Source organism: Magnolia sinica, chromosome 4 (genome assembly GCF_029962835.1).
Source record: "Magnolia sinica isolate HGM2019 chromosome 4, MsV1, whole genome shotgun sequence".
Lineage (NCBI taxonomy): Eukaryota > Viridiplantae > Streptophyta > Magnoliopsida > Magnoliales > Magnoliaceae > Magnolia > Magnolia sinica.
The window spans coordinates 6,624,212-6,681,904 of record NC_080576.1 but is presented as its reverse complement, the minus strand read 5'-3'; the positions used below and the strand labels follow the sequence as shown (position 1 = coordinate 6,681,904).

Here is a 57,693-nt window from a genome sequence, read left to right as displayed (position 1 = left end):
GACCTCTGCAAAGGAAAAGGTGCGACATTGTTTCTTCCAACTGCTTGCATAGATCACCTGTTGGGGAGGCTGAAGCCTCACTTCTGGAGCTAATCCTGGTTTAGAAATTTTCCTTTCATAGCCGTCCACATAAAAGTTGTGGTCCTTGGGGGGATGCCACTGGGTTCCAAACGCAGACCAGGAAGGAGTTCGAGCCAACTTTAGTAACAGCCCAAAAAAGGATTTTGCTGGCAAGACCAGATGTTGTAGCCCATCAGTTCAAAGTCCGGGCGCAACCAAGGCCTAGCATATGGTCCCATTGCCTGGTGTTGTTATTTAGAGTTGGGTCTAATCATCTTTCATCATAATAATTTTAGCAGTTGCCTGAATAACTCACACTGAACTTTGTTATAACTCAGGTACAATCCTCGTAGATATGGAAGATGCTGCAAATCAGAATTTCTACATGTTGACATACAACAATTAACTCAGAATATACAATTCCCTCTCTACCTAGAGGCGGAAAACAGCCACATTCCTTACTCCTAAAATGCGGTTAGCATTAATCATGTTTATCACAAATTGGAGGCACACCAAATACCCAGTCAAGCACGTTCAAGTATTTCGACCGGAACACCTCCCTTTCTTGCGCATAACAATGCATGATGATGGCTGTTGATATGCTAAATACAACTACATCGGCTCTCTTCAATTTCTTTGACTCTGGGAAATAACCTGCATCTGCCATGCATGTGAAGAAGCTTTCAATGGCACGTGCAAGGCAGTAGAGGGATATTTCGATCCTCCTGCTCTTCTTTTCAATTGACAATGCCAGGCCAGGAGGAAACTGCAACAGAGTAACTGATTTTCAGAGCAATGATATTGCAGGTGGGAGAGGGATTCAACCAAAGGGGAAATGAGGCAGTTGCATACCGTCCCCATCGCAACCATCGGGATGTTGCATCTCTTGAAAATCCTGAAAAGAAGGCATGTCCACATCCTGAAAACAAGACATGATGTGTATCACACTATCCAGTTAGAAGATGTTAGCTGACCTGGAGGCCTGGCAAGGCTATGATGATGATGACGACGATGACCCATCCTCACATGTAGTACACACGTACAGCTATCCAATTCTGGACCAACCAAATCATGGGGAGCATAGCTTGAAAATCGCACTTATCAAGCAATAATAACCATTTAATTGGTGGTTATCAAATGGATGGTTAAAAATGAAAGTGAGGGGCCTAAATTCAGTGGGCAAAATCAGATTGTAACTATCGTCTCCTCAGGCTTTTTGGTCATGCTCCTCCATTCACAACTGGGTTACCTCCATTTTTGGTCTGGAATGCTGTACAAATATGCAATGTGTATGGTGGATGACCGCCATTTTTAATTTGGTAGTGAAGTATCACTAGAGTTTAGCACAACTATTTAGCATTGACAATTCTCATATCATACACTTAAATAATTAGAAATTATAATTCAAGAAAGAAGATGATTTTATAAATAGGAGTTACAGGGAACATAACAAATAGGTGGATGGGAATGCAATGTTGCATGACATGCGAGGAAAATGAAAACTAACCAGGCTGATGAACAATACACAGAGAGAAACAGGCTCGATCTTGCAGTACCAAGAAGGCCCTTCCCAAAAATTGTATAAGGCCTGTTGTTATAAACATGAAAGCCAACTGAGAGTCAAGTCAAAAGGCCTGAGAAAGAGAAGCTTGTACATTTCCAACCGATACAAATAGTAAAAAAACATTGCAAGAAAGAAAAACAAAAGACAAATAGCACAGAACCAACCGTATGCAGATGATCACAATCCAAATTGCACGTTTTCAACCACAGAAAAGAGACAAAAAATTCATGCTACCATACATCTACACAAGCAAGAGCTAGGGAAACTAATTCCCAGGACTTGAGATGACATAGACAGCACTGACTAGGCACACATCTGCCAAGGAATTAGCTTTCATGTGGATATGCATTACTGACTGAAAGTCAAGCAAGAAGAACATCAGAAGTCTATATAAGGGCCTGTTTGGCAAGTTGCATTAGGTGGGATTAAGGTGGATGGAATTGTAAAAGTTATAATAAATGCATGTGTAAGGTATTGTCCCTGGTTGGGTGTATCCCATGTTTTCTAATACTATGTTTGGCATGTATACGTTAAAAAATAAATCCCAGGATTTACTTTCAAATTGCATTTGGATTGAACCTGGATGAAGCAAAAATCCATCCTCCTTGGATTAGTAATCCCATCTCACACTCCCTCCAAACATGTTACTCCGAATTTCAAAATGGGATTAGTAATGCAATCCCATTAAATACAACTTAATACCACTGTCCAAACAGACCCTAAGGATACTTGCGTGACCACCCAGCTCTTGGTTGACTTGGTGAATCATGTTGAGATATTTACCCATCACAGCTAGAGAGCATCAAGGGAATTTGAGAACAAAAGCAAACCATTCTAGTCAAAACCCATAGGCCCCGACATAACACAGCAAAATAGAACCATTATCTACTTCAACTGTCAAAATTAGCCTTGACATAGCCAATTGCAGAAGCACTAAACATCCTGAGATCTAAGCAAATGATAATAGTCAACATTGAGATCAATCTGCATATAGAACTACCTAAGATATTTGGGTTCCACCATATGTATGAAACTTCCACCACTGCTGTATTAATGAGATGGGATTAAGGGTTATAGTGACTTACTTTCTCAAGGGTTGGATCCCCTAAATCCAATGGTGGTGGACTCACAGAGGATACTCCATATCATGTGTTTCACTCCATAATAGGACCCAAGAAATTTTGTGTGATTGCAAAAGCCACTTCCTATGCAACTGCAGTGTGGCTAGAGTGAAAATAAAAGCCACAACCCACAGGGTTCACTCTCTCACTTGAAGCTGACGTGTTGGCACAAGTGTTTGTGATCCACAGGTATGGTCCAACATGCATCTTCAAGTAATGATTCTAGGAGAAAGAGGTATTTCATGGCATGCGATACACAAAGACATCCAAAACGGTGTAAAGATAAATGATCACGGATCTCTCACAAAGGAGAGTGGATATGAAGATGATAAACAGTCCCCAGACAAAATAAAAAACCACCTACTTGGGAAACAGAACCATTAGTGCTGGACAAGGTCACAACGTTTTTAGGTGACTTCGCTCTTGATCCACAAGTTTCACCTCATACCCATCAAGAGCATCATCATTCTACTCATTCATCCTCCTCTTCTCCAAAAAAAAAAAAAAAAACTCAGTTAGAAGAAAGAGATGCAACTAAGGAATATCGAGCGACCTTTTTCCTCTTTTTGAGAGGTTAAGGAATGTCAAGTGAACTCCAAACCAATATACTGAAATCTTAATAATGCATTACAAATGCATGCATCAATCATCTCTACCTGGATCAGTTATCCCTCGATCTATTACATGATAGAACAGTAATCTATGCATGGATAAAATTGTGGCAGTTATTTCAGTAAGATGGCATGGAAATCAACTAACCTATGATAAAATTAGAAAGCAGTGCAATAGCAGTTCAAGGGAAAAAAAAGGAAGAAAAGATTAGACGATGGCAAAAAGACACTAACCTTTTCAAGAGGTCTTGTCGATGAACTATTAGTGCAGGAATCAGATATACTGGAAGATAGACCGGTAATGCTCTTCCATAGGCTTGAATGAGAAAAGAAATAACATGTCTTGTGCAAGATTGATGCCCATGCACCATCTGCACAAAAGAGTAATAATAAGTACTGTTAATGCTGGAAGATCAATGGTAACCGGATAGAACAATGGTGGCATAAATGGAAGGAATCTTTGAATTATATAGTAAGTAACCATATAAGGCTCAAACACGATGATAGGCTAAAGATGTGAAGCTAGATATCCAGTATCTCCTAATAAACAGCTTGGAGTGTCCGTTTCAGAGACCATACTATAAAGATGACAATCAAATTGCCCTATTTCCCCTCAAACAAGGCCAAGTTAACTCCAAATTTGCAACGACCCAACAAAACACATTGAAGCAATTGTGAAGATAATATTTTACATTTTTTTCAATTAAAAACAGTATTTTTGAGCAATGGATTCCAGTAGCATTGGAAATAGAATTGCTGAGTAAGCAGGTATCTTCTGCTGTCAATGGAACATTGCATATAGCATCTAACAAAGTAAACTATAATGCATACCAACCTTCAAGAGGTATGCTAGATGAGAGAGAGAGAAAGAGAGAGAGAGAGAGAGAGAGAGAGAGAGAGAGCTTCTCTATGGAAGAAGTCAAATTGGCGATCGCTTCCTTAAGCGGTGATAAGGCCTCCGGCCCTGATGGTTTCAATATCCGATTTTTTCAGCAATTTTGGGAGATCATTCAAGTCGATGTCATGGATTTCCTGAAGGAATTCCACGAGAGAAGCAAACTTTCCAAAGATCTCCGGTCTTCTTTCTTAGCGCTTATCCCAAAGATCTTGGGTGCGGCCTCCTTCAACGAATTCAGGCCCATTAGTTTAATCAGGGGCCCTTATAAAATCCTGGCGAAGGTATTGGCTACTTGTCTGAAGAAGGTTATAGGTTCAGTTATTTCTCCCAATCAATGTGCCTTCATTCCGGGTAGACAAATAGTGGACTGCGCTCTAACCGCAAACGAATGCTTGGATTCCAGTCATAGATCAGGTTCCAAAAGCATTTTCGGTAGTCTGGACGTAGAAAAGGCCTATGATCACGTTGACTGGGATTTGGTGACAGATGGAGTAGGTGGATAGCTGAATGTATTGGTTCGCCACATTTTTCGATTCTCATCAATGGGTTCCCGAAAGGGTATTTCAAAAGTTCGAGAGGTCTGAGACAAGGAGATCCTTTATCTCCTATCCTTTTCCTCATAGTGGGTGAAGCCCTCTCAAGAATGTTACAGAAGGGCCAAGCAGCAGGCATTCTCAGTGGGATTTCAGTAAAAGGCATGAGTAGCCCAATATTGCATGTTCAATTCGCAGACGATACTCTGATTTTTTTCTGATGCCAATCCAGCCAAGGTGGATAATCTGCGCACCACGATCTACTGCTTTGAGGCAGTTTCTGGCCTTAGAATCAATATGAGCAGATCTAAATTATACGGGGTAAACTTGGAGGAAGAAGAGGTTTCACATTTCGCTTCGCATATCGGCTGCTCCTCGGCTTCTTTTCCCACATCGTATGTAGGCCTTCCGCTTTGCATTGGATCTCCTCCTAAGTCTCTATGGAACAAGGTCTCCATAGGTTTGAGAAATATCTAGCAAAATGGCAATGCCGCTTCCTATCTCGGTGTGGTCGTCTAACTCTAATCAAGTCCACCCTTTCCAACCTTCCCCTGTATTTTATGTCATTATATAGATGTCCGTCTTCAGTTCTGGCTTCTATAGACAGGCTAAGACGTGACTTCTTATGGCATGGGAAAGAGGACAAGAAGAGATTTCATCTTATGGATTGGAATCAGGTGTGCAAGCAATTTAAAGAGGGTGGAGAAGGTATTAAAGACCTTAAGAAGATGAACAGGGCTCTCCTTGGGAAGTGGATTTGGAGATTAGGGTCGGAAAGCGGCAGCTTATGGAACAAGATTATTAAGAGCAAGTACAACAGTTCGGCTGGCGGATGGTAGACCAAAGAGTCATCTGCTTACAGGGCTTCGGCCATCTGGAAAGGCATCCTTCGCTTTAAAAAGGATATCTTCAAAGGTATTGGTTTCGAGCTAGGAAAAGGTGATAGAATCCGATTTTGGAAAGATCCCTAGATGGGGGACAAATCTCTTGAAGATTCTTTTCCGACTTTGTTTCGTTTGGCCTCCAATCAAGATGCAGCTGTGACCGACTGTTTTTCTATTAAGGATGGCAAGATGGAGTGGAATCTGTGTTGCAGAAGAAATCTTGAGGACTGGGAGATCCCCGAACTGGCAAACTTGTTGGAATGCATCTATAAAGTCATCCCAAATCAGGAGATGGATGATAGAATCATTTGGAGACTGGATAAATCTTCCTCCTTCACGGTTAAATCTTTCTACAACCAGTCTTTGTCATTTCAATATCCTATTGCTGAGCAATCTTCTGCATATGTCTGGTATTATTTGCCCCCTCCCCCCCCCCCCCCCCCAAAGATCGTGGCATTCGGATGGTTGGCTGCTAAAAAGAAGATTCTCACTGTTGAGAAGGATGGTGCTCCCCAACATCTGTCTTTGCTGTATGAGGACCGCAGAATCGGTCGATCACTTACTTCTTGATTGCTCCTTCATCTCAAATATTTGGGCTGAGTTTCTCTCCTGCTTTCAAGTCAATTGGTGTTTTCGGGGCTCGGTGGATCTTCTCCTCAAAGCTTGGCACGGAATCAGGATAGGGAAGAAGAAGATGTAGATTTGGAGAATGGTCATCCTTGCTATCTGGTGGTCCGTTTGGGCAAAACAAAATGACATGTTTTAGGAATTGCTCTGATCCAGTAGAGGTCGTAGCTGACAAAGATAAACGTTTGGTGATCAAATGGGCCGTTTATGTTGATGATTTAATAGATACAGATTTTCTTTTTCTAGGAGTTTAATGGTCTCGCTATCTCAGTGGACTGTTTCTCCTGTTTCTGCTCTGGTGATATAGTTTAGCCAGCTTTCAGAGAGAGAGAGATGCATCTGAAGTTTTCCCATTATCTCATAATCACATTTAGTTGTGAAGTTTTCGGCACACACTTAATGAAATGAATGAGAAGAGGCAATCCATCAGAGAAAAGAAAAATTACATGTCTGTGTATAAAGAAAAAGTGAGACAGTCAATGTCCCAGAGAAAAGTATCGCCGAAAATTTTGGGAATACTTACAGAACAAGGAACTTTCATTTTCGGATCTAGCTTTATGTCAATGCCAACAGACTTGTAGTACTTCTCTATCCCCTCCAAATTACTCAAAGGCATGTTGCAGGCAATCTCTTTGACCCCTCGCAAAATAATAGCATCCTTGCCGCCATGTTTGTTAAGAAAGGACTTGTATGATGAAGGTAAACTGTCTTGTTTCAGTATGTATGAAGACCTGCACGCAATTATAACGAGCATGATTAAGGGATTGAAATATTCTTTCTAGGATTAGAGAGATCATGAGACGAGATAATATGGAGGTGCATATAAACAAAGATCCATATCCAAGAACATTGCACTCATAATATAAAACACCACATTTATCAAATACATGATAATGGTCCCACTGAAACACCACGTGTATATATATGATTTTTTTTTCTTGCACAAGGATTAACAACACTTCAACCTGAAATCAGACGTGAAGCCTATATTTGGAACTTCTCAAAAACACCTATTTGTGGAAACGTATCCAAGCAAGCTGATAAAACATCTCATGTAAATATCTGTACATACTTGTGAAGCATAAACAGTTCCAAACAAATAAAAATGAAGAGAATGGGGATGTGACCAACAGCTAGAAACCAATACGAAGGTATCATTTTCAACAACCCCATAAAACACGTAAAAATGGTGATAACAGAATATATGTTTGAAATAGAAAATAAATAATTTATCAGGAGAGCTTTGCTAAGCCTACATGTGCATACAAGGCATACCATCTACAATCCACCACATGCATGGCAGGTGCAATACCCTAGCCATCTAACAGGTAATACTGACCAATTAGATGTTGGTGAGCAAAAGTAAAGCTAGTCAACTCAGCAGGTGGGCAGTGGTATTAGGAATAGGTGGATGGGTTAGAAAACATTGGCCCTTTTTTTTTTCTCTAACTGTCCATATGTTCTATTGAATGTGGCCCATGTCACTGGAAGACTGACCTGATTCTTAGGCCAGGGAATCTAAATAGTGGTACCCCTCTGATGGATTGATTGGATCTCCTGCCTATGTGCCATGCGGGTTCATGTGGCAGGTACATGAGCTGCATTGTAATGCTGTCTGTGTCTTCGAGACACTTGAATCTGTCATTCACCTTCTTGTTCATTGTCAGTTCACGTACCAGATTTAGGGATGGGCCTTAAGGCAATTCAATGTGGCATGGTCCATGCTTAACTCTATCCAGCAACTATTTGAAACATGGAGGATTTGAGATCGTGTAAGTGTAAATTTCTTTGTGAGCTGTGCTTGGCTGTCCACTGGGCGATATGGAAGGAACATAACGGTCACACTTTTAACAGAATTTGTGCCTCCAACTCTGTTGCATCCTTAAGAGTTAAACGCCTTGTTTGTTCTTGGGCAGAACCAACGGATTATGTTATTCCAGAGTTTTAAATAGTTATGCTACATAGCTTGTAGCTTAGTCTTAGTCATGTGTAGCCTACGCTACATGATAATTTGCATATGTTACATGGTACATGGCTCACATTACAAGTTCTTCTTCACTACAATATTAAAATCAATTAATATTTTCAATGATTTATTACAATTTTCTTTTTCCAATAAAAAGTAGTTATTTTTTCAATGCTTTTAGTAAAAATAATATAAGTAACAGTATTAAATCAATTTCGTTGCTCTTTCTTTACCTTTATAGTTTATACTCAGTCATTACCCTTTCCTATTACTTTAGGTTGCGTTTGGTTGCACTAAATATCCTGAAATTTTGTTAAATTCCATTATCAATCATTCTAATTTGGTGCAGAATATCATGAAATTGATGCAGCCATGTGCGACCTTCATTAAAAATCTAAAAGTAGAGTGTAGCTCATGCTACAGGCTATGTAGCTTATGCCTCTCACTTCAAAGGGGTGAACACTACGCTACACGCTATTCGCTATTTAAAACAGTGTTATTCCTTCTGCAAGGGATTTCAACCACCTCATTTCATCAGCTCCCTTTTTGTATTAGCTCCATGCTTGTACTGGCCCCCAGGCCCTTTTTCTTTAAAAAAAGAAAAAGAAAAAACCTTATATTTCGATTAAAAAATTGAAGTGAAAGGTACGATATATGTTATGGTCATTTACTTGGCAAAGCATAACAGCAAAACGAAAAAAAAAAATGGAATAGTAAAATCAAGAAGTAGGAAAACAATAACAAATAAAAGTGAGAAGGTGGAAACAAAGTCTCAACATAGATCTCATTCAGAAATGCCATTCAGCATTCAGTCTTCACAAATTCAGTAGCAAGCTTCACAGACAGAATACATACAAAATTTGTGAAGAGGAAAGACACATAAGGAAAATATCTCCATGTGACCAAGTCAAAGGTTTGCAAATGTATCCAAACCGCTTGCTCTTTATTCCACAACGTGATGCCAATACAGCAGCACGCATGAGAGTGTAGATGGCCAAGCTTGTATGTTGTGTATTTGGTCCGGTCAAAAGCAGTGAAGGCCCAGCAATCAACCCTGCCAAGAGTGCCCTCCAGCTTGCAGTCCTACACCAAAATGAGATCTTAAGAACACTGCAAAAATGAATTGGAAGCAATTATATTGAAGTTCCTCTAGGAAAGTTTGGTCTGCATGAGTTATTCAGGATTCAGCAACATCTAAAAAGCTGAATTAACCTCACCACACACGAGAGAGAGAGAGAGAGAGAGAGAGAGAGAAGAAAATAAAAAAAGAGCTGCATAGAATAACAACAATTTTTTTCACACGCACTCACACACCCCACAAGTGCCCGCGCATTCACACCACAATGGGTGCTCGAACCCATGACCTCATGTTGAACTCGTGTGAGTCTACCACTAAGCCCTAGGGTGGCAGGCAAATAACAACATCATAAAATAATGTCAACCATTAGCATCATTTAAACCTTATCCCCATTAATTGGGGTCCGCTACATGAATTTGTTTTCTTCCATTCCACTCTGTCAAGGGCCATACTTAGACCATAGGTCATCAAGTCCTTTCTTACTACCTCCATCCATGTCCTTTTGGGCCTTCCCCATGCCCTTTGAGAGCCTTCAAGTTGTACCAACTCACTCCTAACCGGCCAAGCTCTTGGTCTCCATTGCACATGACCAAACCACCTAAGTCTACTTTCCCTCATCTTATTATCCATTTATCCTACTCAAAAGTTCCCTCTATTAAACCCATTTCTAATTCTATCCTTCCTCGTCTTGCCACTCATCCATCTCAACATCCTCATTTCAGCTACACTCATCCTCTAAACATAGTGTTCCTTCACTACCCAACATTCTATCCCATAAAGCATGGCTGGTCATATAGCTATCATATAAAACCTCCCTTCAATTTGAGTGGTACACCGTACATGACAATCACATAAAACTCCAAAGGCACATCTCCATTTCTTACACCCAGCTCGAATTCTATGGTTAACATCCATTTCAATCTCCAGTCTCATGAATTATTGACCCAGGTATCAAAAATGGTCATTTTGGGAAGCTTCTTGGCTAGCAAATTTAACTATGATTCACTCTTATTGTTGCTAAGATTGCACTCCATATACTCTATTTTGGTCCAACTAATTTTAAATCCTTTAGATTCTGAAGCACCCCTCCACAAGTCTAGCTTTGTATTTATGCTCTCCCTTGTCTTGTCAATTAAAACTATGTCATTTGCAAACAACATATACCATGGGATCTCTTACTACAAATGCCTCGTTAACTCGTCCATAACCAATGCAGAAAGGTATGAGTGCTCAATGGCGACTCCTGGTGCAAGCCTAATTGGGAACTCACTTGTCTCTCCACTAGAGGTCTTACATTTTTTATTGCTCCCTCATATATATCCCTAATCACGTCAGCCTGTCCTCTTGAAATTCCTTTGTTTCCCAACACACCAAATTAACTCTCTTGGAACCCTATCGTCTACTTTCTCTAAGTTAATAAAGACCATGTGGAGATCCTTCCTCTTTTCCTTATATTTCTTCAACAATTGTTTAAGTAGGAAACGAAACAAAAAATGATTTATTGATATATTCATCTCATGCCGTAGTCTTTGCTTAATCACCATCGCCTAAAGTTTCAAAGTATCACTCATAAGTTTAATCCCATGATATTTAGCACAACTTTGTATGTCTAATTTATTCTTATAAATAGGTAACACCGCACTTTTCTTTTAGTCATCTAGAATTTTTTCGATCTTATAATCTTGTTGAACAACCTTGTCAACCAAAATAACCCAATATTTCCCATACACTTCCAAACCTCTATTGATATATCTTGTTCAAGGGCCTCTCTTGTTTTCATCTTCTCAAAGCGTCTTTTACTTCTAATATCCTAATCTTACAAAAGTATCTATTACATCATATGAGTTTATGATTCCTTCTATCCCTTCGCTCTCAAAGTATGGAATTTTTATATTTGCAAATATAGCACCAATCTTGATTAATGGGAACTAGTTTATTGATTTCAGGGATCTGCATAATTCTTATTTTAAAAAAGCACATATTCTCTATGATAAGAATAGGATAGCTGGAAGACGGGAGTATACCCTCCCGAAAAAAAAAAAAAAAACCCACTAGGATACTAACATTCATCAATCCTAAATTCCCCAACCCAGGGATTTGCTTTGGAAAGAACATTTAGGGCCCAAGGGGATTTAGTCTTTAGGATTGGTGAGTCCATCTACCACCTGCAACCCAAATTCACAGATACACCAAGTTTAAAACATGGGAGCGTGAGCATTTCTCATATATATATATATTTATATATATATATATATGGGAAAAGGTATTATGCTCTCGACCTCACAAGTCCGTCCCATGAGGTCGAGCTGTGTGGGCCCCACTGTGATGCGTTTCGAACATCTACCCCATCAGTCAGATGCACCATTCCATCGTGGACCTAGGTCTCAAAAATCAAGTCAATCCGTGACTTGTGTGGGCCACAGCACATCCAGAAGTGGAGAGGAGCCGTGCACCATTAAAACATTCATAATCATTTTTTGGGCCCACTGAGATGTGGTTTGCAAATCCAGCCCATCCATTATGTGTGTCCCACTTGGATGAGGGTTCGGACCAAGTTTGACGCATGCAAATTTCAAGTGGGCCCCACCAAGTGCTTTTATATGTTTTAACGGTGTCTTCACATGATTTTACATGGTATGACCCACCTGAGTTCCGTGTACGGCTGATTTTTGGGATATCCTATAATTTAGAGGGGACCCCTCAAATGCACGGTGTTGATGATCGACACGCATCACGGTGGGGCCCACACAGCTCGACCTCACGGTAGCTTATCGTGAGGTCAAGCGCATAATACCTTTTCATATATATATATATATATATATATATATATATATATATATATATATATATATATATATATATAGGCTTCAGAACTTACTCGGCCCATAATTAAAAATCCAACTGGGTAGAGCTGGTTCCCTCCCTAACGATTTGTCGTCTATCACTGAAATCTCAACCGTTATAATGAAATAAGCACAATCTGGCGGCTAGAAAACCATTTACATTGCAGTTGTAGTGAAAGTGTTTGCACTTGATCATTTCCATGTATATGTACACACATGTACACACATAGCATTAATATAACCAGTGAATGAGGTCTACTAAGCCCACACATGTATATACAAACATGAATTCATGATAATGAATGATTAACAGATAAAAAGTCACTACGGTTGAACTAAGATAGGAGAAAGACATTAAAAATTCTATCCTAGATAATTCCTTTTCAAAGGTAGTTGAGGATGTGAGATAAACTATGGAGCATCTTATTAGAGTACTTCAATTGGTTGACAGTGATGAGAAAACACAATGTGTTATATCTATGAAGTCATAAGTAATGCAGGGGCATTTTCACACCGGGCTCAAGTGAGGTTGCCTGTGGGATGCAAGGGCCCACTCAGGGTGGGCGGCCTGTCTGAGGTGGGTGGCTCATGAGAGGCAGGCCCCACCCGTGTGATTTGGATGGCTTTTGTGAGGCAGTACCTATGTGATTTGGGGTTCATGAGGGGAGTTCGACCGATGTTCTAACCCATGAGATACCAATTTGATACAGGACCCCTATAGATGAGCCTAGGACCCATATAGATTGCATACCCATGTCTGTGTTCTATAGGCCTTCAAAGTTTGCATATGCATCTACACGACATACTCATGACTTGCATGTGGAGATTAGAAAAGGAATCAATATAACTAATGAAACATAAAAAATGATTGCTGACTCACACCATAGGTTTAAAGAGTTTGTTATGGGTGATGAAGTCATGATTAAAATATGTCCAAAAAGGTTTCTATAGAGAACCATAAAAAAATTACAAGCCCATAGCGCTAGACCATATAAAATCTTTAAAATACTGGGTTCGAATGCTTACTTGATAGATCTTTCACCTAACATGGGTATCAGTTCTACATTTAATGTGGAAGATCTTGTACCATTTCATGGACATTCCCCTGACCCTCAAATGAACTTTGATGATGATGCCCCTAACCTGTCCCAAAATCCATGGCCATTACCTAACCCATCTTCTCAACCTTTACCATTCATACCATTCATACATATGAGAAGAGAGGATATGAAGGATATCTTAGATGAAGAAGTGGTTTCCACATGACATGGCGGTTACCAGGAGTATCTTGTCAAGTGGAAGGGCTGACTAAAATCAGACAGTATGTGGATCACAAAGACAAAGCTTCAGTGACGAGACCTGAATCTCCTCGAGTATCACTGCAACTTTATTTCGCCAGAGGCGAAATCTCCTCAACCGAGGGGAATTGATGGGGACATCAGAGGACCTACTCGAATGTACCAGAGACGGAGACGACCACCCACATTAGCGTAACTTTCTTTGTGGATGGGAGACGAGTTCCAGATGAGGCCCACCAGGCCATTTTGAAGACCCCACATGCATTGGACATGCATCAGGAAGACATCACTTTGGGATGATGCATGTGGGCTGCTTAGGAGATTATTTAAGTCGTAAGATTTCTATTTCGTATCGATCCAACCTTTGGATCTTGTTGATCAGGCCATCGGGCCACCAAATCTTCTTGATTTGAGCCCCTTGGACTCTAATATTGCTTTCTTTATGTTTTTTATTTTTATTTTTAGGAGTTATTTGATAGTTGAGATTGATAATATATGTTTTAATTTTCTTATTTTAGATGATGGGCCACTTCACTTGAGCGAGTGGCATAGTTGTAATTATGCTGGATTTAATTCTGAATTTTTAATTATAAAAGCACGAGGGGGTGGAGTTCCAACCCGAGTGGAGATTTGAGAAGAAAAAAAGAAGAGAAAAGCTCTCTCGTGTGAAGGAATTTTCTTTATTATTTTATATGGTTTAAAAAAAAAAAACCCTCCCCTTCCAATTGAATCATGGAGGGGTACAAACTTGTTTGGTGGTAGATTCCCCAAGGTATTCTTCTTACATCCTCTCTCTCTTCTTCGAAAAGGTATTCTTCTTCTTCTCTTGTCTTCCTCTTTTCCCTCCCATCACAACCTTCTAAACTCTAAATCTTAAATTTCTTATTTTCCCCAATTTTAAAATCCCCAATTCCCATGAATCCTAATTTTCCTAATTTCAGATTTTCCGCTTTCCTTACCCTAATCATAAAACCTACAAATCTGTCCATTGAGTGTGGAACGGGCCTATGCTAAATTGGAAATTCTATCCTTCCATTGATCCTAGTTTTAATTGATTTATGTGATTTCTTAGCATGCAGACATATGATTTTGGTTAAATCAGATTTTATTTCTTATTGTTTACTCTTAATTAATTGGTAGGTTAGCATCTTTTGTTAATTGAATTACTTTACGGACTCTTTCATAATCTCCACGTTGCATGCTAGCATGAAATCATGTGTCCTGCATCAATAAGTCAAGCCAGAATTCCAATTCAAGAGATTCATAATGGAGTTAAATTAATAACCTTTATAAACAATTATTAATTGAAGATTGTGTGATCAACTAAATCACCCACTTCATACATATGCACAATATCTTAATATGGCATATCATTTTCGGACTGATAACCAGTGGGAAGTTGTATAAACTTCTATTTTATCTTTTAATAACTCTTTTAATTACTCTCAAGTCCCTAATTTTCAAACTTTAACATCCCATTTGAATGATTTTTAAGATCTAAAATGAATTTGAAGCTTGATGATTTGCATTAGTCGTCTAGTAGATAATGATGATGATAAAATGCAAGTTGTTAAAAAAGTAATTAAGTAGTATGAATTAGACAACGGTTAGGAGGAGTGAGTTTATACAAGTTGAAGGCTCTAAAAGGGCAAGGGGAAGGCCGAAAGGCGTGGGTAGATGTAGTAAGAAAAGACTTGACGAGCTATGCTCTAACTGAAGTTATGGCCCTTGATAAAGTAGAGTGGTAGAAAAGGATTCATGTTCCCAACCCCGATTAGTTGCATAAGTCTTTGATGATGACGATTATGTGGTATGAATTAAGTACATGTTACATTCGTCTTATTATTTTGTAGATTTATTAGTAGACTAATACTCATCTAAACTTCCACAATAATATAGATAACATCGCAATATTTTCGTTATCACAACATGGGCAATATCGAGACCACAATCTTTCATTTCCTTTCCAGTTGTCAATGATTTCTCGGCAAAATATCGTGTGTCGTCGATATTCTGAAATATCGATAGATGTTTGGATGGTTGGATAGATAGATGGTATTGATGGGATGGTTGGACTAATTTCTTATGACAACAAATGCTTTTAGGCTCCCACTAAATGGAAACTTATCATGCATACATTCTTTTTACAATTTTTTTATTCCTAAATATGCAAATATGTGTATTTTAGCATCTGTTGAAGTTTCACTAAAATTCCACCATTTTTCCCATGTTTCCCAATGTTTTCCCATATTTCCGGTGATTAATGATATTATGCAATATTGATATTGTTTCCATATCCCCAACCAGCAAAACTTGTAGTGATACTGATACTTTGAACACTAATTGCGGATGTATTGCGATATATCGATGCATTGTGATATTTTGCCAAAAACCTTTCATCAAATTCCCTCGTATTGCCAAAACATGATATGCATTATCATATGTGTTGGCAATACATTATAATACATTCGCCTACTAGAAATTCAAGAAAAAAGAAAACCCACAAAAATCCATTTTCTCCTAATTTTTTTGGGGGGAATATGGTTTTATACTTGATTGTATGATTTGTGAATTATATGGACTCGTTTTGGATATAATTACATCACTTATGTCAGACAACGCATAGTTTAGGACCATATAATAGGAAATTTGTTGTGCATACTTTTTTTGTGATTTTTTGAATTCTAAGTGTGTAATTTGTCTCTTTTAATATATCATAAAGTCTCATTGAAAAATTCCATCACTTCTTCGTTTTCACTTAAACAATGATACATTCCCCGATACATGCAATATTTGCCATTTGATACTAATATGTTTCCATATCCCAAGGGTGCAACAGGTGCATCGATACTGATATTTGAATAACTGGGGACAAGACAACTTCTAGTATAGAAGATCTAATTATCTTTATTGTCAACTTTCTATGCATACTTTTAAGTTTCCATCTTTATCTTGTTATCAAATTCAAACTTATCAAAACACTATGTTAAATCATTCTTATTAAATGCTTTGTAGCAAAATAATAACAATTATTAGCAAAATGATAACTATTATTCTCCTATCTTACAAAGACTAGTCATTTCACGTTTTAAGTCAAACTTGTACATTTTCAAACTTCGAAAGAAATGGGAATACATTTGAACAAATTGGAATTATTTGAAGTAACAACATTTGAATGATTTGGTACATCCCACTACAATGTAGATTAAGAGATCGGCAAATGAATAGGTCCGAAGAGTATTATGACCCAATTTCTCTTGATAATATCATATCATCTTAGATAACCCAAGTCACCAACTGAGAATTGAGTAAAACCTACCATCAAAAACCCAATTTCTCTTTATATTTTTTTAATATTAAAAGATCTATAGTTATATTTTATCTTCTAGGTGATTTTGCGTCATGGATGATTATGATCCTAACCTTCCTAGAATTGAAGGGAATGTAGATGACAATGGTAAGCAAGTAGATAAAAGTGACAGAGTTGATCATGGTAATCTAATTCTTATATCCAATTATGACTAGGATTAGGAGCCATTGATTGAATCATCATGTCGAATTAACATTTTAAAAAATAAAAGTTTGAATTTTGGGTTGCAATGCTCGTTAGGCTAAAAAGTTGAATCTTTTGAATTTTTCTTTCATTTTAAGATTTTTATTGATAATTTTTATGTTATTTATTGTTTATATATATTTGTACCACTTGACATAGTGCCATTCCAAGTCCAAAAACTTAAAAGAAGAGTATGTCTCTTAAGTCAATTTAAGCATTTTGCAAATTTGGCCTGTGAAAAAAGCCTAAATAATGGTATTGGTCAAATAGATGGTTCAAATTGATGATGGGACCTATTTTTCATAAATGATCTAAACCATTGATTTCTTAGGATAAAAAAGTTAAAGAGTCATCTAGACGTTGGTATTTTTGTCAAGCGCCTACAAAGTGTGTTCCAAATCAATTAATTGGGTTATACATGTGCCCAAATGTATGTCATAGCACTAGACCATTTTTCTATAGTGTATATTTTGATTGCAACTTCCAATGGACAAAATCCCTTGATATGAAGATAAAGATGGTCTTACTGGAGTTATGATATTAATTTCTTAGCTAACTTCAATATGAATCACAACCAATAGATAATTCAGACCAATTATTGAACCATCCATATGTTTAATGCACTTACCAATTGTTTGCACTAGATTGCCCATATGAAATTCAATATGGCCCCTGGAATATGGCAAATGTAAATCAACTATTGGAGCATCAAATTGTCTTCATTGGTCAACATCTTCACCTTTAAAAAAAAAAAAAATCAACATGACCAATAGAAATGATCAAGATCTTCATTGATCATCCATCCAATCAGCCACCTAATAATGCTCATGGCTAAAGGATGACAATGGTTGAATAATCTTAACCATTTCAGCAATGGCCTAGAAACTAGAAGTAGCTAAACAGGACAGATCAGTAAATCGTGCACTACTTGTTCGACTCTCTCTTTTTTTCAACAAAGCAGTTGCCGGCTGCTAACAGGGCCTTTGTTCTTACACACCCTTGTGTGTGTGAAAGGCCTCAATGAGTGAGGCGCATGGTGCATGCCTTTACAAACAATGAAGTTATTATAACATGTGCATCATAAAGTTCTATGCAGTTCCTGACCATATACATGGCAAACATGTTGATCAGGACTATTGACCAGTTGCCAGTGGACCACAACATGGATTGGCTATAGTCCAAAACTGCAGTTATTTGATGACTCTTGTTAAAGTCCCTTGATATACATTGATACACTTACACTCGCACGTGCGGGGGAGTGTTAAAGTCCCTTGATATACATTGATACACCACATCTAATGGCTTGAGCTTTAGAAGCAAGTGGTTGTTTAACAACTCTAACCATCAATATGTTGTGAGTTTTGTCAGTTGATGTAGATTGTTGCTCTGGTTTTTGTGAATCGCCCCTTTCTTCAGGCCACTAACTAGATGACCAACATAGTGATATCTTCTTGATATATGGGATATGAACCACCTATATGGTGTACTGCCAAAGCAGAGTCTTTATCACTGCTCATGGTGCCATGTGTACAATTGGGTAGTCTCATAGTTCCTCTTACAAAAACACCCCGAAAGAACCCACACCAAAACCTCAATACCATGCTAATGATCCACTACCACATAGATACAAAACAACAACCACCACTAATTCTTCATCCAAACAAAAATCAAGTCTTTTAGGTACCAAACAAGGGTGTAGGGAAAAAAAGGAGGAGAAATGCTACTGATGCAGCTCTCGTCATAGATGTTATATGCTGTTCCCTCCTCATGGTACACATGGCAAGCATCTCTTGGTATTGCTGCTGTTGATCTGGCAGCCACATTTGGATCAGCCAGATGCCAAAAATTGCAGTGATTTGTCAACCCTGACCATCCAGTTGTGGTGAGTGACCATTGCTGCCTCTAACTGTTCCTTTCGCATATGGCAGCCATGAGTTCATTTTGTCTCGGCCATGACGGAGGATTGCCAGCATGTGTCACCCAACTAGGGCCCCCATGCTGAGAAGTTCAGGTGATCAGTACCATCCATGTCATAGATCGCAGGCTCTATGGGACAGGCTATGGGACACTGTAAGAAAATTGTGTTGTACTGATGATTCTGTCCATCACTATGTCAAGATGAATTAGGAATATTGAAATGAAAATATCAATTGAATCACACTTGACTCCAAAAAATCAAAGAACGGAATCATCATTGAAGCATGATTATTGAACCATATTTCTCTATCATAGCACCAACAACCCGGGCAGTTCAAACCATCGGACCATCTCAGCAAGTGGGACCCAATGGGGCAAAACTGGCAATCCTAGTCATGACATTGGAAGAAAGAACTCGGATGCCACAGTCCAATTCCCTTGATTTTTTGGTGCACAGCCTATCCACATGGTGGCCCAACAGTTCACAAGTCCCAATGGCCACATGGGCCATGCCGAAGAACTTCATGGAACTTCTACAATGAGAGAAGCATATTAGCATCTATCTGGAAAATATATATATATATATATATATACACAAAAACTGAAAAATCTGGGGGGAAAAAAGAAAAGAAAAGAAAAAAGAATGGTGACATGCCTACTTTCCCCTCCAAAAGCAGCAACACACTCATCAACAGAAGCAAATGTACCCGCAAACGTGCCGAGAAATAGGCCGTATTGCATTGTCTCCTTCACAGCCATCACCACTGCTTCAATATTCGATACAATCCCCACCTTCCTGTAACCATTACCACCAAATAAAGTATACAATGAGAAAGAGAGAGAGATGCTCATGTGCAACCGCTTGGACAGCAAGTCACCGTCCATCCAGTGGATAACTTCCAACCCATCATGTGAGTGCAACATCCACCTTGTCCAATAAGTTGGCCCCACCATAATCAGCCCCATCCACTCATCAGGTGAACCACGCCATAGAAAATAATGTATAGCTATTGATAAAGAACAAAGTACAAGTACAGTCTTGATGATTGGATGGAGCTGATTTTCACACAAGGTGATCCTCATGGTAAGACATTGTAATTTAGACTGGTTCGATGTTGCATGCACCTGACATGTTGAAAGTTATCTACTACTGGGCAGATGGTAATTTATTGTCCAACCAGTTGGACATGAGCATTTCTGCATATGTGTGAGAAAATTTTAGGGGCCATTTGGATGCTTGTAAAATCGTTTAGTAGTAAATGGTTTGCAGGTAACGACATTATAGGGGCCACTCGGCTTTATAAGTTACAGGTGCATGGGAAAATGACATGTTTCATATTACAGGTAATATCTTTACAGCCTCACGGCTAGTTTTTTTTTTTTTTTTTTTTTAAAGGACTATAAACAGAACATCTCTCTCTCTCTCTAATGAGGACATCACATTATGTAAGCCTTTGCACACGTATCAGAGGATGAGGGGGGCTCCGGCCTCTCTATGGCTAGGCGAATATCCGTGTTGAAGACCCCATAGTGAATGTATGAGTATCTAGAAGACCCCATACTAGGAAGATGCATATGGGCTGCTTTAGGGAGTGATTTGGACTGTTGGATTTGAGGGACGCGACGATCGGATCGTTGGATCACATGGATTACATGATCGAGCCGTTGATCGTGGACCATTTTTCATCATAGGACATATATATGTTTTAGGATCTGGTTTTATATTTGATATATACTTTTAGACACTTTATGAGTGGTTTTATATGTTTTTTCTTAGACCAGGATTATTTTGGTAAAAAGACATAAAGCATGGACTATTTTGTAATTTTCTTAAAGCTCTTGAGACTATATTGGTTGGGGAGTATGTGTAGCTCTCTCTAATGGTGGATTTCTAAAAAAATACAACAAAGCTTCTTTGTTTCTTCTTCTTCATGCGATGTGAAGACTTGTTCCATACAATTTGAAACGAAGATCGATGCGATGCCCATCTTCAATCATAGGAGTGCGAGGTTTCCAGTTATCAACCATTGATTCATTCTTTTTTCCTTCGAGGTATTTTGTAGAAATCTCATATTCTTTTCACCCCAAGCCATTCAAAACTCTTCCAAACATCTTCCCTTCTTCCCATTACCCTTTCCCATCAAACCCCTTTACCGCGAGCCAAACCCTACCTGTCTGAGCCCCACATGTGTGACCATACGGCCACACGTGCAAGCCCCACAGTTGGTTCGTACGGCCCACTTTTCCTTCCCCCTTGCATCTTTGATCCTTCCTTCAAAACCCCATCATCCCTTGTCCGGAACTCTAACCCTAACCCTAAAACCCCAAATCTCCCAATTTCCCCAAATTTCCAAACCCTAGATCTCAAAATACTTCAATTAACATCAAATCCCTAATTTCCTTACATCCAAAACCTTATTTCCCATCTCATAATACCTAACTCCTTTAATCCATTCATCTAATTCCCCAATTTAGCCTTAATTTCATCATTTTTCCCTAAACTTCCGTAACCCTAGCTTCACCCACACCCGAATCTAATAAACCCTAGGTAGTATTAGACATTCTCATTTCCAATAGATATAACCCTATGATATTTGAATGTCTCTACATCCATTAGATCCTAGTTTTCCATGGTTAATGATCATGCAGGACATTGCTTGACAACTTAGGCTTAAACTATGCATGCTTTCCTCTTAGAATCTTGATGTTTGTGATGACATTAGCAAGATTTGTGATTTTTATTAGTTAATTTAATTTTTCTGATTGATCTCACACATCTCTCTCTCTCTCTCTCTCTCTCTCTCTCTCTCTCTCTCTCTCTCTCTCTCTCTCTCTCTCTACTTACCTACCTCCAATCAACGACTAGTGACCCATTTTACATTCATTGATATTTCTTATAGAATGCTCGTGAAGAGCATTTAATATCTAAAATCTTTTGTTTCATAGTCAAACTGATGGGGACATCACGCGCCCACGTGCACACGCGCATGCCCCCTACGCACGTACGCCAAAAGGAGGACCCCGCCGTCGATCTGGATCGATGACGAAGCTCAGGGAGGGCCTCCTAGTTAGGAGACGAAGTTTTGATTCAAAAGAGTGGACCCCACCATGGGATCTCATGATCGTATCCCACTAGTCGGATTGATTTCATATTTTAGGTTTTGCTTATTGTTATTATTTAGAACATCAAAAACGCTTTAAATTTCTTTGTTTGGTTTTTATTTTAGTTTACTTCGTCGCCAAGTAATAGGTTCCGCACATGGCGCGAGTTTTGTGGTATAGGATTTTCCTATAAATAGGCACCCCTTGTAGTTCTTTTGATTCACTGAAGATTAATAAAAATTCTGCATTTTCCTACTCTCTGAATTGTGAAACCTAATTAGGTGCGAAGCCCTCCCTTCATCGAAGGGTTAACTACCGTGGTGCGAAGCCACATCTATTTCGATTAGCCCCCATCCATCGCGATCTCTACTACCCATCTTCTACCATCCCTTCTTCTCATCTCACCCCATTATCTACACTTCGAATCAATCATCTATTGCAGCAATTCTCCTCTCCACAACAGAATTTCAGAATCTGGCCCTACAGGAGGGCTAAAACTTCGGCAGAGAACCATGCACAAACCATATATCGGATCGAACTGAGATTTGGGAGTTTTGGAGTCCAAGCCTGGCCGACCGGGGCCAAGATGGCCTTTTTCTGAATAGTGGGCCCCACACACGTGCGGCCGAGATCACACGCACGTGCATTAGACCATTGTTGTTGTCCATGCGTACGGTACTTCTCTGGTTCGTCTCTCTCCTCTCTTTCACTCCGCTTTCACCCAAAATCCCTAAATCTAACCTTAAATTACTCAAATCTCCAAGTTTATGCCCCTTTTCTTACCCTAGGGTTCCCCAAATTGGAATTTCTAAATCTCTTGGATTAGGGACTGATTACTATGCATGTGTGGATGATTATTTCTTATCTTTGAGTATCGTTTTGTTCATAAATTTTATTGATCCAGCCCTATCATGTGTAGGCCTGGACTCGCATAGATTCCCCTTAATTGAATGTTTGGACTTTCATGTGGGATATGGAATTTGTGTAATTGTTTCTGAACTAACGTGATCTTAAGCCTGAAATCTCACATATCATATTTACTTTTCATGTCCTGCATCACAAACCCCAAGACTTAGGAAAAAAAAAAGAGTCATTCCCACTATATAAGGAGATGAAGACTATATATAGAGAGAGGACAATGCTATGGGAAACATATCAAGCACTCCCTCGAAACTGCGGAAGAGGATGCCCAACCACATCATAGAATGGATGGCATGTCAATATCCCCGTTGCCCTTTGGAGGATTTGGATCATACACAATTAGACGATGAGATTTCGAATGGGATATCTACAAGCTCAACAAGTCAAGGAAAATGCTCCTATAAATGTGAAAACATCATATCTGAGGTCTGCAAAGAAGAAGAAACTGACTCCCCATAGGAGTGTGATGCAAAGATTGGACCACCTCTGCAACACAATAAACAGATATGCCGAAAGGGTAACAGAATTGGCAAGAAAGGCATGGGGGAGTTGCAAAATCTCTCAACCATCACTAACAATATGACGTGGAAGGCCTTCATTTACTTTACAAGATGACCAAATTTAGCGGAGTCGTTTGTTAAAGTTCATCCTGAATTTAAACATATATGGCTGGAGAAGAACATTCTGTATAGGTTTTTTTCTAGCCCACCTAATGCTTGGTTTAATGTAAGTATCGGCCTTAATCTTTATTGGTGTTGAAAGAAATTTTTGTACATAGTTGAATAAGCAGTATAGTTGAGTGTCTAAGATATTAGATCTAACCCATGTTAGAAGGCTCAAACGCTATATGCCCCTGCATTAATCACCCTCGATGAGGAGTCTCGAACACGAGACCTCCTACTCTAATACCATTTTAATGCAAGACAATTAACCACTTGCTCTAAAAGCTCAAATTGATAGAGCATGGCAAATCAATCCTTTATCCCATAGCCCAGGCCCCACATCTCATGGGTTAGGTCCTCGGTTGAACCCCCTTGTGGGCCCCACATCACATGAGTACTACCTCACACGGGCCACCCACCCCGAGTGTGCCCCTACATCCCACAGGCCACCCCACTTGAGCCCGATGTGAAAATGCCCTTGCATTACCTAAGGTATTTTCTAGGGAATAAGGTGGCTCAGTCAATTGCATGGATAAATTTGTCCTAGAGAAAATATGTGTTGGACCTATTAGAAGAAATTGGACTCTTGGGGTGTAAACCATGTGACATTCCAATGGATCCAAACAACAAACTTTCTAACGATCACAATGAACCATTTGAAGACCCAAAACGATACAAAAGACTTTTGGGGTGTAAACCATGTGACTTTCCAATGGATCCAAACAACAAGCTTTCTAACGATCAAAGTGAACCATTTGAAGACCCAAAAGGGCACAAAAGACTGGTTGGGAGACTTATTTATTTGACTATTACTCGGCTAGATATTTTGTTTGCAGTTGGAATGACGAGTAGGTTCATGCATCAACCAAAGGTCCAGTACTAGGAAGCGGTCATTTAGATCCTTCAGTATCCAAAAAATGCTCATGGTAAAGGTCTTCTCTACAAATCTCATGAATACCTAAACATATGACGATGTTGATTGGGCAAGCTCTATCACATATAAGAAGCTCACAGTTGGATGCTATACTCTTGTTGGGGAAAACTTGATAGGTTTGCCTATGTAGCCATTGCTTCAGATATCTTGAGGAAACAATTTCCTATGAGCCCCGATGACTCCTAACGGACTTCCCTGTACTCAAAGTGAATTGTCTAATATAGTGTCGCTAAGTCAAGTACCAAAACAGAATATAGGGCCATGGGTCATATGTTGTTTATGAGTGATTGTGGTGACGATCACTTCTATAGGAACTTCTACTCTTCAGTGGAGAACCAATGATTCTATATTGCAATAATCAAGCAACATCCTTCAAAGCCAATAATCCAATTTTTCATGAACGGACAAAGCACATAGAGGTGGACTGCCACTTCATTAGAGAGAAGATAACATCGAAGGAAGTTCTCACCCAATACGTTCCATCTAACGCTCAATCAACATATTCACCTAGCCTTTGTCATGTACACAAGTATCGTTTATTAGTAGCAAGCTACGCATGTTTGGTATATATGCTCTAGCTTGAGGGAGAGTGTTGAAAGAATTTTCTATGCATAGTTGAATGAGCAGTAAAGTATAGTTGGATATATAAGAAGATATTGGGCCCAACCCATGTTAGAAGCCCGACTCCTGTATGGGCCCGAGACATGGTTTGTACACAGAACATTTCTTAATAAAAGGGAGTGAGCATGGTAGGGTTTAAACCCATCTCATCTCCTCACGTTTTTCTCTCCCCTTCAAAATGTGCTCCTCTCTTCCCCTCTCTTGATTTTCTTCTCCTTTATCTTCTTGCCTTGCTGATCATTAACGTCCTTTGAGACATTTTCAATTGGGATGGGCTCAACCCAATAATCAATCTTAAATCAAGCCTTTATATGTCATTTGAAAATTTTATAGAGATTTACCGCCTGAAGCTCTCTCTAATGCAAATAACCCATTACAAGCTATAAACACTTTATTGAGTTATGCAAAGACAAATAAGCATTTACCTATAAACACCTTACAACTTAAAGCTAAACAGGACGGACCATAAACACTTTACTCCTTAAACTCTTTTCAGGCATCCAAATGACCCCTTAGATTCCTTCAAATTAATAATAATAATAATGAAGATGGAAGAGATGAATTCCATTCGATCTCACCTAGCAGAAGCTGAGAACCTACGGCTTCTCAGCCGAGCTAAGATGGAGAAGGCAGCGAGGCCGCCTTTCAGGCCTGCACCAATGACAAAGCCCTTTCCTGCAGCTGTGATACATCTCCAGAGCTTCTCCCAATCCCACACAGATCTCGGAAAGGAGAAGGAATAAAAAGGCGAATGTGGAGATGGAAGGTCGACCGTCCGGCAATGCGGGCAGCTCCTGTCGTCAGATTCCGGCGAGTTCTCGCCGGAGGAAGAGCAAGCGCAAAGGCTGACCGTGGCGTCAGCCACGTCGGCATCCAGCGACATGGAAGCAAATAGAGTAGGGATACGGAGGGCATAAAAAGGGGATATGAGGAGAAGATGGGTGAGAAAGGCTTCAAAAAGTGTGGTCCGTGGAGTTCTCTAACATTGCTTAGCCATTAACGAAGGCCCAATGGAGATGAGCCACGTGGCGCTACATGCGGTTTAGAATCATGACGTGTTCAGGGATAATAAATGCATTTGACTGACTATGGTCGGTGTGGGGCTCACTTATTTGTCGGGCAGGTTCGTAATGTTCCGTGGGGACGCGGATTTCCTGCGCAAGGATTCTGGTTGGGGCCGGCTGTGATGTTTGTAAGAAATCCAATCCGTCTATCCATTTTTCCAGCTCATTTCAGGACTTTTAAACAAAAATGAGGAGGAACCAAAACTAAATGGGCCACACGAGATGAATCAGTGGGGAAAGGAATTTCTACCGTTGAAACCTTCCTAGGCTACATCTTGATGTTTATATTCCAACTAAACCGTTTATAAGTTCATTTTCACTGAGATGAAGTGAAAACACAAAGAAATTAAACCGATAAATATTTCAACAGTGGTCACTAAATCCTCACTGTTTCCTCTTGTGTGGCCCATTTAAGTTTTGGATATACCTTATTTTTTGTCACATGTACTAAAATAAGCTCAAAAAACGGATGGACAGAGTGGCTTTCACACAAGCATCGCAGTAGGCCGCCACACATAATCCTTGCGCAGGAACTTACCGTGGAAATCCGCTTCCGTTCCGTGGCCGTCTTTTGCTGTTTGGTGTGGACTTGTCCGTTGGTTGGAAAGTGGAAACGAACAGCTCACTGATGGGATAGTTAGGGCGTGTCTGTTTAATCCCCCTGCTCCCGTACTCGACTCTGCCTTTCAATTTCTTCTTGTTTCAAACCATGTATCTGGTGGGCCACCAAAATGACAGGACAGGACACAAAAATCACGGACCAACGTGTTGTTTAAATATCTAATCAATGGCATGCAACGGACGGTCAAGAGTCCACACGATGGATGGATTTCACAAATATAGGTAGTTATGATTTTCCAATCTCGTCGATGTTAGGCTACGTTACCGTGCACGTGGCGGTCTCTGTCTACGTTATTATTCCCACGAGCAAGTTGTGATTAAAAAAAACACATGGGCGTCTCCATGGATGTCCAACAAATGATTTATGGTTTTCCCTTGAGGCCTCAAATTGGAAGCGATTCTGTAAGGCCCACCGTGATGTAATATCCACTCCGTCCATCTGTTTTAGCCATTTCATTGTACGACATGAACCCAAAATTTAGGCAGATCAGAAGCTCGAATGCGCGCACCACAGGAAACTGTGGCAATAAAAATCGTTCACTTTAAAACCTTCCCAGCACCCCCACGATGTTTATCTGCCATCCATCCAACCCCTTCAGGAGGTGATTCCGACCTGTAAGAAGGGAATACACATATATCACAGCTTGATACAAAACTCATGTGGCTGCCAGGAAGTTTTCAACAGGAGTCATCCAATCTCCACCGTTTCCTCTGGTATGGTCCACTTGAGCTTCTAGATCTGCCTCATCTTTTGATTATGTCCCGAGATGAGCCGACGAAGTGGACGGACGGAGTTAATATACCGTACACATCACGGTGCGCCCTATAAAAGCTCAGTGCTGCAGGAATCGGAAGCGGATTGCGTCGGACCCCACCTGACAATAATCCGTCCGACCATGGGATCCTATGCGGCCACCGTGATGTATCCGTTTATCCACGCCGTCCATCTATTTTATCATTATTTTAATATTTGAGCACAAAAATAGGTAGATTGAACGCTCAAGTAGATTACGCAGGTGGTGAGCTTGGCTTGCATTAAATGCAAAAGTCATCTCTAGTTTGGTTGACTTGGGCGTTGGACCTTTTAGCTCATGCCTTAAAATGATGAAAGAAAATGGATGGGCGGCATCGATAAAAGAGATACATCACAGTTGCCTTAGTCAGATGGATTATTGTCCGTGTTGGACGCAATTGGCTTAAGGGTCGTTTGGCACAGTGGATTTGAGTAGCTTTGAGGGAGTTTTAAATCCTGATTAAGTAGCATAAAGTTTAGGGAGTTTGAAATCCACAGTGAAAGCTTGGATTACACCTACAATCACTTCAATGCTTGCAGGTGTAACATGTGTGTCACTGTACTATTATTCTATTGGGCACATAGTCCACTAATGATGATCGATACCAAGAGCTTGGATTACACTTAAAATTATTCTAACAGTTTTAGGTGTAACATGTGCGTCACTATACTATCATTTTATTAGCAACATGACCCACTAATAATAATCAATACCATCCAAACATTGTCTAGCATTATCCAAACATTGTACATGGAAATCAACTATTAAAAATTATTGGTTAGTCGACATGATCTTGTGCTTGTGGCCCATCCAAGACATGAAATTTCATCATTTTCGGGCAAAGCATATATTTCAACAGGCTTATCACAACCATTGTATAAAAAATTACATATCTCACTAATTAGAGATATTAAAGTTAATTTAGTAATTAAATTTAAACCCCTATAAATATACCATACATAACTACTTTTGGATTAAAATTAATCCATGCTCCAAGTGCCAAACACACTAGGAAGATTTCTAATCCATTGGGTTTCAAATGGGCTCCAAATCCATACTCCAAAACAGGCCCTTAGGAAACGTGCCATACTTGACTTGATCCGACCAAAGTGATTTCCAAGGATGGGCACCCACTTGATGGAGTGTCACCATTTGCAGGTCACCCACTTGGAGTGTCCAAATACCCAATTGCACCATTAGCAGTACGGGTGATGTGGACATATGCTGTGCATATCCCAGGCATTGTAGTACAGGTATGATCATACAACCAAAGTGATTTTTCAATGAAACCCTGAGCACTAATTTGACAGTGAGATCAACAGTCTTACCAGTAATAGAAAAATTAACACGGGCTGTTCATTTTCGTAATCATTGATTGAATGGTTAGGATCATCCAATCGATTTTCCTAATCAATGATTGAACGGTTAGGACCATCCAACGAGTGGTTGTTTGATGGATGGGCGATCGAGGTGAGGCTGGATGGTCTGGATCAATTATGAGACCATTTGTAGTATTATTAATATAGACCATCCATTTCCCTACGTGCGGAATGGGCAGTTACCGTGATCAGGCTGGATCCTTCGAGAGGATGTGCGGTCAGCTGTGGAAACCATGTCAAGGATGAAATCGGATTGCGTACTACTGAGTTACTCAGTAGGCTCTTATCTAACCGAGTAAACTCAGTTGGGCCCACCTTGAATGTATGTAGTCTATCTACACCGTCCATCCATTTTTCCATCTAAATTAAGGGGTTGAGCCCTAAATTGAAGCATATCCAAAGATCAACTGGATCATACCACGGGAAACAGTGGGGATAATGATTTCCACCGTCGAAACCTTTTTAGGCCCCACAGTATTGTTTATTTGTCATCCAACCTGTTCATAAGATCACACGGACATGGATGAAGGTAAAACACAGATATAAGCTTGATCCAAAACTTCTGTGGCCCCCAAGAATTTTTCAACGGTGGTAGACGTTCAATTCAACTGTTTCCCGTGGTGTGGTCCATTTAAATATTATATATACTTCAATTTTGGGCTCAGACCCTAAAATCATCTGGTAAAATTGATGGAAGAAACGGATCAGATACATAAAGCATAGTGGACCTCCCAAAGTTTACTCGGTACGGGAAGCGTAGTGAGTTACTCACTACGCAATCCGCTTCCGTCAAGGATGGCCATTTGCAATACAGCCAACCTGAACCATTCATTTAATTAACCAGCAGAAGTGATTCGAGAGCACATGATGCATGGTCAATGTTTGTTGTATGATCAACATGAACCATCCATTCCCCCAATCTTCCAAAGGAATGTTAGGATCATCTGACAAAAGTGATCTTTTTTACAATGGAAGGCAATAAAGGGTGGGCACCACATACAAATGATCACGCTATTTCTAGTAAGATCAACATTGACCGTCCATCTCCACATGATGGATGGTCTAGATTTGTGATTGAACCATTTTATAGTACGATCAAGTTATGGGAAATCTCACTATCCCCTACTCTTAAGATGTTATCCAATAATTTCTAGCAGTTACAGTAATTAATTATTATGATATCTGGTTACTCGAATATCTAGGTCATCCATATGCCCCACATCAAAACGGCCACTCCATGTGATCATTCTTTCTCAAAATCCACCCCCGATACTAATGAGGATCGATCTCACACATGGGTCGCCCAATCACCAATCTGAACTATCAAAGCAAACCCGTGCCCTAGAATCATCTGACCTGAAAACCCTACCATTTGATTTCAAGTCCCCAAATGAACCATTGATAAAAATCAATCATTGTTCAGTCACGATTACCCAATCACTAGCAGAATTAAATAAAAAAATAGGCACACAACAGTTTTCATTAGCTGTTATAGACAACAAAGTGTGCTCCATTCGGAGGATTATGGACAATCTAATTTTTAATTAAACAACTAGCATATACCACACCACAGCTAATAATGCAAGAGTTGTTGACATTCAAGTTAATTAATATACAGACCCACAAACCGAATATTACAGCAGCAAAGACAACAGCAGACTCTTAACTCGCTGTGGTCATGCACGTGTCATCGTCTCCCAAGAGTGCTTCCAGGGCAAGCAGGTCCTCGTCCCCGTCCTCGACTGCTTCTCCCTTCTCATTCAAAACCCTGTCATATGCAACCTGCAAAAGCCATTGGAAGCCATTAACTGCTAGGCAATGCATTAAAAATATATCAGACAGTACGGTCTCTGTTTCGTGATATTGAAATGTGAAAGGGCTCCATTCGCTGCTGAAACTATCCAGCAAATCCATTCCCAGGCGTGCAACCCAAGGGTATCTATTTTGAATGGTATTAAGGTCATGGCTAGAGATGCAATGTATTCTCTTGATTGAAGACAGGTATAACCACATCTATTTTACAAGATTTAGGATCCCGAGTCCTTGATGGGTGCACATTGGTGAAGGATCTGGGCCATCCAATTGGTGGACCTCTTGGATGAGCAGGCCAAACATCATGCTGCTTGCAAGCTCCGTATTGAGAAAGTTAACAGCATCCAGAAAAGTCCACACAGAAACAGCCAATTTCTGCTACTTGTACCATTTGAGCGGCATTAGTTAATCGACACGTTCACCGACCTGATCGTTAAGAATTAATACCATGGATCCAGCATCTTTAGCTTATAGTTCATATTTCTTTCAAGAAATTCAAATACTTTTTTTAAGAATTTAAGAAATTCAAATACAAGCAACATGTATAAACTTTTGGGCATGTTTCTTTTAGATTCATTTTTTAAAAACTCTGTTTCGTTTATGCAAGTGTTTGTGTGTGTAAAACAAAGCTTAGGATCAAAAGCTAGGATCCGAGTGGAAGCTAGGAAAAAAGGGCATCGTGTTTCTTGTTTTCCACTTCCACTCAGAATCCAGTCCTGGTGCACATTCGACATCTGACTTCATTCTGTTAAAGGTGGGTTGTGTAAGAAAGAGGAAAATACTTTGATATCTTGAAATTCTGCAGTCCGCAGCCTTCGGTATTGATCCCTAGCTTCTGGATTCTGGGCCATGGACTTCACTCTAGCAAGCGCCTTCTCCAACCTTGCCTCTGTCTGCTTTCTGCCTTCTTTCAGGAAATCATAATCATCGTCATTAGAGGATCCAGTCTGTATGCTGGGGGCCTCGACTCGGAACCCACGCAGGCCACTTCCTTTTCTTCTCCAGCGCAAAATTGCTTTCTCAACAATCCCTACCGTCCATATGATCTTTCCATAATGTTTTCTCACCTGATGCCCCCTCACATGGGCCTTCTCACCACAAAATGAAAACTATTAGTTACTAGTAAAGAGAAACGCATGCCGGGAATAAACAACAATTGCACTGCATCTCTGAGGACTACTTCAGTAGTCAGCAGGATTACCCAAAATTGAATTTCATGGGATTGTCTACCACGCATGGGGCTCACCCAAGTGATCAGAACCATTACACCCGTTGGCACCACAATGGTGATCCATGGTGCAAAAGAACGTATCTATACATTACATTTTCAGGTCCCTAGGTGTGCATTAATCTACAAATTCAGTAAGAACATCATCCAAAGGCTGATGCATGCTCCCTTAGGTGGAGCTTCATTAAGGTAGTCAAAATCCAAAGAATCATTCTGATTTAATTTATCAACATAAGCAAAAGACCATGGAAATGGCATTTTGAACCTGTATATGCAGGCATAAGAATTACCTACAAGTCTAAGTAACCTTATTAGCTTTTACTAGAAGATGGGCGCAATGACAACATTAGCATATTTGTGAGGGAACAAGGAAAGAGAGAACAGAAGAAAAGGCAACCCATGTGTATTTCAAATGCAGATTTTCAGAAACTAAATTACTTTTTTTTTTGAAACTAAATTAAAAAGACTGGAAGAATAGCAAATGTACCTGGATCTTGACAATTCTCTGACGGATTATCAAAAATTCTTTTCTTCCCTTCCAACTGCGAAATTTGTTCTGTATACGTATTGCAGCAGTATGCGAAGGTTCATCATGCTGTCCTGTTCTGTGTGTCTTGACAGATATAAGTGAGAGTGCACGCTCATCCGACATTCCGAAGTTTTCATCACCATACTCAATTAGCTGTTTTCTATGGAACGAATGCACTCTAAAAACTTCGTGAATACGAGCTGCAGCTTGAGCAGCATTACGAACGGCAGTTAGTGAGTCCTTCAGTGAGAGACCATCTTGCAAATCACCATCACTGAATTGAGTGGCGCTCCGTTCTGCAATTGCTTGGACAGCTTTCACACCAGAAGCTTCTGGTGCAGTGCCGTCCCTAGAACTCTCCTTTAAGGTCAGGTCTAAAAGCTGGGAAGTCAAGGAAGTTTCTGCAAGGTAACCAGCAATGCCTTTGTGTCCATTGATGGAAGCTAAATCCCAAGGAGTTCTCCCAGAAGGAAACTTTGGAGTTGGATCTGTTAATGCTCCTGGAGCTCCACCCAGAGAAACGAGCGCAACGACTGTGCTCTCCCTGAAATTATGTAAAGCCCAAAAAAAATGTGACAACAAATCAAGATCATTAGCACACACTAAACATTAAACATTGAATAGGGAGCAACTATAGTCCTAATGATCAGCGAACTGCTTGTTTGCTGACACACAGGATTCCGCACATGTTGTCTCGATGATTGAGTGATGCAGACCATTGAGCTCATGCATTCCACCACAGATGGGGGTGTCTTAAAAACTTCCAGTTTGGAAGATCCTAGCCCTTGATCTTTGGAGCATTTCTGCTGAATATGGACCATTGCTGTATTCTCCTTAACTTTCTGCTTGTGTGCCACTGATCAAGGGTTAGGATCTTCCAATCTGGACTATTTTGAGGCATTACCTTCCACAGTGGACCCATCAGATTACCAGTTTGGATCATCAAACCATGGGACCCACATGGTCAATACCCTGCACATCAGCAAACCATACAATTGCCGATGTGCAGAACCCTGTACTTCCCACTGAATCAGACACCAAAACACACATGCATAATAGACATTAGTGGAAGAGAAGTAACTTTAGATTGCAACAGAATAAAGACTGGTTCAAGTTCCTTACCTGCCACAATATGCTGCCCAGTGGAGAGCAGTCCATCCATGCACATCCCGGAAATCGATTTTCACACCTGCAGCTAGCGTTGGTGCTATTGCCCAATCATAGCCAAGGGCAGCAGCTAAATGAAGCACGCCTTGGCCATCCTTATCCAAGACACTAGGGCCTTTACCACCTTCAGCCACTTTGTAAAGAAGCCAAGCACGTAACTTTTCTTTCAGTACCTTCTGAAGCAACTGTTCTTTCACTGTATCAGGGGAAAAGTCCACATCCGTAGTAAGCTTTACCATCTGGAACCATTCATCATCATCTTCTTCCAGTAAAGAATTGATTTTGCTGCTTATATGAGGTTTCTCACAGACACTACCAGAGAACCTTGGGTGCTCAACAGATTCCAGGGACAGTAGCCTTCCAAGTCGTATGCGAAGAAGTATTTCACTTGTATTCTCGGTGGAGGCATCAGGAATGTCTGTGTCCTGAGTATGGCTAACCCGATATTCAAATTCTCGCACTTCACTACAAGCCAACCTGTTGGAGCAAGTCACATAGAAAGGCACCCTTCCAGCTGCATGTAGTGGTGCATGGCAACGAAGAACACCATCGGCTAAAACCTCTGCTGGAACCTCCACTTGCCCAAACATGCATGACCATTTACAATTTTGTGCATCATTTTTGTCCTTCAAGAATGTACCCGTAATCAGTACCTGCCAAGATAGTGAATAAGGGTCATGAAATGATCATACCTCTCTCTCCATTTACACACACACACACACACACACACACACATGAGAAGCTCTCTCTCTCACGCACGCACAGAGAATGATTAAATAAATTATCAATATGAGATCAAGTACCTTAGTTTCTGAGCCTGTGTATGTCCAGTTTGGTGAGAAATCAAGAATGCTGAAAAGCTGGTCATGGGAAAGTGAGGGGCTCAACATATACGAATCCAATTGCTCCTGTGGGGACATGCTAGAATCTTCAACCACATTTCCACTCTCTATAGTGTCCCAGTAGACCGCAGAACTGGATTGCACGTTTGCATCAGCTACCTCTCCAAGTTCTTTGCTCATCCATCGGGAGAAACTATCAAATTTCTTTAAGCCTCCTTCTCCTTCTGTTCTAGAGCTATCCTGTTGTTTTGTAGAAGGATCATACTCTGCATCAAAATTTGACGTAAGAACATATCCAGCTTCAGCATTGGAAAGATGCACTTGGAACCCATCTGGCACAGGAGAGCCATTCTCCTGATCAGAGTCTGTAGAGAAGGCTTCAGGATCTCTGTGTGCATCCACATAATGACCTTTGTGTTCTTGAGAGCCAGACCTCAGTTCAAAGGCAGAGTCCATATGCAGTTTATGGTCCGTGGACCATGCAGACATATTTGATGAATCATCTTCGGCAGCAATCTGTTTCTGACATGGAAGTTTGAATCCACATGATATTACACGAACTTAAACAAAGATACAAATATCATGGAAAATATAAGAAGAGAAAAACACAACAATGAAAATTAATAAACAGAGATAATTTAGCTTCAAATAATTAGGTTTCACTGCTTTACATTATCAGCATTCATTTCAGACTAAACTTAGAGGAGTTGTGCTCCTATTGCAATTTAATTGTCACTTCAATGAAAGGGCTATCATGATAAGAAGTTAAACAACTAAAGTGATTTCTGTTAGGTTCAAAATAAATAATGTTAGAACTGCAGACCCAAGCATCCATGGTTGACACCTGGTAAGAATGTTCAAGCAGTTTTAACTTACAATGAACAAGTGAAACTACCGAATTGTGACAGATTCCAAGAAACTTCCTCAGACTCCACAGCCAAAACTAGTGAAACCAGAGACACAATAGAGGAATTGAATTCAATGGTTTTCTCAGCAGAACATCAGATATTCCTAAATATACTTGAAAAGATTCCTGAACCAAAACTGCCCAATGAAGCCAACTTACATGGGAAAATGGACAGAAGCTAGACAGGATTATTCTTTTTTTCTTTTTTCTTTTCTTTTTTTAAGGGCATACAGGAGAAATCATTGAATTGCACCGATTGAAAATGGAAACTTGAGCTACTTCTCAAGGAAAAGGTAACATTGAAAGTTTTTTAGGTTGAGCTAAATCAGAATGGCCATTGAACAAGTGGCTTAATGTTACCTCTCATGGAAGCTAGCTTTTTTCATGGATATAGAGCTTGAAGATGATGTCTTCATCATTCTAAGCCTTGTCCCAATTAATTAGGGATGGCCACATAAACCTTGTTCTGCCATTCCACTCTATCAATAGACTATTAGATGGTGGTTGATTGTAATAAAATTACGTAGTTGTCTATCACATTGCTACTGTGGGAGTTTTGTGCTCTCATTGCAGTCCCCAACCAGGATAAAGGAGGGTTGCATCAGGTTGGCAGCCGGTGTCAAACTTATGCCATGACTTTCATCATGAATAATGAAGCCATGTAGATGACAAAAATTGCGTAATGGTGACAATAGGTACCTGCCATTTTGCTTGGCCTTGTGGATTAGTCATGAACTCCTGCTTCATACTGAACTCATCCATGAAAAGTTGCCCAAGTAATCCATTTTCTTGTTTTGGCATGCCCAGCATGTTCGCAGTTTGAGTAGAAGAAATTGTTGGTCGAAAAGGTGCACTCTGAAACCCTGTTGTACAATGTTCCAAGACCTCTTCCCAAGGTGCCGCATCAATGGGTTTCCTCAACTCATTAAAGGTAAGCCCAAACCCAGAATCACCAAGTCCTCTAGTTATATCATCTTGAGCAAGAGAGAGAAAATTCAGTCCAGGAATGTTTGATTGCTTTACCAGATAATCACCTGTAATATTTTCCAGTTAATGCACCATGTAACAAGATCTTGAAATAAATAGGTTGTTCAAAATCAGAAGGCAGAAAGAATGGCATAGCTTACTTTGGTTACTTGGGTTTGAAGATGGAAAATAAGTTTCCAAGAGACCAGTATCCATCTGATTCATCACAGGCTTGTCCTCAGATTGGTGTGGCTCAAGAAAAGACCGAAATCTGGAACTTGCTTGCTGGTTGTCTGCTGCATCAAATTTCATTAAAATGGACTGAGAGATGGGTTTGTAATTGAGAATGTAACTAGAGAAGCTATATTCAATCCAGATTGTATATCATCTTGACTAATAAATTCTCGGGATAAGATCCTTGTTCACTAAAGTTGTAACATATTAAAGTAGAAAGTTAGAGGAGGCCAACTTTACCAGATTCCGTATCGTCATATTCTGAGTTCTGCGCACTGTTCAGGCTCGATGTATCCGTGGTATGTGAAGGTACTTGATTATGATTTGGAAGAAAATAAGAACTAACAGGACTGCTCGTTTGAGAACTCTGCAAAATTTCGTCAGGGTCCCTGTTTCGGGCAAAGCTTGCTTTGCTTCCCTGTTAAACAAGCACTTAATATTCAGATTATACACCTTCTCTGAAAAGAGAAAAAGTCCGTATAACTATTGTATATCAAACATGTGGGAGGATAAAACAGGACAAAAGGTTAAGAAAGAATCCAATTGTTTGCAAAGCAGGCTGTTAACTCAAACAATAGCATAGGGTCACCATAGGAAGAAAGGTGAATGAATTAGAATATTGGATAGAGAAGCTGACTGTTTAACTGCACGGAGATTAAGATTAAACTTTCAGGTCCCTATTGAGGTCGTAATTAGTGTAGGATCTATGAACCTTGTTACTAGGAAAGACATGCACATGCTTACATCCACATGCATATCATGCCCCTGATGGCACAATATATTGGTCCAGCAACTTTCTGCAGCTTGAGTCATGATAAATTAGACAGCAATTCCATGCCCCCATGGCCACAAGAGGCACCAACTTCCAATACCACATACCATGCCGCATGTGTATGAAAGAAAATTTATCCAATTAAAAACTAAGAAATAGCCACAAAAGCATTGATGAAGCCAAGCAGAATGGATCTCTACCTTCACTTCACGATAGTGGACAAGAACAATATGCATGAGATCCCTGCAGCAGTAGCAAAAGGATAAGAAACAGCACAGGTGAACACATCTAAAAGAGCACTTCACCGAAGAGAAAAGATCCACATGAAACAAAATGTGTGGCAGTTTCAAGTAATTTCAGAGTTCAAACTTCAATGGTTGTTATTGTAGGAGTGGTAAGATACAAGTTAGTTGCCCCTGTTCAGAATTTTTCCATGTTCATACAAACATTGACTCCAAGTCGAGTAATATCATAACAATCAAGAGAGCACAGTTGAAGTAAAGCAAGAGAAACAAGAAGAAGCAAAGGGATCGTTTAGATGTGGGTAAAATTCCACTTATTTAAACAGTTCACCTCAAAACAGATTGCACGCAGTGTTTGGATGGGTGAAAAGCTTGTAAATGCATTAATTACACAAAGAATGTTGCTTTTGAATCCTCTCCAAGGGATGAGTAACACTTTACATGATTAAGTGTTTACCTCTAGTGGTGAAATAAAAGGAAAAAAAAAAACTTAAAAACTTCACCAAATACAAGAAACTCTTTACCTGGCAAAGACTTCACCAGTACCCAAACATGATAGAATGAAAGTCTTTACCTGTTAAACTATTTGCCTGTGTAAAGAGTTTACAAGTGAGATTTCACCCACATCCAAATGACCCCTAAATTTTCCACAACAAGTTTACTTGTTGGAGCATTTTTTTTTTTAAATCACTTTCATGGCATCCTAAAAAGATGAAAGGAATTTCTCATTCATGCTTCTGTTTGTGTAATTTCAATCTGTGTGTATGTTTCCATCAGTCAAATGGCTCAATTGCTTGTGTTGGTAAACATAAATTCAGGTTCATATTTTCTTCTTAAGAACATTCTATCAGTTGGAGGATGGCATCTAAAGTTCCTGCAGTTTAAAAATAGCACAGTGAAGATTCCCAATCCTAATCCTAACTGATTAGTAGTAGGATTCAATCATCAAATATATAAAGTTCACAACCGCTGCATTTAAGATAAAATGACAAAACTCTCCCCCTGGATTAAAACAATCAGAAGCACGTTGCAGATATAATAAAATATGATAAGAAATGCATATTCTCCCTTTCGTGAAGTAGAAAGCACAGCAGCTCTTGATGGAAGCTAAAATATGCAACATATAATCATTAATATTAATTAAAGCCTGTGGAACAAAAACAAAAGACAGTTTTTTAATTGTTTTATTTTATTTTTTGCTTTTTCTTTTTTTTTTTTTTCAAGACATAATACATGGAATCAAGAATAACACGGAGGAACAAACTTAACAAGATCAAAAGAAAGAACTGACAAACACCTGAAAAATAAACTTGTTTTCATACTCACTCTTCCAGCATCCAATAACTGCGACGTTGAAAATTTTCATTCTCTTCTCCATGAGCATAGTAGCAGTGTAAAACATCAACACTTCCAGCCTAAATTTGTACAGGGGTTTCAAGATTTAGTAAATCCGAGCCATAAATTATAAAGAAAGATCTCCAAGAAAATGCTTTAAATCAGTGACAACAAAACACGATCCTGATGAAACAGTAGAAAATATCCATCGCAACTTTTTTTCTTACTGATAAACATTTGTGCATACTCCATTTCATTGCAATATATATATATATATATATATATATATATATATATATATATATATATATCGCTGCCCTGCTAAAGTTCTTAAGGTAATCGACTCCCTCAGACACAATTTCTTATGGCAGGGTAAGGATGATAAAAAGAAATACAACCTCATTCAGTGGAAACAGGTCTGTAGGAACATTAAAGATGGAGGAGCTGGTATAAAAGACCTAAAAGTGATGAACCGGGCCCTATTAGGGAAATGGATTTGGCGTTTAGGCACTGAAAATGACTGCCTATGGAACAAGATAATCAAAGGTAAATATGGGACTTCAGGAGGAGGATGGTGGACCAACGATTCAGCCTTATACAGGGCCTCTGCAATATGGAAAGAGATATGGCGCATGCACCATGAGATGGTCAAAAGGATTGGGTTCGAAGCTGGTACGGGAGATTGCATCAGATTTTGGATGGATACCTGGTTAGGTGATGTTCCTCTGAAAGACAAATATCCCAACATCTTTCGTATGGCAACTAACAAAAACAGTTCTATTGAAGAAAACTACTCTACTCAAGCAGACAAAGTAGTTTGGAACATTCAATGCAGGCAAAATCTCAAAGATTGGGAAATTAATGAATTCGTCCAACTTATGGACTTCATCCAACAAGCCCTCCCTTCGCAGGATCGTAAGGATCGTATTATCTGGACTGTAGACAATTCGTCCGTGTTCTCTATCAGATCTTTTTTCAAGCAGCTATCGATCTCTAACAACGTCCCCCCTACGCAGTATCCTCACTTCATCTGGAAGTATGCTGTCCCTCCTAAATTGCAAGTTTTTGGTTGGTTGGCTGGAAAGGGTCGAATCCTCACCATTGATAACCTCAAGAAAAAAGGAATGATCCTTCCCAATGTGTGCTTATGCTGCATGGCCAATGAAGAAACGGTGGATCACCTTCTGATCCACTGCCCCTTTGTCAACTCTATCTGGGCAGCCATTCTTTCTTGCTTCAAAATAGAATGGTGCTTCCCTAGAGATGTGGATACGTTACTCAAGGCCTGGCATGGCATTCGTTTAGGAAAACCTGTATCTCGATTATGGCGTATGGCGATATTGGCGACCTGGTGGGCTGTTTGGATTAAAAGGAACAATCGGTGTTTTCGGAATGAGTCGAAACCTCCTATCCTTGTGTGCTCCTTTGTTAAGTGTTCCGTAGCTGAATGGGCCTCCCATATGGATGGGATTAATGTTGATCTGGGTTTTCTTTCTGATTCCTAGGGTCTGCTATCTCAGCAGGTTCTTCTTTTCTGTTTTTTCCCTCCTTTTCTATTAATACAAGTTATCTTTCAATATACACACACACACACACACACACACACACACTATTGAAGATAGCATCCTGAAAGTACAAATAAAAGAATCCCACTCTGAGATACTTACTTTTAACCTCTCATGAGCTTCCTTCACTGTTTTTCCATCTTTCTTTTTCCTCCAGTTATGGCCATCCTTGCGGAAGTATCTCAGTACCTTCCGATCGAAAAGGAAAAGTGACCCACCTGGCAAGGAAAATGCATCCTGAGCTAAGATTTGTTCACAAAATTATATTTTTTACATAATAGAAGAAAATGATTGAAAACAATTCATAGTAAGGAAGGTGTTGATGGATAAACTGTTTCAAATGACATAATGAAAATCCAAAATAACAAAATCAGAGATCTGTCAAAACCAAATTTCAGCAGGTTCAAGATAATGTTCTTCACATGCCATAGTCTAGACAACCCAGCTAAGCTCACCAAGGAAAGTCTATCAATTTACAGAACAACTAGACCTTCAAAAGAAAAACTGAATACAGCAGCTAGCAAAAAGTTCCCAAGACTAATTTCACTCATCATCATTGCCGTGCCTTGTCCAAGACTAATCTCACTATACACTGAAATTTCTAAGCTAAAAGGTATTGAAGATTAACTTCACGAATTGAATCTTCCTACGTAGAAATTAACATGATCAATGCACTAAGTGTATCAGCATCAAGAGCCACAGAAGCATATACTTACCAAATCAGGTAAGCTCATTCCCATTCTTGGAGACTAGTATTGTTGTCCACATTATATGTATGCCTTATGTACTCTTTCTCACTTCATCTATGTTTAAAACATTTTAGTAATTGTCAATATGTACTACAAAATTCTGTCTTTGAACATATGGTATTGAACATGAATATAATGACGAAAACCATCCTTTTTGAGAAACTGTATAGCTTCAGGCCTCTCAGCACATGAATACTACTTTCCCCTATTCTATTTTCTGCAATTTTTCACTAATCCATCTTTCACAGTTTTACTTTTAAGCACATTCCTTATGACTTCATGGATATAACAACATGTATATGGGTCAGAATTATGCAAATGTGCTACTGTAAGTATAAGTTCTCTTCTAAAAGATTTTATTTTTTTTAAAACGGATATATTGAGGGAGAAGTGACAAGAACCCATGCTTCCAAAAAAATTAGAAGCGATGCAAATGCATTTGGAGTGTGTGAAAAGAAATGGAACTAGGTGGCAAAAAGTCATGACAATTTTTTCCCAATGCTGTGTTGCAAGGCATACGGCATGTGAATGCGAATGCTGCCCTAGCATTAAAAAAATAAAAAGAACTTACAATCAAGGGAATATTGCATTAATTGGATAAAAAAATCATTTATTATTTTCTTGAGCTTGTTGAGTTGTATAGGCCTTAAGTCTTTTTATCTTTTTATCCATGAAGAGGTGTATAAACTTATTTTTCATTAGCATATAAGCTTTATTGAGTAAGGTCTATAACAAAAGCTATTCTGATGTGTAAGTACCATAGCGTGAATAATATAAAATATCATATGATCACACCACAGTAAAGACAAATTGCTGCAGATATTAAAAGAACAAACAGCAACGACAAAATTTGAAATATTCAACCAAGTTACACAGTTCACCTCAAGGGCCCGTGTAAAGCTCATGTAACAAATATGATGCAATATGAGAAAGATGTAAATTAGGCAAACATAATAAAATAAAAACCAACACAACATTTCTACGGTCATGCATAATAAGTTCATAGGGCCCATACTTCATTAAAGTAGTAATATTTTTCTAAAAAGAGGTCATAAGGGAAAAAATAAGTTGCTAAAGAATGGAAAGAGATATCAAGATAATATAGAGATAAGGGATCATACTGGGTGGCTTATTCGGAGGCTCTGGAGCAATGTGGAACTTTCGATAGTTCCGTAGAATTTCACAAATTTCAGGAGGGCGTAACCACCGATTTTGTGCTTCCGTAAGTATCTGCTCAATATCTGCAAATCCACAATGAGATCATCAAATCAATTAACAAAAAACAAATGATCTCTACTCCACAGATACCTGACCACAATTAGTTGGGATAAGGCTTAAACAATAAATGATGAACTGATCTCTACATAGACATATTTAACTACAATTACGGAGATCAATCCATGCAAAGCAACTGATTTAGTCAACAATTATAGAGATCCAGAACGACTTGGACATTTGCACATCTGCCTCCTTCCTTCCCTCCCTCAGCTTGCATCCCCACCTTCATGGAGACGTTAGCAACATCCCCTTCGTGTGTGGATGAATGCTAGTATCCTCACCTTCATGGAGACATTAGCAACATCCCCTTCGTGTGTGGATGAATGCTAGTATCCTCAACTTCATGGAGACGTTAGCAACATCCTCAAAGCTTCTAAATGATGTGGTAGTATTGAAAATCATTGATTTGGATAGTCCATCACTCATACCACTAGGGGAGCGATGATGCAAATATCAGAATGAAAACTCATCAACTGGTATAGTCCAGCACTCATACCACTAGGGGGAGCAATGGTGCAAAAAGCATGACGGTTTGATGATCCTAACTATCTAATAAATAGCATGAAAAATGGGCTGTCCAATCATCATCTTGAAACATCTATTGAAAGACCCCACAATGAATTGCTCACAGTTCCAAAGTACTTTTGTTCAATGACACAAGCCATCCCATCAATGGCCCACAAGGAAAGGACAGCAACAAATTGGGACCATCTGATTGGCATGATTTTTTTGCACCATGGTTTGCCCCTAGGGGAACGAATGAATGGAATAGTCATGATTGATGATTGGCATCCCACATGCCAGTGCGTGAAAGTGGCGGCATTAGCATCACACGTCACTAACATTCCCATGATGGTGGGGACCTTGGCATTACACACAAGCGTGTGTGCATGCATGCACATGAAGCACCATACACACGCACTGGCACAGATGCAAACATACATACAGATACATACATACGTGTGAGTGCGTGCGTGTGTGTGGAGAGAGAGAGAGAGAGAGAGAGAGAGAGAGAGAGAGAGAGAGGTGGGAACAAAATACATTCCAACTCTTTAAAAGGATGATAAATTCATAGCCAACAAAAGTTGATCCTGCAAATGCCCAGACCACGAACAAATCAAGGGGAAAACATGAAAGACCACAAACAAATCAAAGGGAAAACATGAAAGACCACAACCCTCACGTCTAAAAGACGACTGTGTGTATGAGAAAGTCATATACCAAAGTAGCATCAATGACCCAGATCAAGCCTATACATTGGCTCGGTGTCTGAAACTGGATGAAACAAGTAGCGCCAAGATTTTATATTGAATTTTTTACCAATATGGTCATTGATAGAGGAAATTTGGTATAGACAAATTGGCAAGTTGGATTTTTCTTCAACCCAAGAAATTTTTAAAGGAATCGAATGAAATGCATCTCACGTTATGTGAGATTTTATTGCCTAGGAAACCACTATCGATGATATTCACAAGCCGAAGTCTGATATTTCTGTAGATTTCTAAATGGGATCAATAATTCCTGTGAAGGGAACACATCTACATTCTCTAGCCAAGACATCATGGGAAGTGACTTAGATTATGATAATTAAGTTGCAATGAAGTGAAACATCCAAAATTATGTTGGTCCCACTTAATTTATAGTGAATAACCAGTTCCAAATTGCGATGCTAATCATTTTAAGTTGGAATTGAAACAGAAACAACTGCAATAATACCAAGAGCAGCCAAAATGACTGTGATCAGTTAACTTCCACTTTCTTGCACATTCGCAATCTGAACCAATCTTAGATCTAAACACACCCTGAATAGTCTCTTCGATTGTCAAATTTCCAAATGGAATAGACTAATCAATAAGAATATAACATAAGATACTCCAAAATCATCTGATGACATCCAAGCAATGTCAGAACCACTCATTGGTAGGCTTCCCTGCCAATAGGGCAGTGAAAAAACCTATTTGATTGAACGACCTTATCCATCCAATAGGGACCCTAGAAATGGACACTAAGGGAGCACTGGGAATATGGGAAAAGGTCCACCGATTGGATGGATCCGAAGGATCATCCAGTCCGGCCGTTTGCCGAAAGTGTCCCAGCCATGGCGGGACCCACTTAGAAGATTATCCATATCGTGGACCAATGTGCCACGTGTCCAATTTGAGTGCAGCACACAGGATATGGAAACCCATGCCTAACGATCGTACTTATTTGATGTCAATCAATAAATTCAAATAAAATTGAGAACAGATCCGAACGAGAACTCAGGGAAAAACAGTCACCCTCCAACCGAAAAGAGAAGGAATTCTCACCTAACTGAGCACTCAAGCCATACCGCCTGACTTCCGCCATGAAATAACTTCAAAAGCGAAAATCTTGAGCTCGATCCTCAAACCCTAGAAAGACCAATATCAGAGGTCGATTTCGAAAACCCTAATTTCCACCTCAGAGCCAAGAGCTGAGATCTAGAAGGTAATGGAACACCCAAAATCAGATCCAGATCTCTGTAAATGAAAACGAAGTACTGAATCGTCGCCGAAAATCGAATTGGGATATGGATTTTCGAAGATAAAGAGGCGAATTCTGAGAGGGATAGAGAGTAGGATGACTGAGAGGGGAGGGGAGCCGCCTTTGTAGAATAAGGAGAGTTAAAAAGAGGGAGTTATTTGATAAGCTGACGGAGTAGCGCACGCATGCATTCTCATGCACTCGGCAATTATACATGCATCGGACCTAAAACTCCAATGCAATCAAACCGTCGAATTGTGTGGGGCCCACTGTAGATACGTTGTATCTCTTAATTAATCTAATGTCTAGAACCAGTGATATGTACATAAGATCGTTGTATTTGGACCATTGATTATCATTCATCTGACCGTTCAATTGCGTCCCCCGATCGAAGATTTATTCACAATGATATTTGATTCGGGACCCATCTAAAGCAGAACAGACTATCTGAACGGATTACAATCAATTTATTTGAATGCCACGTGTACTAATCCAGTGCATGCATAACAGCCATAACGCTCTGCCTGTGCATTTCATCTCTGGACTCTGGCGAGAGTTCGACAGAATACCCCTGAAGTTTGAAGTTATTACTTGCAAAAGCAAAGGATTCGCAGGTGTGATTTGTCGGGGTTGAAGTTTCTTTTCGTTTTCTTTTTCGGGTCGTGATTCAGTGATGGGCCGCGCATGTGTGGGGGCGGAAGACCTGCCGGTGATCCGGTCGGCACACGTGCAAGAGATCCTGGCTATTCATCAGATGGACCAAAACAAATGCTGGTCCGCTGATCAGGTTGGACAAACTTGTAGAGAAAAATACACAGTTGAAAAGGAAGTCAAACCGTCCCAAGTTCAACGTTGTGGCTCACTTTGGTCGGATATCTGACGCATCTACCGTGCGAACGAATTTCCAACACGTCTCTGTTCCGGCGAATGAACGGCCCCTGAATCACGGCCCTTTTGAAACAGGAAAATGTCGATACTCTGACAGTATGATGAATGATACGCAGGCTTTTAAAAATTTCTCAAAAATTAGAGAAATGGCATAACATTAATTAAACTAAACGTTTTAAACTATGTGTAATAGTTTAGATATTACACGTACCAATGCGGTCTTATTTCAACAGACAAGTACGCCAGAGTCGGATGTTAGGATATTTAGGCCCATCTGATTTTTTTCACTGTAACTTAGACGCAGTTTACTCCACAATCTAGTCGTTTAGATTTGAGTTAATATATGCCACGTGTACGATCTCTAAGTGCTTGCGTATCAAGCGTCAAACATGGCCAGAGTATGAAATAATTCGCCCTTTTTATCTTTCTCTTTTTACTTTCACCGGTAAGCACGCACTTGATGTACAGTGTAGTGGGGTCCACTCGCATGTACAGTGGCGGAATCATTGATGCCTTGAAAATTGAGGAATTTATGATACTCTACCAGACCATGAGTATCCATACGCAGGCACATGGCCCACGTATAAGCAGCTTACATTTATCCCTGTTAAGACTGTTCAAATTGTAGGGTGCATGGTTGATGGGTCGTGAAGCAAAATAAAATAAAAAAATAGCACAAGAAGATAACTATAGCGGTACGATCGTGGTCCATCAATGGACGGTTGAGAATCATTGATAGGCATGCACGCCATTGGTGCCGTGGCTTATTCATCACATGTTAAAGAAGGGAGATGTAGATACATAGGAAGATGGGGATACTACCGCCCATCCATATAAGCATACACAAATGTGTTGGGCGTTTTCAAAATAAGAAATAAAAGGCAAAAAAAATTAACTCCAATAAATAATGGAGGAAGAGATTAATAATTTCTAGTAATTGTTGGTAACCATTTATTTGTAAGTGTTATTGACTCTTGGTATATGGAGCGTTATTTTAATTTAAAATAGTGATGAAAAGATATTATTAACGGTGGAGGAATGTCATCGATTGAAAACATATTATAAATGAATACAACTTTTCATGAAAAGAATCTTAAAGTAACTATTATTTTTAATTTTAAAAAAAAAAAATTTTACACGCACACACACCACACACACTCACGCTGGTGGAATTTCACCACCTATTGGTACTTGAACCCTTGATCGGGTGTTGAAACTCCCAAGAGTCTACCACCCGAGCAAGAGTTAAAACCCTTAAAGTAACTATTATGACTATATATAAATCAATCTTTTGCTCAAGTCAAAATCAACAATTTTAACAATCTCATTTTCTCTCTCTTCTTCATTTTTGTTTTTCAATGGCTTTTGAAAAATTACAGTTTCCATGCACTAAATCACAAACAGTTTTTAAAACAGTAAGCTGCTAATAATTTTCAGGAGGTAAGTTGTAATAGTATAGAAGTTAAAAGTATGTGTTATAAAAGTGTATTTTGGGTGTGGTTTTTCCGTTTTGCAGTTTGATTCCGACATTTCTCTTATTTTAGAGAATATGCTTATTGTATTGTGGGGGTAGATTTGTTGAAACCTTCTTACAATTTGATTTAATTATCAATATAGTGCAAATATCACCTTAAAAACAGCGACGACATAACGTAGAATAAGCCTATATTTAAATAATTAATTTCCTATCTTTCCATCTCAAACTTTACAAAATGCACCTTATTTTGGACTACCTAGATTCTGGGTTCATTTTGTAAGGAACATAACTTAGGAAATCACATTGATCGGACAACCCTAAACATCCAACCGGTGAACTTGAAATGGAAGATCAAAATAAAATTATCGATGGTTGAAATTTAATTGGGAAAATCAAATGAGTCACATTGTCTAGTCGCTGTGATCTCCAGACCAATGACTCAATAGGAACATTAAATTGAGGGTCCTCGCAAGCCATGTAAATTGGAAGTGCCTTACGTTCCAATTGGTTAGGGTTAAAGTTTCATTTTCTTAAACAAATATCTAACAGAAAAGGTGCGTAAAATGGCTTTATATGAATGAAATAGTTTGTTGTATTATTTGATATCTATCAAATATTCTTCTTAGATGAGCATACATAACTCAAGAGCGGAGGATTCACCGTAGTGGGTGGGACCCTAACTATAGGGTCCATTGTGATGCATGTGACTACATCCACAGCATCCATCCATATTGAAAGATCATTTTAAAGCTGGGTCCAAAAAAATGAAGCAATTCCAAATCTATGATAAGCCATAGCATGGGAAAAGGTGGTGATTGGCCATTAAAAACTTCTTATATACCACAAAGGCTTTGGATCAAGATGATATTTGTGTAGTCTCTTTATCCAGGTGTTTGTGACCTTATCAAGAAGTTTGATTCAAATAAACATTCCAATCGAATACATGAAGTTTTTAGTTGTGGGGATCCAATCACGAATGTTTCCCATGGTGTGGTCCACCTAAATTTCAAGCCTGCTTTATTTTGTGGATCATGCCCTAAAACGAACTTTAAAATAGTTGGATGGCGTGTATTTAAGACACATACATGATTATGAGCCCCTCAATAAGGGGTCCTACATTACTCAAGCATACAAAAGGCATATTGGCAAATATGGATATTCCAGTGCATTTATAAATTAATAATAACATAAATGATAGATGTGAGTTATAATAATATTTATAAGAGTACATGTGAATCTCCGGAGCATGTATGGTAATACATGTGGCACATGTAAACATGGGCATTAGTACATTCCAGATACTTAAATGTTGAATAAATCACACATGGATGATTGAACAAAAGCAACATGTGCCTTGTATTGTAAATGTGGCATATGTGCATCAAAAATCATTACTCCTTCATGTATTTTATGAAAAAAAAAAAGGCCAAATCTAACTTTTTTAGCCAAATTAGTCCGTTCACAATCACCACTAACTTTTCCAGAGAGCTTCATCTTTTGTTTTATTAAAGTGATTATCTTGACAAATCACAAGCATATGCCCATCCAATCAAGGTATTCTAAATATAACTTTTCCAACAACTGAAACAGCATTTTAACAGCTTGGTGTGATCTGGCTAGCCTGACAGGGAAAACAGCAATTTCCTACATCCATTAATGCAGTATGAAAAACCCTGTGGGGCCATCAGAGTATCTGTTTGGCATCCATTTCATCAGCCATTTGAGTTAAATCAAGATGGAACATGTGTCTACAATCAAGCCATTCCAAAACTCAAGTGGGCCATACCAGAGTGAACACAAGATATTCCTGCTGTCCGTTCATAAAATGAGTCTTAGGAAAAAGGAAAAACTAACCAAAACTTCCATGGGCCCAAAGAAGCTTGATGTAAGTGCGTCCATCCCAACATTTCCCCATGGTGTGGCCCACTTGTGTTTTAGAGGCCTTTATAAACAAATAAAAAATCAAGTCTTTCAATGGGCCCGCAGATTTTTGTTGCACGGTCTCCTTACAACACCTGTTGGAGGAATCTCGCGTGCTTAAATAGTGGCGATGTAGTCTCGCGCCCGTCAGGTTTCCAACGGGCGCCTATTACGAAGGAATTACAGGTTCCTCAGCAAACGTAACATTGCTCCTGGAAGGGATTGAGCACACGTGAGACAGTATTGAACATCTAAACCGTTGATATGATGGGGCCCACCGAGAGGATGGAGAGTTTGTGAGACTCAATTACTTATTCTCCCAATTTGCGATCAATGCCCTGGAAATGGAGTAACAGACAGCTAAGGAAAAGATACAACTATTTGTACGGAGGATAGTGTAACGCTGATGGTTCAAATATTCCAACCTATGAGATTTTCATTATTCGTCTTTGATGGGCCCATCTGATCAACCGTTTGGATCAGCGAACAGTGGGTCCACATGGGCGGAATCTGGATCTTAGGGAACTGCAAGTTGGGCCGTATGGTTCCTCTATGATCGGAGTGCCGAGTAAACTCCGTACAGAAACGCGTGTTGCGTTGCGCGTCATTTTGTCCTCAACGGGGGATTAGCAAATGTGTGGATCGGGCCTTTGTAACAAGAGTTCCAACTGTGGAAAAGGTGTTTGACTAAAATAACTAAGACATGAGGCCAGTGGCTGCAAATGGGGACGCGGTTTGACTAGTGATCAGCGAGTTAGCGAGTGTCAAAGATACATGCCCCACCATGATGTATGCATTTTATTATTTATATTGTCCATCCATTTTTTTCAGCTCATTTAAGGGCATAAGCGAAAATAAGGCAAATCTCAAGGTGTACCATGGGGCGCGGATTAGATACTGCCAAGGCCAGTATCCAAATCGTGATTGAAGTGACGTCACCAAGCACTGTGGACCCCACCATGATGCATATATTGTATCCATACCATCCAACCATTTGTAGAGATCTTTTATGGCATAAGAAAAAAAAATGAGATAGATCTAAAGTTTAAGTGCACCCACCATAGCAAACTGTGGGTTTAGTTGTTGAGACATTTATAGGGCTCACCATGATGTATTTTTTAAATTCAACCTATACATAAGTTAATATAGAGATAGATGAAGTGAAAAAAACATATATGTAAGCTTGATTGGAAACTTCTGTGGCCCCTAAGAAGTTTTGAACCGTGGATGTCATTGTCCCCACTGTTTTCTATGGTGGGGTCCACTTGAACTTTAGATCCATCTCATTATTTTTCTCCTGCCATAAAACAATCTCTCTAAATGGATGGACGGTATGGATACAACACATGTATCATAGTGGGGTCCACAGAGCTTGGTGATATAACTTCAGTAGCAATTTAGCTGCTGACCTTGTCAGTATCTAATCCAGGCCCTGTACCGTGGCAGATGAAACTGTTGTCTAAATGTCCACGTTGAAGCCCAAAATTATGCTTATTTGCCATGGAACTTGTTGATGCAATTACAAGAACTTAGATAAAGGAAAAACACAAATACCAGCTTAATTGAAAACTTGTGTGACCTAAAAAAAGTTTTCAATGATAAGTGTTAAATCCCCACAAATTCTTATGTTGTGGTCTACTTAAGATTTGGATCTATCTCTCATTTTTTTAGTTTATGGCTTAAAAAGATTTAGCAAAATAAATACATACATTATAGTGAGGCCTACAAAGCTTTGACATCAACTAGTTCCAAGCCACGTTTGTAATATCTCATATCTCATACCGTAAGGAAAAAAGTATCTTTATTGAAAAGAAACGTGGATGCATACTAACCCAGTACACTATGTGAGGTCCATGGTAATATATGTGTCTTATTTATATCGTTAATATGTTTTTTCAGCTCATTCTAAGTCATGAGCCCAAAATTGAAGCATATCCAAAGCTTAAGTGGACAACACTACATGAAGCAATAGGAATAATGACATCCATAGTTAAAGCCTTCATAGGGTTTGCAATACTGTTTATTTGGCATTCAACTTGTTCATGGCTCCTGTAAAGTTTTTAATAGTGGGTGTTCAATTCCCTTCCTGTGGTGTAGTCCACTTGAGCATTGGATATGCTTCAATTTGGGATCATTTTCTAAACTGAATTGGAAAATTGGATAAATAGCATGGATAAGACATATCATGGTAGGCCCGGTAGAGTTTACTGAGCACACTATAGCATACTAAGTTCACCAATCTACATCCCTTTGCCTTCTTGTCAACAGAGGGAATTAGAAAAACTTCAAAACTCTAGCATAGAGGTACTATGCTAGCTCTATTTTCCTTACACACACTCACATCATAGTGGGATTTCACCACAATAGGTACTCAAGCACATGACCTCATGTTGAACTCCTGTAGTCTACCACTTTTGTGAGTCTACCACCAAGGCACTAGTAATGGCCTAGGACTTTGCAAGCTCTTTGCCTCTACTCCAAATAAGTTGTCTAGATCATCGTTTCCAACTTAGAGAGGTTTGGTTACCAAATGTTCATGTTTAGATGTTTAAAAACTCATTTGGTTACGAAACATTTATGTTTATATCAACTAAGTTGTTTGACTAAGTCGGCAAACCTTCCATTTGGTTATTGGCAAATTTTCGTTTGAAAAACCCTTCTTGAACACATGTCCAACCAAAGGTGTATGAAAAGGCGTTGTATGAACTAGATAGTTCATTATATCATATTTATCAAATATTCTACCGGAATAAGCATACATAACTCATGCATATGATAAGCATATTGACACATATAATATTGTGGTACACTTGTAAATTAATGATGCCATAGATTGCAGACGTGGGCTATTTGAATATTTATGAGAATACATGGAAATATCTCTAGGCATGTACATGGGCACACGAGTATTAACACGTGTGGCATATATAAACATGAGTATTAATACATTTGAGGCACATGAAGGTTATAAGAAGCACACATGAGTAATTGAACAAGAGCAGTGGCACATTCACACATGTGCCTTATATAGTGGCACGTGCATAAAAATCATTGCTCCTTGTTGTATTTTATGAAAAATGGACAAAAATCAAAATTTATGAACAAATTAGCTAGTCCACGATCACCACCAACTCTTTTAGATAGCTTCATCTTTTACTTTATTAAAATTGTTGTCTTGACAAATCACAAGCATATGCCTATCCATGGACATAATTTGGCTAGTGACCCTTACACTAGCCGAATAGCCAGTGTCAAAGTTCTATGCAACCCACTATGATATATGTTTTTTATCCATGTTATTATCCATTTTGCTTGCTTATTTTAAGTCATGGGCTCAAAATGAGGTAGAACTAAATGCCAGGCATACCACATTATATAAAACAATGTTGATCAAACGTTTATCATAGAAAAAATATTTAGAAGGCTAATTGTGATGTTTATTTGACATTCAACCTGTTGACAAGGCTACATTGGCTTCAGCTAAGAGAAAATACAAATATCAACTTTATTCAAAACTTATGTGACCCTTGAGAGGTTTTCAACTATAAGCATTCAATTCCCATTGTTGTAAGGCGTGCCTCATTTTCGGGCTGGAAAAATGATGATAATAATAGATAAAACACATAAATCACAGTGCTAGGGTTGCTAGCCAGACTGCATCCTCCATCAACTAAACAGAGTATTAACACCTTGGCATGGTCTAGCTGGCTTGGCAGTGAAATAACGAACAAGAATTTCCTACATCCGTTGTTGAGGGGAAGCTTGTTCAACAGAGCACCCTGTGGGGCCATCAGAGTGTTTGTTTGGCGTCCATTTCATCCACCATCTGAGTTAAACCAAGATAGAACATGCGTCCAAAATCAAGCCATTTTAAAACTCAAGCGGGTCCCATAGAGTGAACGGATATTCCATCTAACCGTTCATGAAAAAAGTCACATCAGGATAAAGGAAAGACTCAAATAAAAAGTCTTATTAAAACTTCCGTATGCCCAGAGAAGCTTCCTGGTAAGTTCGTCCATCCCAACATTTCCCATGGTGTGGCCCACTTGTGTTTCAGAGGCGCTTCTTATTTAAATTCAAGTCTTAAAATGATGGACGCTGGCCCACAGATTTTTTGTTGCACGGTCTCCTTACAACACCTGTTTGACGAATCTCGCGTCCTAAAATAGTGGCCGTGTGGTCTCGCCCCCGTCAGTTTCCAACGGGTGCTCAATTGGGAAGGAATTACAGGCTCCTCAGGAAACGAAACATTGCTCCTGTAAGGTATTGAGCACGCATGAGACAGGATTGAAAATCTAAACCGTTGATTTGATGGGCCCCACTGCCATGATAGATTAGTTGTGAAACCTCCATTTCGTAGTACCCTAACTTTTCGATCAGTGCCCTGGAAATGGGGTCATAGACAGCTAAGGAAAAAATACAACTATTTTTATGGAGGATAGTGGACCGACTGATGATTCAAATGATTTTCATTCTTCGTCTTTGATGGGCCCATCAGAACAACCGCTTGGATCAACGAACAGGGGGCCCACATGAGCGAAATCCGGAGCTTAGGTAACTGCAAGTTGGGCCGTACGATTCATCTATGCCCAGACTCTTCAGTAAACGCCGTACCCAACACAGGGAAACGCGTATTACGCGTCAGTGTCTCTTTAACGGGAGATTAGCAAATACGCGTACCGGGTCTTTGTACGGCTGAGAAGGGCTTGACCAGAATATCTGAGATATGGGGGCCATGTTGGTAAATGCGGACGCGGTTTACCGGTGACCCCACAATCAGCCAGCCAGCTGCGGCGCGTCTTCGGAGGTGGATGGGATCCCAGGCCATTGTGACGTAGGAAGCGGATTGCGTAGTGAGTTACTCACTACGCTTAAGCGTACTGAGTAAACTCTGTCAGGTCTACCATGATTTATGTATTTTATCGCTCTGTCCATCTATTTTTCTAAATAATTTTAGGGTTTGAAACTAAAAATGAATCATATACAATGTTCAAATGGACCACGCCACAGGAAACATTTGAATTCAACGTCCACTGTTGAAAAATTTTTGGAGATCACAGAAGTTTTGGATCAAGCTTATATTTGTGTTTTTCCTTCATCCATATTTGTATGATTTTATGAATAGATTTGATGACAAATAAACATCATTGTGGGGCCTAGAAAGGTTTCAATGGTGGAAGTTAGTATCCCCACTTTTTCCTGTGATATGATTGACTTGCTCTTTAGATATGATTCAATTTTGGGCTCAACCCCTTATATTAGATGGAAAAATTGATGGACGGCGTGGATATACCACATACATTCAAGGTGGGCCCAACTGAGTTTACTCAATGTGCTATGCAATCCAATTTGGGTGATGTACGCGCCTTTATCTACGCTGGGGATCCATGAGCATGATTTCGAAAATTAGCTAAACCAAATCTCAGGTGGACCATAATAAAGAAGCCGTACTACAACTGAAAACTTCTCGCAGGCAACAAAATTTCGAATGAAGCTGATATTTGCGTGGTCTTTTCATCGGATCTTTGTGACCTTTTCAACGGCTTGAATGGCTAATAAATATTCTGGTGGCCCGTAGAGTTTCTAGTTGTGGGGAATTAATTAGGGCTGTTTTTTGTGGTATGGTCACGGATCTATTTCATTTATCGGATCTTGCCCTAAATTGAGCTGTTAAAATGAATTTACGGTGTGGATGTAAGGCACATTAATCACAGTAGGCCACACAGTTATTGATCCACTTAAACTGCACAAAGCAAGCTCTTGTCAAAGCTCCGTGGACCTCACCATGATGTATGCCTTTTATCAAAATCCAAATCTTAGGTGGACCGTTCATAGGAGAATAGTCTTGACTGAATGTTCACTGTTAAAAACTTCCCAAGGCTCATGGTGATGTTTATTTGCCATCCAACCCATTGATATGGTTATTCAAACCTGCATAAAGGGAAAATAGAAATATTAGCTTGATCCAAAACTTGAGTGACTCCTAACAAGTTTTGACGACAAGCGTTCAATCTCCACCATTTTCCATGGTGTGGTCCGCTTGAGATTTGAATCTTGTTCATTTTTTGATTCTGCCCTACAACAGGCTGGAAAAACAATTGGACAGTGTGGATAAAACTTATACATCCTATGGGCCCGTAGAGTTTTGACAACAACTAGTAGGCCGGTGTTGCGTCATTAGCCAAACCGCGTCCGGCAAATGCAGGCCATTCGCCCGTGAAAATCTCACATCAATGCTGAAAGAAAAACACCGTTTCTGGAAAGAAACGCGGATTGTGCCATATTTCAACTAGCTAACGCTGTGGGGCCATTGTGATGTCTGTGCCTGCTCTCTGTTGTCCATACAAATTTATTTTTTTTTTCATTTAAAGCAGTTATCCCAAAATTAAAGCATATCTAAAGCTTAAGTGGACCACACCATATAAAACAATGGCGTAGTGAAGCTCACCATGGAAGCCTTCCTGTGGCCCACAGTAATGTTTGTTTGTCATCCGGCCTGTTCACAAGGTCACACGTACATGGATGAAGGGAATATACAAATATCAGCTTAATCCAAAACTCCTATAGCCTCCGTTGAGTTTTCAATGTTGGCTTTCAATTCCCTTCCTGTCATCCAACCTCTTCACAAGATAACATATACACCGATGAAAGGAAAACACAAATATAGGTAGCCCCGTGAAGTTTTCAATGGTAGACATTCAATTCCCTTCCCATGGTGTAGGCTCCTGGGTTTGTATATATATGCTAGAACGTTGGGCTTATTCCCTAAAATAATTGGGAGAAATGGATGGACCATGTGGATAAGACACACATATCATTGGGCCCATAGCATGGGGAGTTTCATTTTAAAGATAAAAAACTTTAATACTCCGGCACAAGCAGAGTATGCGGGCACCAAATTGGTACCACCCTGCCTGTACATCATGGCGTAATTTGATTTAATTGCAGGTCGCTACATGGTGGAACAACTTTCAAATATATTTTGTATGGCCCATCTTTGACAGTCCAGTTAATTCCCACCTCAGTGGCCAGGGCAATAATCATTGAAACCGTGTTGACTTGTAATATCATGGTGATGAAATAATTCATTCACTTATAAATTGGATTTTTTTTTTTTTATAATGATTTTTACATTGTCTAATACTATCATAAAACATAATAATAAAATACCTTTAAAAAAAAATTTTGCACAAAAGTTATAAAGGAGAAAAAGAAAATAAGATTTATATATTTTAAATTTTACCAAGTCATGTATATTATTGCTAGGACCGTCCACGCGATGAAAAAAGTTTACATGTTGATGTGTTGCAATAGTATGTCTCATGTCTTTAGCTGTTGGATCAAAGTCTTCTTCAATGACTCAAAAGAACTCTTTGGGTTGATGGATCAAGATACTTGGGACAGTTGGCACTTTGTGTTCGAGTGTATTCGATAGCCCATTTGGGAGCTTTTATCTAGATTGGATTTGAATCTAAATCACAATTATATTGAAATCAAGGTAATTATAAATCCTTGTGTTTGGTTGCTTGTAATTGGAATGTATTAACATCTGTGCTTTTTACTTGGAAGCTTACATTTAGCATGCATTTTAATTCTTTTATATATTCACAGGATTTGAATTTGATTGACTAAATCAGCTTTAATATCTCAAAATAATATACACATGTAATATTTGACAGAATGATTGTAATGAGCTTATTGAAATATATACTTTTTCCAAACGGAAGAAATGTCAAGCCTCGAGTGGGCCACAAATCTAAGGATCACAACAAATGCTAAATCATATTTCTAATAAACAATAACTGAGAACATGTTCAATCAAACTTTCCAGTCAAAAGGATTGTTGCAGAGCAACGATTGGATACAATGGTTTATTAATAAGTTACAATATTTCTACCACTTCTGCGTTAATATGTCTGATCATGTCTTAAATATTGGGTAAGAATTCAAGTAGGGGTTATTTGAATAGGGCAGTTCACGTGTGCTTAGACCCATAGCTGATCTTTACAAGCCCATATTCCTGTTTTCATACTAGTTTAGAAATGGCTCTCACTAAAAAACTGGCTTGCACCTAAATCAGGTCGGATTAGGTCCGGCTAATTTTATATGTCAAACATCCAAGGGAGGCATGACACATGCAATGCAAGTGAAAAGAACAGGTGATAAAGATTGGATGAAAAGGATGCAACTAAGTGCGGGTTGCATGTAGAAAGAGAGACAATGAGG

General features: G+C 39.3%; 2 protein-coding genes across 6 annotated transcripts; both read right to left on the bottom strand.

Annotated features, from left to right (window-relative positions):
• Positions 1-423: 423 nt before the first annotated feature.
• On the bottom strand, positions 424-26,153 carry LOC131242280 (uncharacterized). Of its 2 annotated transcripts, XM_058240827.1 has the most exons (8): positions 25,772-26,152; positions 19,609-19,749; positions 9,120-9,347; positions 6,822-7,029; positions 3,591-3,727; positions 1,568-1,648; positions 913-979; positions 424-826 (listed from the first exon to the last, which is right to left on the bottom strand). In XM_058240827.1, exons 1-8 carry the CDS (start codon positions 26,074-26,076, stop codon positions 542-544), a joined length of 1,452 nt encoding a protein of 483 aa, XP_058096810.1. In that variant the 5' UTR covers positions 26,077-26,152; the 3' UTR covers positions 424-541. The 2 variants fall into 2 exon arrangements, with proteins under 2 accessions (XP_058096810.1, XP_058096811.1); XM_058240828.1 differs by lacking the exon at positions 9,120-9,347 and having other exon boundaries at positions 25,772-26,153.
• Positions 26,154-30,513: 4,360 nt separating this feature from the next.
• LOC131242279 (calmodulin-binding transcription activator 3-like) lies at positions 30,514-45,292 on the bottom strand. Of its 4 annotated transcripts, XM_058240823.1 has the most exons (15): positions 45,159-45,282; positions 44,987-45,070; positions 42,521-42,640; positions 40,753-40,868; positions 39,077-39,165; positions 37,709-37,751; positions 36,977-37,154; positions 36,664-36,795; positions 36,539-36,570; positions 36,236-36,496; positions 34,591-35,151; positions 33,743-34,440; positions 32,579-33,164; positions 31,646-31,951; positions 30,514-30,833 (listed from the first exon to the last, which is right to left on the bottom strand). In XM_058240823.1, the coding sequence occupies exons 2-15, from the start codon at positions 45,024-45,026 to the stop codon at positions 30,714-30,716; spliced, it is 3,282 nt and encodes a 1,093-aa protein (XP_058096806.1). In that variant the 5' UTR covers positions 45,027-45,070; positions 45,159-45,282; the 3' UTR covers positions 30,514-30,713. The 4 variants fall into 4 exon arrangements, with proteins under 4 accessions (XP_058096806.1, XP_058096805.1, XP_058096807.1 ...); XM_058240822.1 differs by having other exon boundaries at positions 44,987-45,292; XM_058240824.1 differs by having other exon boundaries at positions 34,591-35,145; positions 44,987-45,292.
• Between the last annotated feature and the right edge of the window lie 12,401 nt (positions 45,293-57,693).

Excerpts from the sequence above, each read along its gene's own strand:
- LOC131242280 (XM_058240827.1), bottom strand. The coding sequence starts at position 26,076 with ATGTCGCTGGATGCCGACGTGGCTGACGCCACGGTCAGCCTTTGCGCT. Across the intron at positions 3,728-6,821 it reads AAATGAAAGTTCCTTGTTCT|ATGGTGCATGGGCATCAATC; the intron begins GTAAGTATTCCC and ends TCTTTTGTGCAG. Across the intron at positions 827-912 it reads CGATGGTTGCGATGGGGACG|TTTCCTCCTGGCCTGGCATT; the intron begins GTATGCAACTGC and ends ACTCTGTTGCAG.
- LOC131242279 (XM_058240822.1), bottom strand. The coding sequence starts at position 45,026 with ATGGCGGAAGTCAGGCGGTATGGCTTGAGTGCTCAGTTAG. Across the intron at positions 33,165-33,742 it reads TGGGCAGCATATTGTGGCAG|GGAGAGCACAGTCGTTGCGC; the intron begins GTAAGGAACTTG and ends ACATAATTTCAG. Across the intron at positions 31,952-32,578 it reads AGAGAATTGTCAAGATCCAG|GCCCATGTGAGGGGGCATCA; the intron begins GTACATTTGCTA and ends TGTGGTGAGAAG.